This window comes from Grus americana, chromosome 2, assembly GCF_028858705.1.
Source record: "Grus americana isolate bGruAme1 chromosome 2, bGruAme1.mat, whole genome shotgun sequence".
NCBI classification, from domain to species: Eukaryota; Metazoa; Chordata; class Aves; order Gruiformes; family Gruidae; genus Grus; species Grus americana.
In genome coordinates this window covers 54,965,196-55,037,284 of record NC_072853.1, presented here as the reverse complement: position 1 = coordinate 55,037,284, position 72,089 = coordinate 54,965,196, and the positions used below count along the sequence as shown (strand labels likewise).

The 72,089-nt window shown below is 42.3% G+C and overlaps 2 protein-coding genes across 2 annotated transcripts; one reads left to right on the top strand and one right to left on the bottom strand.

The window, feature by feature from the left end:
• The first annotated feature begins 30,323 nt into the window (after window positions 1–30,323).
• Window positions 30,324–35,376, top strand: TMEM200C (transmembrane protein 200C). The gene is made up of 2 exons (XM_054816446.1): window positions 30,324–30,757; window positions 32,999–35,376. Exon 2 carries the CDS (start codon window positions 33,042–33,044, stop codon window positions 34,689–34,691), a length of 1,650 nt encoding a protein of 549 aa, XP_054672421.1. The 5' UTR covers window positions 30,324–30,757; window positions 32,999–33,041; the 3' UTR covers window positions 34,692–35,376.
• Window positions 35,377–51,569: 16,193 nt separating this feature from the next.
• Window positions 51,570–71,563, bottom strand: LOC129202096 (uncharacterized). The gene is made up of 5 exons (XM_054814156.1): window positions 70,532–71,563; window positions 65,819–65,955; window positions 61,416–61,573; window positions 56,800–56,912; window positions 51,570–52,115 (listed from the first exon to the last, which is right to left on the bottom strand). Exons 1-5 carry the CDS (start codon window positions 71,561–71,563, stop codon window positions 51,570–51,572), a joined length of 1,986 nt encoding a protein of 661 aa, XP_054670131.1.
• Window positions 71,564–72,089: the final 526 nt, after the last annotated feature.

Here is a 72,089-nt window from a genome sequence, read left to right as displayed (position 1 = left end):
TAAGAGCATCAGGTATACAGGATCTGAATATTTGCATGTGTGTGTTTGTATACCTTTCGGTAATCATTTGAACCTAAGGAATACGTAAGATTTTATCCTTCGAGCTGGGTCACCTATAGTAACTAAGCAAAACTTTTATACTTTTAAGAGATTCTGATGACCATAAGCCAAGAACAATTTTGGCCCACAAATGTAAATGCTTGGGTTCTTTGACGAACACTTTTAAGCTTTGATGCATCATTGTGAAAAGTTACAGCAGAAGAAGATCTACCAGAAAATGATTTCATATGTTTGCGAGAAAATCCTCAGCTGGTTGAGTAGTAAAACTCATATTCATAAATATGTTCAGCAAAACAGAGCAATGCTCAGATGTTTTTCCATCTGGACTGCGAGGAGTTTTCACTTACACACTGTAAAGACAGGATAACTCAGTGCTTTAAAAATAATTGAAGTGAGATTTGTGTGTGCTTAGAAAAGTGTGAAAGCTTTTATTTTATTTCATATGTCATAAATAAAGCACATATTCTCATGGTTTCTTAATTCCCCTCTTTCGTTGTTCCAGTTGTCATTTCTGCTACACACAAGAACTTTCCAACCTCGAAATTAGATGGAAAGTCTGACACCTCCAAATATGAAACTATGTAGATTTTTTTCACTGAAGACTGAGACTCAGCCAGGAGTATTTGCACACAACAGCCGTATTCAGATTACAGTAAACAAATTGATAGCCATGGAGAAGCATATCTTCTTAGAATAATTTCTTTTAGCTTTTCTATTATTTTGGTGTAAAATTTTGGAGATCAGAGCTAACTCCTTGAGGACATCATAAGCTTGGAACTATAGATATAAACTGATGCAGACAAAGAGTTCATCGTAAGTATCAGGTACTGGGGCACCATGCCAGTAGCTGGCAATTTGCTATTGCAAAGATGCATGCAGATGGGTGCCTTCACACTGCAGAAATTGATATTTTGAGGGGCAAACAGGGTGCTGCTTGTGCTGGGATGTATATGTCAGAGCTTCAGGTCATGTATATTCTGCTGGTGTGGCTGACAGTGTTGTGCATTAGCTGCCCTGAGGATTTGTGAGGCCATTGATGAGGCCTCCCTCAGAATTACAACAATCCTGGGTCTTCTGCAGTGCATGAGTGTATATCCTTACTCTGGGAATAGCCTCTGGGACAATTCGTACTTTCTGAACACACACACACACACAGAGTGCTCTGAACATTGTGGATGCTCGTCAGGGTAAATCAGCTGGACTATGCCTCACAGACCTTCACAACAAATGTATTTATTGGTGGATTTGATATGACAACTATCCACGAGATTGCCATGGCCACCTTCCAGGAATTGAGGAATGCTTATTCTTGAGCTATTGTAAAGGCCTGGAAATGGGAGCCTGGCTAAAATAATTGACTGTCAAAAATGAGTCACTTACAGAAGCACAGCATCAGCCACATGTTAGGAGGCAACAGGTTTTTCATCAGAGCCCTGCTATCCACAGGGAGTACCTGATTTGAGAACAGTCAACACAACTTCTTTAAGGTGCAAGAAGGGGATCAACTACACTTGGATTTCCAAGAGGTTTCTGAAAAACTCCTTCATCAAAGAAATTCAGTGTGCATAGAAAATTAAACTGGCTACAAAAGTGGAACAGAAGATAGGACCAATGGTCATTTCTCAGTGCCATCATTAGTCAAATTCTGCATGGATTTGTGCTGGAACTTGTTCTGGTTAAGACACTCAAATTTTCACAGAATCACAGAATCACAGAATCACAGAACGGTAGGGGTTGGAAGGGACCTCTGGAGCTCATCTAGTCCAACCCCCCTGCTAAAGCAGGATGACCTAGAGCAGGTTGCACAGGATGGCATCCAGGTGGGTTTTGAATATCTCCAGAGAAGGAGACTCCACAACCTCTCTGGGCACCTTGTTCCAGTGCTTGGTCACCCTCAGAGTAAAGAAGTTTTTCCTCATATTCAGATGGGACTTCCTGTGTTCCAGTTTGTGCCCGTTGCCCCTTGTCCTGTTGCTGGGCACCACTGAAAAGAGTCTGGCCCCATCCTCTTGACATCCACCATTTAGATATTTATAAGCATTGATGAGATCCCCTCTCAGTCTTCTCTTCTCCAGACTAAACAGACCCAGCTGTCTCAGCCTTTCCTCACAGAACAGATGCTCCAGTCCCCTCATCATCTTTGTAGCCCTCCTCTGGAATCCTCTTTTTATCACCTTAAGAAGAGGATGAACAGGGAGATAACAAAATTTGCAAATGAAACACAGCTATTCAAGGCACTAAGAACAAGAACTAGCCATTTTTACCATAATGGGCCAAGTGATTGGACAATAAATTGGTAGATGAATTTCAGTGTAGATAAATGTGGAGTGATGAACATGGGGAAACCCAATCTTGGCTTCACACAAAAAATTATGAGCTTTCTACTGACATTACCACTTGGGAGCAAGACCTTCATGTTATGATATATAGGTCCATAAAAAGCATCAGGTTAGTGTTCTATAGCAGTCGAAAGAGCAAACAAATGTTAGGAATTATCAGGAAGAGAATAGAGAACAAAACAGAAAATATCATGCTGCAGTATAAATCCATGTTCTGCCCATGCCTTGAATGTTGTTTTCAGTTCTGCTCTCCTCATCTGCAGAAGGACATATAAGGTCCATAGAAGGCCAACAAGGATAATCAAAAGCAGGAAGAGCTTCAATAAAAGGAAAAACTGAGTTGACTGGGACTCTTCATTCGGGAAAAGAGGCATCTTAGGGCCACATAGTAAAGGTCCACAAAATCCTTAGAAACGTAAAGAAGGTATGCAGGGAGCAATTGCTTAGTGCATCTTCCACTACAAGAACTAAGGACAAACAAGCAAGAGCTGGGTTCAAAACCAGCAAAAGGAGATGGTTCTTCATACAAGTGGGTAGCAGACGTGGAACTCCTTGCTATTGTGGATGCGAAAAAACATTTAGGGTTTTAAGAAGAAACCAGACAAGCACTGCATAGATAGGCAAACACCAGACAAATCTGACACAACACCATGACAAACTACAAAGACCTCAGAAAACAGCCCACAGTGATCTGAGCAGAAGAGTACTGAGGAAGTGTCCTGTGCATGGTGTGAATAATATAGTCCCTCTTCTGTTCTTATGCTCTGCTCTTAGCTCTCACAGAGAATCACCGGTGGCTGCTTTTCCATCCTGAAATGAGTGGCCTATTGTTGATTATTGTGTGTTATGGGAGAGAAGAAAGTGGTACTAATGATGCATGCCCAGCACATGGGCCTGAGCCTGCGTCTGACACCATCCAGGGCACTGTGGTACCCAGGTTGATCAGATGCTTTGCACTGCTGCATGAGCAGTTGCATCTCTACTTTTTGACCTTCTCTGAGAACAGTTTCATTTTCAAGTCCATCTTTTCTGCACATACAAGTGTATGTTTGAATATTGGTTCATTACTAAGTTAAAGATAGTACCATTAAAGTCAGCCTTTGCTCATACCAGTGCTGTGAGATAAGGTGGTTATTGCTTACTCTAAGCAAAAGGGAAGACTGAAGTGCTTCAGGAATGCCAATGCAGTAATACTTTTATTTTCATGCAGTCACTATATTTTTTTCCTAGACTGCTGCTTCTGCTCTTTCTTTTAAACCCTTTGCCCGTGGATAGACCCTTCCTGACATACGAATGAGGCATGAACTTCCTTCTGTGATCTTCATGTTCTCTTGATTGTCTTGGACACTTCACCTCTGCTTTCTGTATGCTAGATTTAATTCGCATTGGACTAGAGTCAGAGAGGGATAGGGTCAATGTAGCAGATGGCGGCCCTGGATACGTCTCAGCTAGAATTGGGCATTGTGTTGTATCCCCAATAAAACTTTTCTTAGTAAAGATAAGGTATATCTCTTCTCATTTTTAATGCATTAAATCTCGGTGCTAAGCCCAGAGAAAGTTTGGGAGTTTGGGTTATCATCTGTATCTATTATCACTCCAGAAGTGTAGTAAAAGAACATCTGAGGAGCAGCACAGCAGGGGGGTGATTCATTTTTAACCTAAAGAGTAATGATCTAGCACCTTTCCCTGCACCAGCAAGCAGAATGAGTATATGTGGAAAATCTTGGTTAAGAAGCTTCTAAAGATGATGCTAATTGACTTCTCTCTTTTTTGTATGTGTGCTGAATAACATTACTTCCTTGCAAACCCCTTTGGATAAACAGCAATGTTGGATCTAGAAACATATGCAGAGTATGAACTTTTCAAAGGACTCTAAGGATGGACACCAGACAAATATAGGAGCCATTCTGCTTTATCTCACTGATTTCAGGTACCCCAAAGATTTCCAGAGTCTCACTACAGATTAAAAAAGGGACCACATCCTCAAACAGCACAGCTCACTTGGCTTCACTGTGCAAATTCAGATCTATCTAACACATCAAGTGACCTTAGTCCAGAAACTGTCCCACACAGGTTCTGGTCTCCGATTACTGACAGGCTAGGTAGGAGAAAAAAAAACCCAATGAGCAACCACACCACACATAATACCCTGGTATTGCCCATCTAGTCTGCAATAACCATTCTCCCCACATCAAACAGTGGAGCAGATCCAGACCCACTCCTCAACCACAAATCATCAGTGTCCTGGGTTGGGGACCTTGCATAAGGGGCTAGCATCATTCTGTGCAGTCTATGTGCAGCAGCCTGTGTATCAGCCTCCAGCTGACATACGTTTAGTAGGATTCTTTAGACTTGGCAAGCTTTGCCTGGAGATTTTGGACCTTTTATTTTCAGATTTAGCCCAGCAGATTTACCACCAAGAATGAGAAACAGTTTTTACCTCCCAAATTCCAGTTCAGCGGAAACCAGTATCTAAAGGAGTAGTTATTGTTTTACCAATGCCTAGTTGTTTACATCAGAAGTACCGTTTTCTTCTCACCCCATTTCAACTGCTCTTTGTGTACAGTTAATGCCTTAGAAAAGGTGCCAAAAGGGAGCCCTTTCTCTGCTTGAACAAAAATCGCCGCTTTTAGCTGCTGTTTTATTTCTGTTTTGTCTGCATTTCAGAAGACGACCAGCACTTTAAACAGCAATTTGGAATCAGTGTTTCCTGCTGTATTTCTCTTTCAGGCAGTGCTGATGTATGTACATTTTGAAAGGACAATCCTCCTTTGTCTCTCGGGCTGAACATTAAACACTGCCAGAGCAGCAGAGCAGAGGGCCACTGGGAGATGAGCAGAGGCTGCCAGCTAGGCAATCTGGGGAAAGCGTGATGAAATCCTCTCCTCAGCCACACTGCCTGTCTACTGACAACTAGAAAATACTTCCTTCATAGAAGCTGCTTGTGGTATTCAGTCATATATCATGTATGCCCTTCTGGAAAGTAATGGCCAAACAACACAACATTAAAGAGCCTTTTAAAATGATAATGGTGGATCTCAGTCACTAAAAATTATTGCCCTTTCCTATTCTGAACCTCTTTACCATTCAGTACAAATGCTTGACCACAGGCCCATATTTTACCCTTATGTCATGTATTTCCTCTTTTTTCCCCTCTATCTATATATGCTGATATAAATATAAATACAGGAAAACAGACAAATATATACTTTAAAAACCAAATACAGTCTTGTAGAGATCACAGTGTATTTTGTTACAGTATGTTTTGGAAAGAAGTTTTGGAGTTCTCTAGATACAAAAATCAATGCCAATAGCCTCCTACCAGATACATGCAATAAAGCCAAAGATGCAGCGGGGTCGCAGCTCAATCTGCCTGGCCCCAGTGCAGATCCTCCTCCCCAGTGCAAGCCTGGGTTCCTCGCCTCTTGAATGACCAGATGGCAGGCCTTGATTTTCCTCAATTTCCACTGCATTAGTACTGACCTGTGCTTCAACTCTCCCATTCTTAAAAGCAGCGTTTCTCACTGCTTTGCCCCTTCCCCTTCAAAGGGTTTATGGACATAAATCTCACCTCCTTCCTTGTTGATCTCAGTGGTGTAAAGACCTTCTCATACCCATGGCCAGCTGTTTCTTTGTCTAGAGTAGGCTTCTCCATGGATGCACGTGCCCTGCCTGCTGCATTTTGAACAGATTCAGGCAAGGTCCTTGAGTGGGAGTCAGTAAATCTGAGGATGCTGCAGCTGCTGTTTGAAGCATCAGCTGGTAACTGTTTTCTCTCTGCAGGCATCAACCTCTGCTGTCAGCCTTGTTCCTCCTGGTGACTAAGGATCCAGTTCTGCACACACTTGGTACCAGGAGCTTTATGCACCAGCTGCTCTGGGGAGATAGGAGGCAGGGTGTGAGGAGTGTGGAGCATTTTCTTGCAGATGTAAAGCCCAGAGAGCCTACATAAGAGTTTAACGCTGACTATTATTGCCTTTCTTACAACTGTAGTCTGGCCTTTGAGATATCCTTTGAGGTCGGTATTAAACGAGAAAAGGTTTCACAGCATCTAATTTCAGGCATCTGATTCACTCTCCAGCTCTGCCTCCCCTCCTTCCTCTTTACTGAGCCAGGCAAAAGCACCTGAGGCTGGGAGCCCACATCGCACATAGCCATACCCAGGGCAACCCCAAGTGCAAACAGTCTCACACTCAGCATTTCCCAGACCTTTACCCTCGTCAGTCTCTGCTGCAAATTAAGTACTACATTTGTTTAAACACGGGGAACCCAAACGATGCCTGAAGGACCTGCCTCTGGGCCCCTGAATGAACTGCAGCCTCTAAGAGGCAGGTCCCCACAAGGCCCAGGGAGGGTTCCTGCCTGCAATGACCTCTGTCTTTACCTCTGCGATACAGAGGGCCGAAGATGACATCTCTAGAGTTAGGCCTCCTTAAATATGTTTTCCCAGGCAGATTTCAGCTATTGGTGGGTACTCTGCCAAGATACCCCATGCAACTGGCAAAGGATATCAGGCCCCTGGGCACATCATTCCCCCTCCTTGGGGTATGGTGCGTGGGGTCCAGGCCAGCCTGGGAATTGCTCGGCCTCAGTGTGCCATCCTGGAGAGCTCCTGTGGGGAGACAGAGAGGCGCTGGCAAGGGCTTATCGCGGCCTGGGGGAGCTGCTTTCAGGTCAGGGCCTCCTGCCAGGTCTGGCCTGAGCTACCCCTGCCCCACACAGCCCTACCCACGCCAGGCCCCAGCCCCAGCTCCTGACTCGGCCTGTCCCCAGGGAGGTGCCCCATGCCTGGGGCTGGCGCTGCCACAGTGCCCCCGGGCTGCCCTGCTCCTGGCTGGGGCGATGGGACAGGGCCTGGCTGCCAGGTCCTGCCTTGATGGACCCTATGGAGAGCCCCTATTGCCCCCTGGGAGCTCTGACCGACATTGTCCCCAAACAGGGAAGGGTCTGGGTATACAATTGCACTCCACACTGACATATGTGCCCCTGTGCACCTCCAAGAAAGGTGTAGCCCTCAGACCAAACACCTGCAGCCCACATTTGGGCTGCGGCAGTTCGACCCCATAACAAAGAGCAGGGGCATGGGGCAGCAGCCGAGGGGTTCCTTAGGGTGACAACCCTGGAGCAGAGGCCTGGCAGGTATGGCGTGCATCACACAGGGCTGCGGCCTTTGTGTTTCCCAGTCATGCTTTTTTGCCTTCTGTTTGCTGCTCTTTTAAGGGTGACCGAGCACTGGAACAGGCTGCCCAGAGAGGTTGTGGAGTCTCCTTCTCTGGACATATTCAAAACCTGCCTGGACATGATCCTGTGCAACCTGCTCTAGGTGATCCTGCTTTAGCAGATGATCTCCAGAGGTCCCTTCCAACCCCTACCGTTCTGTGATTCTGTGATTCTGACTTGATTTGTCATGTCTATAATGTAAACGGCAAATGTATTCAGACAGGGCCCATGTCACACTGTGTCTTCTCTCAGAAGTGCAGTAAGAATTTTGGTTTTGATCAAGTAGTTGTCAATACTTGTCTGAAAGTTGAAGCAAACCCAAAAGAGAGCCCTGCCATTTTTTCACTAAGATTAAAGAGGGAACCGACTGAGATTTCTGAAGAGCTGATGCAAAAACAACCCCTGTGTCTCTTCACACCTCCTGATTAGAACAAGACAGGTTTTACCAACAGATCTATTCGCTTTTCTCATTTAACACATACTATATGTCAAAAGGGCATACTATTGAGCCCAAAGTACAAATTTTAATACAAAATTCAATTAAATACAGCATGCACAGAGCCAAAATCCAAAAAGACAGAGCCCACGTGGTCTTCAGGTGCCAAGCTTGGAGACCTGAAACCATGAGCTTCTCCTCAGACCTGAGCATATATTAAGTTCATAAGAGCAGGGGGATGACATTGCACTTACTCCATTTCCTTATGTCAAACTTTAACATAATCTGATGATCATACGAAGCAACCACAATTGTTTGTTATTACTTCCCAAAAGGGAAGAACAATTGGATTTAAATGATTGTATAAACTGTTGCCAAATAGATTCCATGCAATCTATATTATATATGCATAGTTATACACACACACGTGCGCCTTAGTGGCATCAGGTAGTAATTAAGAGGAAATCAGATATCCTTCTTATGCAACTGAATTAAAGGATCCTCAGGAATACAGTTTTTTCTCAACACTTTTCAGGCTTATTTATCTTATATTACTGACTCTCTGCTAACTATTGTTATAATTCAGAACTCAGATTCTCTCCACATCAGGTTGGGCAAACAGTGGGCTGACAACCATTCCTTCTGCATCCTTCATTTCTGTAGCTAAAATACAGATTTTCCCCAGCAGTTCAGTTGGTTCTTAGCAGCAGCATAAATTAAGCACAAATATTTTCTTGATTCCTCTTTTCTAAAGTTTCTTGAACTTTCACCTCTTTGAGGTGGCCACATCCTGTTCAAAACTGATCCCTAAATCAGAAGCATCCTTCCTTCTCTCCTGCTCAAACACTTAATGTTAATTTTCACCAGGCTTTCTTCACACATTCTGGTCTTGAAGGAGCTGTATTTTGCACAGTTCTGTTTTGCTTCCAGCTTCTTCCAAATGATGCTGTTATAAAACACATTGCTTTTTTATTTCATTTAAACTGACTATCAAACATTAGAAAGTAAGGGTAAAACACAGAACATCCTCTCAGAAAACAAATGCTAGTAAAGAGGAAGAACAGGAAGAAAGAGTCATATAGATACTCACTCTTCCCAGGGGATGAGGCAGAGAAAATGGTCTTTCGGTTTCTCTTCCTTTGGTGCAGTATTTTAGATTTCTCTGTAACAGAGTCGTATAAAAATGTAAGTCTGCAGTGTCTCAGCTCCAAAGCAGTGTTTAACTCATTGAAATTCTTTCTCTCAAGTAGCTTATGACAAATAAAGGTACCAAACTATTTCTAATCCAAATGCTTTTGAACTCAACAGCACCATAGACTGGGACAAACCCAGGACAGGCTAATCCTACATATATGACACTTTTGGCTCCTCAGCCACCTTTCTTGAGGAAATGTGTGCCTTAACGTTTTACTATACACACAGGACCTCATTAAACACATTCTTCTAGGTCTCTTAAATAAAACTAAGGACTGTTAAAGAAAGAAGCAGTCATATAGCTGGAGACATCATGTTACCTCACTCTGCCATCCCAGCCACACTCACTCATTCACTTCCCTAAAGCTTCCAAAATTACTTGTCTCTCTGATATTATTGTATGCTGTTTTCAACAAGCTGTCTTTACCTAAATAGTACTAGTTTTTACTGCCCACAGCAAATTACTCTGGTGATAAGCTCTAAGTTCCTAACATGCTGCCATCAGACAATACTTAATTCTCTTTGAGATACTGTTCTTGATGAAACAGTGCATTGTCCAACAAAGTCCAGGCTGTAGCACTCTAGTGATCCACCTCTACTCAAGGGAAACTATTTATTGATCATATTGCATCCCATTCCACATGCTCAGTCAAAAAAAATTAAGAAGTACTGTGGGTTTCCCAATGCACTGGCAGACACATTTATGAAACTAGATTGTGCCCCTCCTTCTGTAGATAACTGAAGTTTAGAAGATGTTGCAAAAACTCTACTTCCTTGCAGAGGAATTAAGCTGGATGGATAACCAGATACTCTCTCAAAATATATGCATTAGTGGGTTTTAGCATTTGTAGTGGAACTAGAATTTCTAAAGAACAGCTAGCATATGGCAATTCCTAGGGTCTGCTATTCTCCACACAACACCCTGGTAACATGAGCCTACCCAGGGCATAAAAGGATGTAACTACTGCAGCAGGGCTTTTGCCAGTGCGAAGCACAGTGAATCTGTGCTCCCAAAGCACAATATTCCCTGACTCTCTACTTACAAAAAGACACAAATAAAGATCCTTTGCAATGAAAGCTCAAAGTTCCCTGTGGTAGAATTAGCTTTTTATCACTTTGTAATTGTTGGGGAAAAAAAAAAAAAGAGAGAGAAGCAAATCCATGGTTAAACAACTCACAGAATGGACCTTAATTTCTAAGTTTTTTCTAATCTACCCAAAGATTTGCTTCCTGTGTTCATTTGCACATAACCTTAAGAAATGCTAACACTTCCCACTACTGTAGATCCTTCTATCTCAGGAGCTTAGAAGATCTTTTCAAACATGAATATGCTGCATATCAAACAACCCCTGTGGTTCTGAGAAGTCTAGGTATCCCTTAGCATGTAGGCATCACACAAACAATATGACTTCCTCAAGACTACTCAATGAGCTTAGATAAACCTATGCCTCAGTCACAAGCTAATTTTTTTTCTATCCTCAAGTATCTTCAGGATTAATCCTGACAAGTCTGGGTAACAATAATGCTTCAAACATTGCGCTTTTATTAAAAAGAGCTTTTAATAGAGAAATAAAATGACCATTTTTTAAGGCAGCCAAAATTAAATAACCAGTTTTCATGTTCTTCCCCTGCCCTTTTCAGAAGCAAAATAGAATAATGAAAAAAAAGAGAAAGAAGAGAAAAAGGGAATTTACAACATATAATCATCAAAAAAAAAGAAAAGCCAAAGAAGCCATACATTTTTTAAAAGCCACAGCTTTTAAAGCATGTAATAAATGTTACATTGTTTTTTTCAGTTATTTAATAAGAATTTTTGGCCAGGATTTGACCAATTCATTTGCTCAACTCAAGGGCATTATCAACAGTACATGATTCTAATCCTGTACCAGGTTTACATGTCTTTGCAGAATCAGACCCTTAGACATCAAAGAAAGCTGAAAGCTTCATGATTTTTAAGCTGGTATTTAAAGCCTTTATTGCATATTGCATTTATACTGCAAAGGTTAAACTGATTGTATTTTCTGAACATCTCTGCAATTTTCCTTGTTTTTACAAAAAACAAATATTTGAGGTTAGTGAAAATCACAACAACTTGGGAATGGGGGAATATAAAAATCAAAAGGTAAAACTCTTGTTGCCGTGACACATTTTCAAAAGGCTTTCTCGTACTCACATGATGGGAAGAAGGCAGGATGTGCAGAAGCCAAAGAGGGAGAACTTCTTAGCAGGTATTTTGAGGACAGCTGAGAAATATTGTCTGAATAACTCTGGTGAAACTATTTGTGTTCCAGACTCACAAAGAAAACAAACGAAAAAGGAGAGTAGTTTCTCCGTTCTGTTCTATTCTTCTCTCAAAAGCAAGAATACCAAGACTGTGATTGTATATATTTTGATTCACATGGTGTCTATCACTGAGGTAGCTGGACTCTGCAGAACAACAACAAAATAAAGAGTAGAGAAAGAAACACACTTGCTGAAGAGGCAGATGAAAAGACAAAAACTTGGCTGTTTCATTTATTTATTTAGAGCTATAAAAACTTCCAGAAGCACCTCTTTGCTCTGAATCCCATCTCATGAATTAAAATACCCAGTAATGTGCAATATAGAAAGGACAGCTCATCACAATTCAGCACATAAATATTCAACAGTTATCATGAGGAAAAATAAGCTGAAGTCTGTTCATGTCTCAACCCAGTCTTCCCTGAGAGCCTGGAGAAAAGACAAATTTTGAAGGTTAGAAAGACAGACTAAAAAAAAAATCTCTGGAAATGGTGGTAACGGCACCCAAGTCAAGGATACCAAATAGAATGAAGCATCCAGAAAACCTTGCTCAGCATGGCACTTGTGCATAGGCTTAGTGGTGAATGAGAGAATGATCATATGGAGTATATAGAGTCATTCATCTGTCTCACTGCCTAAGGTCTTGCTCCTGAATGCCTGCTTGGCCTCAGAGAGGAACTTGAATTTAAGGCATGCTGCTCTTCTCTTGGTCAGCTCTCAGTGCAAGGGAGAAAGTAATCCCTAATGAGGATGAGACATAGATTTTCATCCTGTGTGTTCTGCACAGTCTCTTTGATATAGGAGAAGGTGCCTGAAAATTTAAATGCCAAGAATTTCCTACTCTGGAAGCAAGAATAGTTACCTTCTGATTCCAAGTCAGCATAGCTGAGAAAAAACAGTTTATAATTGTGTTGGTTCTTTCTGCAATCGATTTCACTGATAGTTCTGACTAACCAAAATATGAGTTATTCTAGTTTATTGACACAAATGTAATAGTCACCAGTTCTGATGGTATCTGGTGATGATTTTTCTCCACAAATGCTTGCTGCTAGTGGACAAACAGGAGAAACATGCATTGGAAGGCAATACCAGGTCAGCTGGATATCTTATTGAGCAGTCCATCTCTGAGATCAGCTAATCTCAGACACTTCTGAGGAAGAGCTATAACTTTAATAATGTGAAATATATAGAAAAAAATATTCATTCTGCAATATATTTCCCAGTTTGGCTTGGATTCCAAAGTGTGACAATTATGTTTCTATCCCAATGCAATTAACCCATATTTATATCTCAACCTTATGGAAGTCTTGCTAAATAACAGAAAAAAAATAACAGTTCACTGTTGCTCAGTATTAATAGTTTTGGCACTTTCTGAACAGAGTTATCACCTTCGGGTGGAAGTGAACACTGATGATGCTTCCCTTCATTGCCCTGAGCAGTTGTGGCCTGGCTGTCCCACTGAGGAAGAGGAAGATTTAGAGAGCAAACACAGCAGTCATCAGCATGGCTGATAATTTTTGCTTTTGACAATACAGTTCTGGGTTTGAGTGCACGGTTAGCTGGCTTCTCACTCTGCTGAAGTGGACACAAATATTTCATGTTGTTGTTTTGCTAAACATTAGGAAAAAGCACAGGTTTCTTCTCCATAGCAGGTAATCCAAACAGATCAGGACAACAGCAGGAAGGTATTTGTACCTACTTTAACAAGATCAGTTACATTCCACTGACTTTTTGATGAATATTGTCAAATTAGTGGAGAGGCACTCGTTTTAGAGTTAACACAAGCTAGAAGAATACCACACTCTGTGGCATCATATCTGCATAAGCTGCAGAAGGTATTCTTTACTGGGAAAGGAGGCAAAGTCTGAGCCATGGGAATGTTATCCTCATGGGGCGTAGGCATTGGTATTAACATTCCTTCATGGTTTATCCTTGAAGATAAGGAAAGCTAATGCAGAAGTTCCTGAAGGAGACCACTAAAGCTGTGCTTACAAGGCCTGTGCTACTGCCAAAACATCACCTTCTCAAATTTTGTCTGCTCCTTGCAGCACTGTCAAAACCTTAATGTTTGAAAGATCATAGCTGGTTTTATTAATAAAAATTTACCTGTTCAGTGTCTGTCATAACAAAACTCCAATAAAGTCTATACTACCCCTGGCTGGCATAATCCCAATGGCAAATTTGTCCCAGTCTCCTTAAGACTGTATTCCTTCCATTTTAATTTCACTTGCACTTAGATATCTGTAGAAATTATTTCATCAATCCATTTTTATCTCTAATGCTATTTAAGAAAATAAAGTAGGTCAACGGTCAGATAAATTTGAGAAAAAAAATGAGAAATATGATCTTTTTCTTCCCACCCCCTTCCTTTTCAGTCTCATTTTGGAATTGAATCTTACCAGTCCTTGGAAGGATGCCAAAATTCAATATTGTGCTGATGGGAACATGAATAATGTATAAAGAGACACTTCAAACAGTGTATAAAATCTGAGGCACAAAATGTCTAACAAGGCTCAACCAAAGGCTTTGTAAAAGTTACAGCAGAACCAATTGGTCAAGTACTCTTAAGGCTGTCCCATCCCATTCAATTAGCGATGTCAGTAACTGACAGGTCAAGATTTCTTTGCTAGAAAATTGGTATGACCCCAGTAAATCAGAAGACATTAAAGACTCTGAATTTAAACACAAAAAAAGTATCCATTAATAACAATCACACATACAAAGGTATTCCAAAATAACATATATACTTTTTTTCTCATATATATATATTTTTTTTCTTTTTTTTTTTTCATATATTGAGTGCCAGATCTACACTCAACTCTGTGGAGCAAACAGAGGGCCTTCCTTCTCTTTAGCTCCTTACTCCCTTCCACAGACAAACATGAATAAATGCTACACACCCTGAGTTATGGATTAATGGATGTATATTTTATTTGAAGTCTTTCAGTATTATATGTTTTAAATCTGTTCAGCCTTGAACATATGAATGGGTAAGTGAACATCTAGGTTTAAAATTCAGGATCCAGTTTAGAGAAATGATAAAGATATCCCCCAAAATACTTTTTTTTTTTTTTTAAGTAGAGGGTGGAAATGCTCCGAACACAAAAATTTATCTTATTGAGGTGTTTCAGGAAAAACTGTAGACTAGGTAGTTCATGAAATACATTGGTGACATTCACATTTTGCGCTTTGGACTAAATAGACCAGGATTAGAGCTTTTCGTTGTGCATTGCTCCCTGTAAATTAGAGCCCATTAGAGCCCTGCCGTGAGACCAACACTCAGAGAGGGACATGGGGGCTGTGAACATGAGCTTGAGCCTGCCTCTTCCAGAGCTCAGACTCACTTCCATAGGAGTGAATGAGAACATGTAGAACAGGAGAGAGGTGAAGAAATGAAAAAAAAAAAAAAATCAAAAAGGGGAGTGGGGGGAGCAGCAAAACCCCACTAAGCAGCCATTGTAAAGTCCTGGTGCTTGTCCCACACACACTCACTACGTGTGTATACACACACACACACACACACACGTGTTCTGACCAGCCCAGGTGAGTTGATTTAAGGACCAGTCGCACTCATTGCTACATTGCTAACAGCAACTTACTAGCCAGATCAAGGGAAAAACGAAGGAAAAATGTTCTTCATTGGGATATCTGAAGCATGTTATTTCCTGGGGCTATCCTCGCTAAGGCACAACATATTGCAGCATCTCTGTCTGAAGGCTATGCCCAAAGGCAGACCGTAGCCCTATGAAAATAAATGCAAGTGATATTATAAATATTGTGGTCCTTCACAAGATATCACTCAGAGGAAATAGAAGTAAAATTCAGCAATGTAAAAATGTGAGTTGCAGAACATGTTCTGATGATGGAGGAAGGCAACAAATTAGGAACCTACGTAGTAATAACTGTGAGCAAGATTGAACATTCTCAGATGATTGTATCATCATATTCACAGAGCTGTCATCAAGGGTCAGAAGCTGTTTCCTTTATAAACAGTGTCACTCACTATTTCACTATTCAGCTGTTTTCAGTCATTGTAGGCTGAAACTTGGCATTCACATAATCATCTCAAATGCAAATCTGTCTCTAAATATGACTTAAATGGGTTAGGCCAAATTTAGTTCTGAAGCAGTAAAAATAATAATTTAGTTATGGTTACATATTGGCTGACAATAGTAATATCACTGCTAACCAAATGAAAATTCAAAAGTTTTAAAATATAGCAGCCAAAAATTGCAGAAGACACTCAAAACCTTCCACATCTCAATGCATATTGATGATTAAAAAACAGCACAAGTTTGTTCTTTCCCCCATGTAGTAAAAATAATTCTACCGACTACATCAGAATTGACATCAAACTCTGCCATTTTCCGCATGTAAAGCAGTGGCCAGAGGAGCATGGCAGAACTGAAGCTGTAAGGGACCTCTGGAGGACACCTGGTCCAGCCTCATTCGAAGCAGGGCCCACCTTAAGTGTAGGCAAGGAGCTCCACATGCAAAAGTGTATTACTTACAAATTCAGGTATTAGTCAGTGTGACAAAACTGAGCCTAAAGCAAGAGAACAAGTGAAGATCAGCCTTCGAGGATTCTTGCTTTCGACAATGAAGAGGTCCATTCAAAGAAACTAGGCTCTAAGCTCCCAGTGTTCCAGCATCTGGTTTTTATAGCAACTTAGTCTGCTGCTGGTTTCCAAAACATCCAGGCTTTGGGTCCAAGCCTTCTCTCATTTACACCAAGGTTAATTTATATGTGATACAGTGCTGTTATGAGTGCAACTAAAGTATGTGAGAGCAGAATCAAATGCAGTTGTTTCTTTTTCGTTTTAGCTGAATCACAGTTAAGTTCTTATTCTGTAAACTGCAGCTTTCCCCGACGTGCTTTTGAAAAGTGTTTGTGCAGGATGACAAGAAAAAAAGTTATTGTCAAGATTTCTTGTAAGAACCCCACCCTTTTCCCCCTTGTTTTCAATTCCTTGCTGGCTGAAAATAACAAGTTCCTGAAAATATTTACCAAATCAGGAATAGCATTTGATTCAGATCTTCAGAGAGAGCTTAATGTTGGAACAATTATTTTTAGTAAATCAAACTTTGCATGTTTAAAGAACTGTTCTTTTAACTAACTGCAAGTGCCCACTTCCATGGCTCTTTCTCACCACATTTCCAAGCTCTTTGTAACACCATGGAGAGAAAAAATAGGGTTGGTTTTTTTCATTATTACAGTAAGTACTGAAACCACAGAGTTCGTGACTCACCTCACCCCACAGCCACTGGATTGCCAGTGCTCTTTACCATATGAAAGAAGAAAAAAAGAATGGCATCATTGTCAAAAAATATAAGTGGAAACAGCTAATATGTATGAGCAGACTCCATGCATCTTTGCATATGGAGATTTGTTTCTCCAGAGTTACAGAGGCTATGATAAATGACCACCATGATTAATTGCTCATTTTCAGCCTAGCACAAAATTTGAGTCATAATTTGTAATAAAGGAATAATCCCATAGAATACTTATTCAACCGCTAAAAGAATACGTTTGTCATCACTTGAGAGAACAGCCAAACAGAATAATATAAATAGATTGAAAGGCAAATATATTTTCAGACAGGCATGTTGTCCTTTCCCCGGTATCCCCCACATACATCAATTGGTGTCGTATCTGATATATTGATAGCAGGGTCATTGTTGCCTACATGTTTACTAGTTTCCACAAGTAAGATTCTGTCTTATTAAAACACCAGTGTCAATAAGAGTTGTTACAATTTAAAAAGTCTTGCCTTGGGAGTTAGCCTTTTATTCCAGCTCTGACCTTGAATGTTTATGCCATGCATTGTTTTTCAAACACTAAATGATATTTGGTCTGTTGTAGGCTACCTAATTTTGACTCACCCATGCTTTTAAGAAATGGCTGCAGCAAATGTTTGTAATAATATAATGTATTAATTTCTCTGTTGCGTTTAGAGTGTGTCTATTCAAGCAAATAACCAGAGCAAGACAAAAGTTGGAAGGATAATTTCAGAGCTGGGGCAGTAATTACCTTCCAGTCACCTTCTGAGGATGAATGAGTTTTGCACAGTTCTGTTGATACAAACAAACCACAGAAAATATATCAGGTAAATATCCTAACTGCAGATCGTCCAAATTCAATAACAAAATCTCACATTATTACAGCATCTTCAGGAGGGTACCACCTTTGCTTAAAGGCTCTGGATCACTTCTTAGGTTTTCCTTTCCCTGTAACAAAATGTCCTCTATTTGAACAAGCAAACAGACACTTCTCTGACCCCAAGCTATTACATTGGGAAGCATGAAACAGATATTTGAAAGAAGGAAACTAGCACTTTGGCCTTATTTCCAGACCGTTTTCCAGCTGACATTAATCCTAAAGGCTTTGCTGTAGGCTTGCATTCATCTTAGGGTCACATTCTCAATGTTTATTCAAACTATGTCCCTTGGCTTTGGTTGTTCATTTTCTGCTTCTCTGTGGCACCTTCTATTTCTTCTGCTTGTCCCACACAAACAAATATGCACAAAACCACTGAAATATACCCAGAAAAATCCCCTTGATTTAAATGGTTATGGGTGCTTATGTTTAAGTTGCAGGCTGCAAACACCTGTTTTGGTTAATAGATTCAAAAGAAGCTTCACTCTTTCTTGTGTTTAAAAGCAATGTAGGGAGCAGTTACATTTTCTTCAATAGAGGCTATCTAAACTGGTAAGTGCTTTGCAGAAACAAAATATGCTTTAAATATATGTGACCATTTGCCCAATGGTAGCTTTAGCAGCTTTCAAAACTGATCGCTTTAGTCCATTTTTAAATCTCAGTCTTTGTCTAATGGTAGACTGTCAAGCAGTTTGCAAACCCATGCTTTAAGGAAGCATTGGGGGTTGGACTAGATGATCTTTAAAGGCCCCTTCCAACCCAAAACATTCTGTGAGCCTATGAAGCCAAACTATATATTGACAAAATGTGCAGTGATACTATATCTTGATTAAGCACTTAGAGAAAAGTATTGGAAAAATTATGGATTTGCTCTCTGTTTTTCAAGACAGTGTTTTAAGAAAGCATTTTGATACTTCTCATGAAAGATTAAACAAAATTTTCCTTTATCTCTAGTTTTCCCTATTTGCTTTACAAGACAAATGCCAGCTATGTCTTACAAAGTGTTGTAGAACATCTTTACAGCAGCTTTCTATTGGCTTTGTATCTCTGTTTATTGTTTTTTTCTGTAGTTTGTGTGGTTGAAAAATTGCTGCAAATTAGGTTGCAAGCCCAGCCAGGTTTCTGCTTCATGTCTGCAGTTCTTTTCATGTCAAATACATATGAAGTGTTGGACATTTGTCTCTGAGTGGGAGCTAACAGCAACAGCTCTAGACAAGTGTGAGAGTGGAATTAGAAATTGCCAGTTCCATGATATCCTGATTTTATATATATATGAAATTCTTCACGGCTGATGTTCTGAAATGAGTGGATTGGCTGTGGACGAACAAGCTTGAAATTGGTCATTTCCCATGTCATGAACCACCCACAACTTCACAACACTTCAACAGAGCAGTGCTGCCCATGTTAACACGAACTTTGCCTCCACACTACAGTGGCAGAAGGTTTAGGATGACTGTGGCATACCAGGATCATGCGACACTGTGGCTCTTATAACAGCATGAATTACCCTGGATCTTCTGCAGATGGATGTGGCCTGCCAGTGTCAAGAGGGTGAAAAGCTCTATTTCTGCAATCCACGGGGCTGGTTAGATGGGAGTCATAAATTTCAGCTGGATCTTCTAGAAATTTGGCCTCAAAGTTTCCATTCTGTTGGGTAATTATAGCCCACAGAGAGGTTCTTTTCACTTATTATTCATTAATATGGCAATGGTCCGCCTAGAATAACCTCAGTTTGCTTTGTTTCATATTTAAATTTCGTTCATCCCAGGTGTGAGTTTAGAGTGGTGTGTAGATTGACATACAACATTTTAAGCTACCCTCTAGGTAAAATAAATTACAAAAGCAAGTGTTACAAGAAGTAAAACTAATAGCATACAGATTTTGAGATTCACTTGTCTGAAACACGAAGGCCACCTTCTGTTACATCAATTTCATCATTCATTGAGACCAGTATTACTGAAGATTTACACAGGTATGACTAGGAACAAAATCCATTCTCTGATTTTTCACATCAATTAGTGAAAAGTTAATAAAAGAAATTTCTTATCTATTCCACTCACTCCCAGATCACCTTTCTGTAAATGCCAAGCATCCCATTTATTTTATCACTAACTATAAAATATCTGCACAAAGCTCTGGAGGATAGAAATCCATCACAGTATCTTGTCACCACAGAGTTTAATACCCTCTGATGTGTTTTCCTTGCTCAGATAATATTTTTGCATCCCTTTTGTCTCAAATAACACACAGGAAAGACATTTGTCTTTACTTCCACTGATGAAGAACCCAAATCAGCTTAATTTGCTTGCAACATAGCTATATTTAATGAACTAGTATATTCCCATTTCCAGAATCCATCAGAAAGCCTATCCAAATCAGCCTTGCTCCATTATTCTATACTTCAATTAAATGGGGACTCCACCTTGACTTCTAATTAGAGTATCGGTCCCTTTCACAACCCTTCAGTTTCCTCAGACAATTCCTCTGCATCTTTGCCTTAGTGACTTACAGTCTCTGTGCAAGACGGAATAAGTCTGGGTCCTGATAACCTGCATGAGCATTTTGAGCATGGGGGAGGGATAGTTATTCAGTTAAGGCAATTGTCCAAAATCAAAACTATTAGGCAATAATTGGTTAAAAAAAAAAAATTAACAAGTTTAGGCAACCATATCCTTCTGACAATTTCAGAATGATCTTTTATTGCAAAATTTATGTTAAAATTAGTAGTCTAACAAAAAATGCACTTTCATTGAGACATTTGTTAGTTCACTTGTTTTCAGATTGTTGATTGTTTACCTTTTTAATATTTGGAGGGGAAGGGAAAACAAGACTGTACAGTTTGACTCTGAGGTTTCTTCAGGCTATTATGAGAGACAACACTGAACTCAGTGGATCAGTTTTCTACCTGATTCCATATGGCATGCCTGATATTCTTAGTAAGACTTTTCCCACCATTAATACTGAGAAACTCTTTAAAAACTGAAAATGGAAGAAAAACAGCCTCTCCACTGTGTTATATTTGAGACAGAGAAGCATCAGCCACAGAGGGACCAGAAAGAGAGTCAGGGGTTTATCTCTATATCCAGAATGAGGAAGAGTGAGGTTTCTTGATATACAGAGATAAAATACTTGTACTTGCTGCAAGCCAGCATGGCCGTCTGTGCTATTGGGGTACCTCTAGGGAGGGTAGAGTCATGGCAGCCTCAGGAACCAGCCTGATTTTGGGAGACAGGTAATGGTGCTCAGATGGAGACCCTGTCACCATGAAGCCCCAAGTGATGAGCTTCCCTTTAAGCAAAGTAACAGATTCTTTCTCTTTCAAGATGCATTTAACTAAAGCTGATGGTGAGAAAGGGCACACGTACAGTCATGCAAACACCAAAATCTAAAGTTAAAGCAGTTAAGATTTAAGCTCACATTCAGCAGTCTTTGGGTTCAGATCCATTACATGAAGTTAGTCACCCAGAGTGCATGGTCAGAGTGTTATGCTGCCTTTCAGATGAGGAGAGCGTGGCCTGTCTCCTGCTTGATAAGTCCTATAATACTCTCTTTAGCTGGTCACACCCGATCTTTCAGAAGGTTTGGTTTTTTTTTTTTCTTTTTTACCTGCTCAGTTAGCCAGAATACTGTAAACATTTCAGATTCTCTGCAGGCATTTGAGTCCCCAATATATTGCATATGCCAATCAAGAAAGAATAACACTGCCTGCACTTTTATTGCTAAAACAAACCTTATGCACCTTCTTTTTGCAGTTTTATAGTTAGCAAACTAACTCTGGCAACTCAGCAGCATGTGCCTAATGATAGAATGAGGAGACTGAGTGGATGAATAACTGGGATAATGTGAGGAATGCCAGAGCTGGAGCAGGTGTCCGTAGGCCACACCTAACATTTGATATTGCCTCTACCTCAGTTCAGATTAATCACTGCTTCAAATTTCTCTATGAAACATTTCCAGGATCACAACCTTGTAAATAAAGATATGCTTAATGGTCTTACACACATGGTTATCTACAGCCTCCTCCATGGCTTTCCCAACCTTTTCCTTGTTAGCAAAGCACCTCTCATTCTGGTATCTGTGCTGAAGGGCTGGAGCAAGCTCGTCATACAACTTCAAGAACATGTCTTTCCACACACGAATGCTCTGCAACCACTTCTTGTTATTTAAGTCACCACTACAATGTGATCCTGCCACTCAGGAGTTATTTGCTGTTCTCAAAAATGTTGCTCAGTGAAATGCAACAACCTGCCATTCTTCTGAAGTGTTTGTCCTATTCACTCATCTCCCTCAAAAATTTTTGTCTACACTTCAGCACACCTATCAGTCAAATTTCTAATCAGGAGTAATTTAAATTTCTGAATACAGAGGGAAAAGATAGCCAACCTACAAGACAGATGCAGAATTCCCTCAAGGATCCACAAGTAAAAAGAGATGCTTGAAGAGACTGAAATGTGTACATAGCTAGATACTGTGAAGTAGAAAGCATTATGAGATGCAGAATAGAAATCTGGGGAACCTGACCTTGAGATCTAGTACTTTGCTGAACTCTCATGTTCAAAGGGAGTCATGTAAATAGTACAAGCAAGCAGAAGGAAAAGTGTGCACTGTGCAAATCTGCAACACGGAAATCTGGAGTTCAGGGTTCTGCTGTAGTCAATAGGAGGAAACAGGTAACTGCAGAAAACCACTCCTCTCAAACTGCCACTCCTACAGAAGACCAGATCTGTCACGCTCTAGAAGTGATGTAGGCATGTTATAGCCTTCCAAAGTTAGGTGAGATAAATTCCACCCACTTGTGGTGCAATATGTTATATTTGAGACAGGAACCGACACAGCCTTTTGTGGTGAGGACACCTAGGAAGAGCAGAGGTAACAAGATTGTAAGTGCTCTGACTGTGGTTGAGTCCTCATCAGAAGCTGTGATAAAGACAGTTACTTGTTTAGCCATGGCCTGATTTATACCTGCAGGTATTACTTGGAAATATCTGTGTAATATTTTCATAAGCTCTGATTGGTTATTTTAAAGTTAAATAAACAGTTCTTAATGCATCTGTGATCCTCATACTCCTGGCTATGCATGAGTAATAAGCATTCACTCAAAAAAAAAAAAAAAAAGAATGCATAATAAATGGAGGAGTTGAGGCTTTTTAACTAGCGTACATGACAAGCTTCATTTCACACCCAAAATATCGAAACAAGCGAAGAGAAAAAAGAGCATGAAAAGGCCCCTCCCATCCTTCTGTTCAATAGCCCAATCCGCTCACAATTAAATTTCGGGAAAACCAAAAATTATTCCAGGTTCTGTCTTTTTGAGCGTTTAGGGCACAATTACCTTCTCTGCACCATTAATACCTATAAACAAAACTCAGCAAACTAACTTTCTAAAAATAACTAAAGATATAAACACAGACTGAAAATCAGGTATGTTCTGCATCACAAGATGAGGCATGCATTTTCCTCCTGCCCGGAATATCTGTGTTTTTCAGGAGCATCCAAGCCTGTAGAGGCTCCCAAAGCTCTTACCTTGCTACATGAACAGCAGAGTTAGTGCTTGACATTTGGAGCCAAAGCCTGGTTGCCTTACTCACATACGTAATCCAAGAGCACCAGCAGGCCAGATTTTCCTCTCAGTGTCTCTGGTGAAACTCTACAGCAAGTTAATTGACTTTTGTTCAGATATATAGATTAGCTAGGTCATAACCTACCGCAGTGGGAGTGTTGAAAAGATCAGAGCAAGCAACATCCTTGTAGCCTTAAAAGGCTCCCTTATTTTTTCTCTTTAAATTTAAGGAAAGAGAGTTATTTGGTAATGAAAGCAAAAGGAATAGCAAGCACATGTGATGTTACTAGTTCTTTTTCATTTATTCTGTTTCACTCTTTCATGGTAATGTTTTCTATAGTAAAGAACAGAATATTCCTATCGGCTTTCTGCTGTGAATATTCCCTGGCTTTGGTAAAACCACAATGCTTCCTGTAGATCTAATTCATTCTGTAAATTCAGCTCGCTTGTATCAATGCAGAAAAGCAATTTAGCAAGTTGTACTTTATTTGAATTATATAATTTGATACCTTTAAAGTTACAAAACTGATTGAGAACGATTAGTGTAATACCAGGCATTTGACTAACATAACTGAATCTTGCAACAGTAACATTCAAAATCAAAGCAGAGGTACAATATGTGTCATGAATATAAAAAGAATAATGATCAAGTCCTCCATGTAAATTGTTATGAATTATATTTAATATGCAATGGGCTACGATCTGAGTCCCTAAGTGCCATTTAACTACAGAGTTCAAGTTCTAGTTCTGACCAGTATTTTTTTTTCTTCCTACTTTTAGGACTTAGCACCTGCTGATCAGTGTTAAATCACCATTCTACAACTTCAGGGCAAAGTTCTCTTTTTAACATTAAGCTATGAAAATATCTTTTGCTACCTTTATCAATTAAAATAATTTAAAACACAACTTAAGTGTGACTGAAGAGAAAATATATCAACACACTGACCTTGGCACTTGGGTCCAGAGCACGGCAGAGCTCAAAGAACTCTACAATTCGCTTTTGTGCTACTCTAAGCCTGGGAAGGGTTTAGCTCGTGTCACAGGCAAGAAAGAAATCCACAGGCTGTTCACACCTGTGCTAGTTAGTTACAGTACCTAGCACATCTAAAATGTGCTCTTGTCTTTATCCCAACGTCCCTTCTCTACAGAGAAGCTGTGGGAGAGCTGGCAGAAACAAGATGACTCTCTTCTTCTGGCAACCCAAGGGTTCCTCCATCAGAGTCTTAATATGCTTTCTGGATTCCTTTATGTTCCCAAGATGTACCACTAAATCTTGGACAAATCTGACCTTCGGTTTTGAGAAGATCTTGCATCACTCTGAAAGTGATAGCAATGAAGCATGGAGCTTTAAGGACCTTCACAATTCATCAGGGTTGTGACAAATTGTGTTAATAGTCCATGCAAACTATTTCTATTGGATGAGTACTCTGCATTAGCTTGTTGGCTTTCCACAGTGAAGATTAGATGTCCAGCATAAAGTAAAAAACTGCGATTGCAGGTCATGGGGGAAGGGAAATGACAAAAAAAACCCAAAAAAACCCCCCAAAACAGGTCAAAAATTTGGGTTAATCTCTCTTGACAGCATATTAAAAAATACTGTAATAATTTCCATTTCTTAAATGCTAAGTTAATCCTTTAATAATGTAGGGCAAAGACACCTATCAAACTACACGAGTATGTAAGTATACAGTGAGTGCTGGTGTGAGAAAACCCTTCTCTTAAAAAGGAAGGATGCAATCATTGTTTCATTCTCCTGACCGATAGACTATGCTTTCAGGCAGATTGCTGCAAATCATCTTATTATTGATTATGTGTGATTATGCTTGATTGCATTATTCCAGCATCTCACCAGACCAGTCAGGAATTTCCCCAACTAATGCGGGCATTGTGTATTTTGTACAATGAAAAGACAGCCCTGCTCCCCAGCAGCCTGAGGGTATGCTGGGAAACAGCAGGTGCATCCTCAAGAAACGGGGGGAAAACATTGATATCATCAAAATTGTAGAATATCTGCTAACTAGTTGAGCTCTGTGTGATGGTGGCTCCTTGCGGTTGACTAACTCAACTCATGGATTGGGTGGACTAACTCCACTCCGTGGACATCATGTTCCCATGTGGAGGAGGCAAACTGCCCGCCATTCCTCCCTGGCCACTTCCAGACTGAGCTGTCTTCATATCCCCAGAACTCTCTGATGTTGGAACTTGCAATGAGCAATGAAGTTATAAAGGCATGAGCATCTCTCTCCTTGTTGAAAAACCCTTGCACAGAGTTGCAAAAATGCTGGTATCAAGTTTATTTTTGAACATCTACAATTTTAAATTACCAAGGCTAAAAATCTCTCTAGCACCTACTGCCCTAGAAGTAAAAAAAGACAGCGGGAGCCATATGTTATTGGTGCATTCTAATGTTCCCCTCCTACAAGAAGTGCTTTGGCATGCAAGTAATGTACTTTTAATACCACTTACAATAAAAACATTTTCCAACCCTCTGTCCAATATACTTTGTCATTATTTCTCATAGACAAGTTCTGTCCCACTGACTCAAAATACCGTTTCTTAGGCTTGAAGATAAAATAGGCCATTTTATGAACTTGTCTTACAAAATACACATTCACATCATTTGCTGTAGACTTTCAAATTGACAACAAAAATGTTGAAACAATAAGAAGGTGCTAATCATGAAGCAGTTGTACATAGATATCTCATAGCAGCTAGGGTCAAGTTGCTATGGGATGGCCTCCACCTCAAAGAGCTTATATTGTAGAGCAATGAGGTAAGTGAAGGAGGAACGACATTAAAAAAAAAAATAATTGCAATGATTTGGGGGAAATGCTACACTGGTCTTACCTTCCAGGCAAATAGTTTGGGAAGTGTTTTTGATTAGCCATTACGTGGTTTTGTGTCCACAAATAATAGATACAGTTTTTTGCAGTTATTTTCAGTTGTCTTGTATCAACAAATCAAAAGTGAAGGCAAATAACATGGCTGAGTGGTTCCTCCTTCTTTTTAAGCCAGCTGAGAAGTCATGCACGGAACATTTCAAAGCAACTGAGTGACATCTGCCCCTGAGCACGGTTCATAACCTGAGGGCGCGACCATCACAGACTTCCTGCAATATGTCACAACTGACCCAGCAGCATTTCGCATTCAGTCTCCTCTAGTTTCAAGCCTTTTGCAAGATGCCAGTTAAAAATATATATATTTATAAAGTGGTCAGTGTCATTAATGCCTCAAAAATAAAAAATCTATTCACAGAGAATGTCAGTAAGAACTGAAGTGAGATAAACTAGTAGTTCCTTCATTTTTTTTTTCCTGAAAAAGCTTGTTTATCTTAAAGTATTAATTCCCTTTACCTTTCAATCACCACATTTCATGGCTGCATATTTCCTTCACCCTGGCAAATGTTCCCAGCAATGTGTATCTCTGCTATAATTAATTTTGAAAGAAGAGCAGACATGCAAATTGCCATTCACTCTCAGTGGATTATCTAGACTCAGGCTTGCTACACAATGAAAAAAAGGTTGCCTCTGATTCTAACAAATAAGCTGGACGAATCTAATACACAACGTGGATTCACTGTGTTTGATGTAGGCCTGTAAGGATTTCAGACATGTATTTTCTCAGTGAGGATGATTTCTCATAGTTCATTCAGAGTGCTGCTCTTTTCCTCTGCATCGGTTATCAAATCATCATTAATCATACCAGAGTCTCCACCATTAATCACATCAGAACTTCCACTGCCATGGGAAACGAACAAACAAACAAAGTATATGGGGTTAAGATAAGAAAAACCAAACTCTTACTCTGAGACCAGTGGCCAAACTGAGAGTGATGCTCTTACAACTTTCCTAGCTATTGAATAAGATGAAGCGATGAATTCCAGCAATAAAGACTCAGGAAACCTTGGCATGTAGCACAACGTACCGTGAAGCATATGTACAAATGTACATCGGCTTTTATTTTTATTAATGTAATAAATTAGCTAATTAAAATTAGCTAAATAAGCTACAGTTAAAATGGGCTGACAGGCTAGAGCCACTGTAATGACTGGAAGCCATTCTGCTAGGAGGACATACAGGTCGAGATGGTAATGACCCTTTGACACTTCTGTTACTCTGTGTCGGAAAAATTGTAAAGATAAATCACTGGGAAAAACATGAAGCCCGTGCAAATGACTCTCTCTCTTATGCTTTTAATACTACTCCTCTAACAATCCTTTTCATATTTATCCTTTTAGTCTTGAGCTCAGGCTGCAAGTATATCGAGTAAAGGCCCTCTCTCTGGTTTTGTTCTGTAAGGTCTCTGCAGTGGGAAGTGCAGGTCCATGGCTGGAACCCATGGATGCTACAGTATTTCAGATGAGTACACCAAATACTTTAGGTTGTGCTTTGAATTGTTTTTGGACCTTGGGCCTGCTGAGGGCTGAGATATATTAACTTGGCTACACATCTCCTGGATTAGAGCTGACATACCCAGCCAGCCTGGGGTGGAAGCTATTCAAGTGGATATACTAAAATTGATGGCATTGTTGTACTGAAGCTCTTCCTGAGAAAGACCATATGAAGGTTACCAGCTTATGCTCAAACAACCTAAAAAAAAAACCAAGTATTTGCTTAAAAAGTAGTGATTTTTATATAGATAAACAAGGAGAGGAGAGGAGAGGAGAGGAGAGGAGAGGAGAGGAGAGGAGAGGAGAGGAGAGAGGCAAAGGGAAAGGGAAAAAAGAAAAAGGGATAGAAAGGAGAAAGGAAGGAGAACAGAGAATGGAGAACAGAGAAAGGAGAAAGAAGAAAGGAGAAAGGACACTCAGGTCCAACAACCTCTTTGCACCTCCTAATAATTATAACCACAGTTTAATGATAAATGCAGAGCACCATGCAGAAAGTTACACAACTAAGGCAAGAGCTGAGCCTGCCAGCAGCGCTCAGTAGTCAATGCAAACACAGACGGTTACAAATTAACTCAGGCAACCAGTAAACCAGACCAACAGGAAAGCTGCGTTTTGCAACCATTCCCCTTCTGGGAATACAAAAATCCGTATCAACTAAAAATAAAATAAATGTTTCATTAAAGCCCCCAATGCATGTGTTAAGAAGAAGAATCCGTAGGATAGGTAGGGGCATGCAACTCGGCAAGGTAGCTTGCTCTGAAGGATTCAGCCTGCCATTGTACCACCGGTCATCATCATGTCAAGCAAATTAAGATTGCATTGCTAGCTACTGCGGAACATCTTCAGCAGCTTTTCATCCAAGAACATATTTCTTATTTTCCAGGATTTGGCCTCACCTACAACACATTTTGTTAAGAGTAATTTGAAAACTGTGAATGTGATGATAGCCTAATCACTCAAAACTTTAGCAATGAAAATATGGAAAGGCTGTTGTATAAAAAGATAGCTAAATAGAATGGTTTAGTTTGACAGAAATAGAAAATATGACTCAGATAGGGAAAAGAGCTCTTTGCCCTTTAAAAAATCGCTCTCGTTCTCCCTCTTTCTCTAACACAGGAGCCTTTCAGGGAGAGTCTGGTGATGCTGCATTATTGATGTGATACAGGTCTCCAGTGGAAACAGATGTGATATGTTTGGTTTTCTCTGATAGTCTGGGCTGAACACAAAGCAAATTACTGAATGTCAGAAGACTCAGGTTCATTGAGACCGTTCAAAGCAGATTTTTAAAAAAGAAGTTTTTAAATCATAAATCTTAAATTTCAAGCCTGTTGCATAACCAAAAGTTATATATGTACTAAAAGAAATGTGCCCCAAGTGATTTTGCTGAGATAAACTGCAAATGAAATTAAAATGCATATGTGCAGCTTTAGGATTTGTTTGTTCTCAAACCAGTCACTGATAGTTGGGGTGAATAGCACAGCCTGGGTGAACATTCACAGAATCACAGATTTGTTGAGGCTGGAATATATACAATTTAACTGGATAGACATAATCTCTCTGACAATTTTCCCAACCTGTGTTGGATCCTTTATTTTTAAAAACACAGTCTGAGACCATAAACGTTCTCTTTATTGTCCCTCGGTTTCTGGCAGGCTGTTTTACACACAGCATAGTCTTCCCACACAAGAGGCCAAGCAGAGGTAGAGGAGAGCTGGTTTGGCCCAGGCTAGGGCACGTCCCAGCTTCAAGAGGAATCCAAGGCCACTGTACAAAAAGGTAGGATCGGTCTATCCACCCCAGAAAACCATGCAATACACTTTAGGAGCAAACCCAAGCCACAGGATGAGTTTTCTGTATTTACTGAGATACCTGCCTAAGATTTGCCTTTCTAGCTCACAGTGGACCTGTAACAAGACTCGACTACAGCAATCAACAGTAATTTCCTCTCATGAATAAGAGGAGGAGTGTGACGGGACATGCTAGATTACGTCTCACTTAGGTGATAGCTTCAATTTAATCAGAGTTTTCACGATGCAGCTTAGAAGAGAACATCGTTTCCCAGTCTCTGCTGAAAATGAGAGATCCTGGGTGACACCACTGAGGTATCTCAGCTGCCACTTTCTTCTTTCATCCTCTTTCTTCATCTTCTCACCTGCTTCTTGGCTTTCTCCCTACTCATTCCTGCAAACCTGAGGGGGAAAAAACCAAAGGTGAGGTAGCTGAGCCTGAGGCTGCTGTGACATGACTGGTGGAAAGGAGAGCGAGGGACTTCCCGCTTCCCGTTACTGAGCTCCCACATGGGAGACCTGGTGAACCCCAGGAAGGACTAAGGTGGTGAGAGGAGACGGGACCTCATGTGGTTCAGGAGAGGACAGCCCCAGGGCAAGAAGGGGGCAGAAAGAAGGAGAAGAAAGGCTGCACCTCACCCACAGCCACTGCTTGTCTGACGGGGGGAAGAAGAGGCCAGCGGGCGCGGCGCGGCGCGGCGCGGCGCGGCACGGCACGGCACGCCCAACATGGCGGGGCGAGGCGAGGCCGGGCAGGGCGCTGGAGGACGGGGCGTGGCGGCTGAGGGCGGGGCCTCCGAGGGCGTGGCAGGCGGGGGGCGTGACGTGGCCGGCGGGGGCGTGGCGGGGCAGTGGCGGGCGGGCGCAGGTGCGCAGGTGGCGGGGGCGGGGGGAAGCGGCCGCGGCCATCCTGCCGCAATTTCCCTGTGTCACGGCTCCCGTCTCCTAGCAACGGCGCCGAGTCCGGCCGGCAGCCGCGGCAGCCGCGCACCGCCCGCAGCGGCGGCGGCACAGGCAGCGGCTCCGCCGGGCCGGCGGGTCCGGCGGCGAGGGCGGGCGGGCGCTGCCGGGCGCCGGCCCCGCGGCGGGAAGGATGCGGCATGGCGAGGGGGAAGCGCTCCCGCGGAGCTCCCTGACGCGGCCGGCGGCGGTGGGGCCGAGGGGGCGCCCGGCGCTCGGCCCAGCCCCGCCGCCCGCCCGCCCGGGGCCGTGAGGGGCGGCGAGGCGGCGGCGGCGGGGCGGGCGCCGCGCGGGGATGCCCGCTCGGGCCGGAAAGTTTCTTCCCTGCGGCGGCTCGCCCGCTTCCCGCGCGGACTTCTCCCCGGTCCTCCTCGGTAAGTGACCGCGTCCCCCCCCGCCGCTGCCATCTTGACCGGCGGCTCCGTCTGCCGGCGACCCCCGACCGGCGCCCCGAGGTGAGGGGGGCCCAGGGCTGCCGCCCGGCGTGGCTCAGCGCCCTGCCCCGACGGCGGGGAAGCTGCGGGGTGAGCCCGGCCGGCGCGGTGCCCCCGCCCTGCCCGCGGGGCACCCGGCGGAGCCAGCGGCAACCGCCGGCTGTCGCCCCGGGGTCTGCTGCCGGAGCGCCTTTACAACGGTGCGTGGCGGCCCCTGCCCCGGCAGCCGGAGCCCGGCGAGCCCCGACTGTGGTGCCCGAGGGGAGGGAAGGGGTTAAACCGGGTCCTGTTAATGCTCTTAAAACTGTATTTGGTCTTTACCGAGAAGGTCGGGGTAGCGCTTGGGGGGCTCCCCTAAGGAGCCGGCGGCGGTGGGCTGGCGTGCGGATGGAGGTCGCGGTCGGTTCTTGGGAAATGCGGCTGCAGCCCCTGCGAGTCCCGGGTTGGTTTGTTGCGTTGCGGTCGCGGGCAATGGCCGGTGGTCCGACGGTGCCCTCCTTCGCGTGCCCAGCTCGGCTCTCTCCCTCGCCAAAACTAGGTGCCAGGCGATGCCGAATTGGGAAGGTTCCTCGGAGCTGATTACTATCTGTTTTCGCCGTGGTAGAGGAGATAGGCTGCTGGCTAGTGGGGCAGCAGAAAGAATGAGATCAACGAACCAGCCATTAAAGCAAAGCATGCTCTGATAATTACACTTTTGCATCAACAAAAAATGCTCTTTTAAAAAAAAAAAATAGTTCAGCGGTAGGAAAGAGAAGACAAGTCTCTGCTCTTTGTTTTGAGCGTGCGGCACCTCGGAGAGTAATTTAACAATGTCCTCGCTGACAACACCCCTCTCTTTCTGGGAAAAACACAAAGGGAGTAAATGGGACACAAAATTACCGCATACGTGGCAAGTCTCGGAATAGAACAGAAAAGAGAGGAGATTTAAAAGCTGAGCAGGGGAAGGGGAGCAAAAATTTTTTTTTTTTAGGTGCTTACTTAACTGGCTTTCAGTGCAATGAATTTAACTTTGTGAATTGTGTTATATTTGGTGCTGTCGTCTTTTGCTCCCTTAAAGAAAAAAAAAATCAGACACTCAAAAAGAGAAAGGGGGGAGGGGATCCTGCTCCTCGGTAGCTTGAAGGAATATCTTCCAAAAAGAATTGCAACAGTGCAGGAATTGCTCCTACACACTGCGTTTTGTAGCTCAGATCACTGGAACCGAGAGATGACTTCTGATGGTCCAGTAAAACAAAAGCCATAAACACTCAGTGTTTAGTCCCCTGCCAGTTTCCCTACAAGCAGTCATTGCCATTTCCCCAGGTGACTTGCAAGGGTTCGCTCCTCCTTTAATAAGATTTGACATGCCATCTCTTACCTGCCAGCCACCATCTCCCTTTTCTGGGGGGGAGGGGGGGGGTTGTGGTGTGGGGGAGTGGAATTTGCTGCTGTTACATAACAGTTACCTGGAGCATCGCACGTGTTCCCAAACCAGGGATGCCTCTGGACTGCGGGCGGGAGATGAATTTCTGTAATATTGCAGATCAAGTGCAAATGGCTAGGAAGAAACTTTCACAGGGCACTGCTTTCCAGTGTTCAAATGTTTCTCTTGTGCATTTCACAGTAATTCCTTTTCCATTTGTTTAAGAAAGGCAAGTAATATGTGTAACCCTCCCCACAGTAATGTGTAAGTAGTGCAATGAAACAAAGGGTATCTGTAGATCAAATAGACTGCCTTCCTGCTTTTATTTCCCCCATCCCTTCAAATCCCATGTGACATCGCTAACCACAGTCAGTGTGCAGTGTAACCCCAGATCCTGTTAGGGAGTGGGGCTCAGCATCCTCTGAGCTGCGGTGGTTTGCAAGCTTCTTCTGAGACCAGTAAGATCATTTTTTTCTTTACTCCAGCAAATACCATTCCTGCTATCGTTTACCTGGAGCGTAAAGAAATTAATTAGCTGTTTGGCAAGACCGTAGTGGGGCACATGGCTGCTTCGATGCTGTCAGTCTGCCTGTCTTTTTCTCGCACACAGGAGCTGTGTGGGCAAGGGAGATTGGCCTGTTGGTGTCAACCCCCCTCCCACTTGTTGAAGGTTTTAATTAGCAAGAGTTTGAATGAGGCACAGCAAACAGACACCTCTTGTGCTGCAGGTCTGCCCCTGGTCCTCATCATCTTCTTTTTTCTTCTCCCTTTCACTGCAGGAGCTGGAGTGTCCGTAGGGGGCAGTGCTCTAGGTAGCCAGCCATGATCGCCACTGGAGGCCTCCTGAGGATCTCGGCTAGGAAACAGGACCCCTTGCGACCCCAAAATCAAGTCCCAAAGCGCAAACGCAAGGCAAAAAAAAAGCGCAAGAATGACGTGGTGGTGGTGAAAGGCAAGCTCAAGCTGTGCTCCCTCTCAGGGCTCATCGCTCTCTGTGGCATCCTGGTACTGCTGGTGGGCATCGCCTTGGCCGTGGTGGGCTACTGGCCGAAGCCCAGCCAGGTGTACAGAGAAGGCAGTTTCAGCGGGGGTCGGTACCTGGCACCGCAGGGTGGCACCCCCAAGAACCGCTCCCGGAGCCAGGAAGGGGCACAAGCAGGGATCAATCCAGAGTCACCCCCAAGAGCCAACACCTCCACTACTGCTGCCACCCGTGGGTCCCCGCAGTCCCCTCCCACTGCCTCGTCTCCCCAGGCCTCCGTGGGTTTCCTTTTCCGTCTTTTCTCGAGCTACTTGCATTCAGACAAGCTGAAGGTCCTGGGCCCCCTCATCATGGGTATCGGCATCTTCCTCTTCATCTGCGCCAACGCAGTGTTGCATGAGAACCGTGACAAGAAGACCAAGATCATCAACCTGCGTGACCTCTACTCCACTGTCATCGATGCCCACAGCCTGCGGGCCAAGGACGGAGGCACCCCAGCCTCAGCCCCTCTCAACGGCTTTGTCAACTATGTGCAGTCCCGGGGCCTGGAGCTAAAGCCTGGTGGTGAAGGCCTGGGTGCTGCGGCCATGCTGGCCAAGAGCTCCTGGCCACCAGGACTGGGTGTCTCCCTTTCCCCGCCAGACCTGGCGTCCTCGCCACGGCGTTCCTCCTTGTGCACCCCACCACAGCCACCCAGCCTGCCTGAGGCTGTGTACAGCATCTACCGGGAGCGTGCTGCCCTTGCTGGCCGCACTGTCACCAGCCCACCCTGCAGCCCGCCGGAGAGCTGGGACCGGCGCAGCACAGCCAGCTCCATCGTCGGCTCTTCACTGAGTGCTTTCACTCTCCTGCCCTTGGCGCCGAGCGGCGGAGGGGGAAGCTGGCGGAGGCCCCCTGGTGAGCGGGGAGCCCAGGAGATCCCCCGGGGGGAGTTTGAACTGAGCCTGACTGACCTCAGCAGCAGCCACATCGAGGGGGGCTGCGGGACGAGGAGGCACAAGCTGGTTCTCAGGCGGCAGAGCACCAGCTGCTTGCCCGATGCCAGGCGTCCCCTTTTCCCGGAGCCACCTCGGTCCCCGGCTGTCAGCAGGGGCCCAGACTCCAACCTCTTGGTAAAGGCATCTTCTAGCTACTCCAAATCTCTGGATCTGGGGGGGTCACCCCCCTCAACCCCTCCTGCCATCACCAGGACGGACTCCCAGAGCTCCCAGTCTGAGCTTTCCAGCAGCAATAAGGGCTACAGCCACCTGGAGGAGGCAGGCACCTCCTTGGAGTCAGTTGCCAACACCCCAGCCAGTAAAATCCAGGACTGTGAGGAGGAACCAGGTGAGAACACGGATTCCCTCAAGGCTACCAGCAGAGAACAAACAGGAGAGCAATCCCAGCAAACTCAAAGACAGTACACAAATAAAGAGAAACTCTTTATGATTTCTAGGTCGCATGCTGCATTAGGGCTGGAGGACGGGGAGCTGGAGAGTACTGGCATCTAAATAAAACAGAAGGCATGAGGACACCTTGCAACCCTCCACACCTTCCCCCCTTCTCCATCTCCTTGTGGACTTAGGAAACCGATCAATATCCAAAGAGCTGCAGTATGCTACCCTTGAAAATTGAATTCCATAAATCCTGTAGATGACTTCAGGAAGAAAAAGAAAATCCTTTCTGTCCGATCGTGATTGTATGGTCCATGCAAGCCAAATTGTATTAAATATCCACAGTCCAGCATATTCTTTGGATCAGATTAATACAATTTCGGACAGTATAACTGTGCACTTTACTGTTTTGATTTCCAAGTGCCCCTTCTCCTCTGATTTCTTGCTGATTTGCCACTAACTGCTTGAAAACCGCAGGCACCTTTTTAAGCTCAAGAGCAACGTGGTCTTCAGATCAAGAAAGCCGAGCTCTCTCTTTGTTTTGGTTCAATCACTAAAAAGTTTGCAAGGCCTTAAGGATGTGACGTACCTTGACAAAGAATGAGTTTGTTTAAATTCTGGAAAAAAATGACAATTTAGAAGAGACTGGAGCGGAACAGAGCTCTGATGATTTAGTTAAAACCATTACATTCCTGAATCCAAAATACCTACTACTACGTGATACTTTATTAAGTATTATTACACATGTATTGACTAATAGCATTAAAGGAATTTTTTTTTAATAAAACATTTACAAACAAAACTGCCACACGAAAAAGTCCTTTATTTTGGTAAGTAATTACAGATATCAGAAACCTTTTAGTTTTATGCTGTGAAAGATTGTAGAGATGCTATGAGGCCAAAGGTTTGCTTATGCTTTTAAGTGGGTAATTAATCATTTAGGAGTAATTTCAAAACAAATACTGATTCAGTCTCTGAGAAACCACACTTTAATTCAATCAGCAGATTCTGACTCCATTTCTAACAGTGCTCTGTGACAGCTGAAGAAATGTGAGATTTTCACATGCTAATAAAAAAAAAATTAAAGGTTTGACCTTCTATTAAAATTAGATTCTTTGTGAGTAACACATGAATCTCAAAGTGCAGAATATTCTTTTGGGATTTTTCACTTCCCCTAGAACTGTTGCATTAAGCCTTTCTGCTGTTACAGTTCTTATTTGTGAATGCATGTGCATAAGTTTAATTTTAAAGCATAATGGTAGCCCTGTCAATCTCGTAGCAGTTGGCCCTGTTGAAGTCAGCGGAGGTTTCTCGCTGACTTCGGCATGGCAAGCATTTCTTCCTGTGTGAGAAAAGCATCAGGTTTTTGAAGGCTGGAGAATGCCTTGTCTGTAGGCAGATTTTTGGTAAATTGATGAGCTGTTTCATTTTTGTAGCTGCAGCATGGCAGGCGCTCTTTGATTTTGCCAAAACAGCTTTATGTGCTCAGAAGATGTTGTCGATACCTCAGATTTTAAATATGGATGTGGCATTTCACTACTATGGGAAGGCAAATCGACATTAAACAAATACAATGTGGCAGGCAAGAGTCTGTCGCAATGAAAATTTTTCTTACTGTTTCATGTTTTAAAATGCTTAGTTACATATTTACTTACATTACAATACATTGCAAAATGGAATATAGCTATTACTAAATGCAATTGCATTTAGTAATCCAGCAAAATCCTTTATTAAATAAGCCTAATTTCAAAGAAGAAGAAAAAAAAGAAAAAAATGCCATGTCAGAGTCTTGAAATGGGAGAAGCAGAAAGTGCTTGTTCTCTTAAGCAACTGAGACATCCAGGTGGCAATATCTTTCCTTCTGTCAGTGGCAACCAGTGCATTGACAACGTGAACATCAGTGTGGCATTTTTTGCCATAGAACCGCTAACACGCAGCTGGCAAAACTACGCTGTAAAACTGCCTGGACCGGCACAGGCTGGATTAGGCACCACGTGAAGTGAGGAGCGGTCGGCTCGGCTGGCACTGGTGTTTGCACGGATCTTTCCTTTCAGTTCCCCTTGGGCGATGGCCCTGTGCCTCTGCTCCTTCTTCTTTGACTTCCAGCAGGATTTATGAGATGTATCTGAGCAGCGTTACCTGGTGCTGACAGAGATGCTGGTTACCGACACAGCTGAAGACACCCTGTTTGTTATTTTCCAGGCAAAAACCCTTTGTGGAGGTGCAGGGGAAGAGGCGAGTTATGGGTGCTACTTTCTGGAGCACGGGGTCCTCGTGAAGACGTGGCAAGGGTTTGTTTTATTCTGAGAGGGGGAAACAAGTGCTTTTTTTAATATTCTTAGTAAATATTTCTTTAGTCATCCAAATCTACAGTGTGCTCTGAAAAAAATCCAACTTTAAAAAAGCCTCTGGGTACTCCTTAGACTGATTTAAAATAAAGCAGCCCAGTAATTCTGATGATTAATTTACTGCAAAGTTTTCTGAATAACAAAATTACAACAGAGTTTGGGTTTAATAGGTAAAATTATAGCTTGTTTCTGTGTTGCCAAAAAAAGGTGAGAAACATGAATTTTCATCAAACTGGATTTTTTTTTATACCAGCAGCTAGAAGTGATTTGTAACATATAGATTAATAAGCAGAGAAAGCTGCCTCTCTCTGTTTGCAAGTTATCAGAAAATCTCTCATTACTTTTGCAAACTTATTAATTAAAACTCTTCAGCAACTTAGGCGGTGGTGGAGTTGGAGTCAGAAACTGTTGTTTAAAATTCAAGGTGGGCAAGTTAGTTTAACACATCGATGTTGGAAAAACGTCTGAGAAACTCAATCCCTGTGCACCAGCCGCGACTGCCGTCAGTACCGTTAGCCTCGGAGAGAACCGCAGCGGCTGGTCAGGAGCTGAGCCCTTCCTGGTGACACCGGCAGGTGATGGGAACACTGGGGTTGGTGCATTGACCCGTTCTTGAGTCTCTCCCAGCTGGCCCTGACCGCCTCTCAGGACTGCCAGGCTGCCTCTTGGCCGTCATTTGCGCATGCTATCACGTGCTTACGTGTTTTTCTCCAATCCAGTCTCTTAACTTTCTTCTCCAGCGTCCTGCCACCAAGTGCTTCCTCCACAGTCCTTGTCAAGAGCGAAGCAGCTGCCTCTACTTGCCAGTATCCGCCTGCCTGCGTCTTGCGGAAAGAGCTGTGCTCCCACACAAAATGTTTATGGTTAGGAATCATTAGGAATCATTAGTCCCCCTATTTAAAAAGTGATATCCCTGAAGATATGTTAAGCTGGAATACCTAGGCATAAATTTTTGCTATAGAAAAATCAGATTTTGCTCCAGAAATGTGTGGTTTGGTTTTTAGCATAGAAGTGCTATGATATATATATAAAATTTCCAGAGGAAAATTTAATTTCTGCCCAAACCCTCAGAACACTCCCATCACTAGGGAGAAGGCTACGTATGTTCATTATGAGTATAGATGCTGCTTGGACCAGTCTGAGGACATAGGCAAATGCCCTAATTGTACTTCAGTCGTGCTGCTGTTCATTACAAAATCCTCAGGACTCTGGAGAAGCTGATGACATGATCGTACTATAACCCAGTTCTGGCTCAGTTTTAACTGGCTAGCAAAGTATTTAAAATCCTTGCATTAACCTAGCTCACTTGACTGAACTGATTTACCAAACTGCTCAACTGTTGACATATCAGCTGATCTACTATAAAAGACTATAGCCCAGATTTATTACCCTGTATTATTTAGATACATTTTTTAATAGCCTTTTTGAGGACTGATGCTGTCCAACAGTGAGTAATAGTGCACCTACAAACATTGAATTAGGTAACTGTTAACACAGTTGTAAGTCTGCAGTCTGAGATAGAGTATGGCTTTCCATAACAGCCAAAACGGTTTACACACAAGTAGCAATATGACTTCAATTAAACAGTAATTTTCATTAAAAGTAATGGAGATGGCACGATGATAAAACTTATTGGATTTCAGTAGGAGGAATAGCCTTTGATAACATTTAACAGTTTTCCTTTCTAAACGAATATATTCATGTGGATGCAATAAAACAGTGAGAAAGGAGAATTACTAATCATTTAAGTAGATCACCGATTAATGCTTTGCCTCATTAACATATTTCAAGCCCTCAAATTTCTCTCTCCATTTTAAAAGAGAGAAAGAGAGGGAGAGAAAGAAAGGAAGGCACCAACCAATTTCTATCCATACCCTAGCTAGAAATCAGACCTTGCTACACAAACCCACACAAAATATGAGTGCTCAGTGGTAGCTGACAATTAAAATCTTAATAATCAATAAAAGGATAGATTTTTTTTTTTTGGCCTTTCTTTTCATCTAGAGCAAATACATCAAACTTCCCTCAGAAAAAGCCACTTTCTGATTTCTCCAAGGCTGTCAATAGCAATACTGCAGCGCTTTATCCAGGCTGCCTAATTACTATTTTTCTCTACCAGGGATGAGTCAAGGGTTCAGTCTGGGCCCGCAAACAGCGAGCAAGATGCACAGCATGTGCAGGCACAATCTGAGAGGATAAATAGGGTCTCACAGCCACAGGCAAAAATCTGCCGTGGAAGAGTATACAAGTATCTGTTTTATTGCAAGAAGCCAGGCTTCCTATTTACCACTTGTGAAGTCTCCAAAGCAGCAACGTTTAAGCAAGCACACTAGAAAATATCTTCTACCATTTAGCTTTCACTGTAAGCATGGGGACAGAGGGAGACCCCGGATGGCCAACAGAGGCGGGAGTGATCAGGTGAAATGGCATTGAAGTTTGGATGGGGACACTAGGCTCCTAGAAAGGAGCTGAGTGGATCACAGGATAATTCGGGAACTGGAGGAGCACGGCCTGTGTTTATCCGCTGGTTAGTCTTTCGTCTATATTTTTATTAGCTAGAGGCAGGGAAGTCACAGTACTACTTTTAAAGTTTTTGTCTCCATCATTATTCTTTTTAAACTACGTGAGACAGAAAGCTGGTTTGGTGAAAGTATCAAAAGAGGTGCAAACTAAACAAGCGTCAAAATCACCATTAAAACCTCAGTCTGTGAGGTTTCCTTCGCCCTCCTCTGCAGAAAGGAGTTTCAGTCTAAGATTTTGAGTATAACTTTTTCTTTTTTCCTTTCCTCTTTCTCCCCATGACAAGTTTGGTTCTGGTGAGGACACGTAAGTGAAACTTTTAGACTGGAAGGTAGAAATGGGGAGAGATTTTTTGGTTTTGGAGAAGCAACCTGTTCCATGCTAAGCTTCATGGCTGAGGTCAAAAGTACAGAGTAAAAAGTGAATGTTCAGCATTCAATGATTAACATATTATTTTCATAAAGTTTTAAATGAACTCCAACTTTGAAGAAAACATAATGCGCAAGGCCAGGGTATAGTTATTGCCAAACAACTGGAAGAACCATCACAATATTTACTGAAATATCTAAATATATTGAGATGAGTCGGTTCTGTTTTTTTATTTTTTGTGAACTGTAAAAGATCAGACATTGCCATACCCACCGTCACATAAGATGGTGCAATACCATCACATAAGCTAGGATTAATGAGGCTTTGGGCAACGTGGTCTAGTGGAGGGTGTCCCTGCCTGCAGCTGGGGGGGTTGGAACTAGATGGTCTTTAAGGTCCCTTCCAGACCAAACCATTCTGTGATTCTGTGATTGCTCTTTGTTCATCACCACTCGTAAGACTGGGCACGCTGCTGCCACGTACTCCCCGACCTGTCTGGGAGCAGGCTGAGGCCATGCCGTACAGCTCCCTTTTTTGTTGCCATAAACTAAATCATTCATTTGTAAAGGAGCAGGACTTCGTAACATGACCATCAGCTCTAGTCAGAGTTGGAGGTGGTGATGACTTTGCAACTGGAGGTGGTACATGTACAGGGTGCAATGCAGCTCCCCTCACACCTCGAAGCAGCGCAGAAGCCTGCAGTAGGGTCTCATGAAAAACTGCCTGCAAAGTCCTGGCAAACTAGTGTTTCTGAGGTCTGCCACACAAGAGTCACCAAAGGCAGCTCCATCAGGATAAATCCCCAATGACTTAACATGATACTTCTGCAACACCATAAAAATAGCCGTCCTCCCCATTCCTGAAGCGTACTTTAGGTCGCTCTGAGGGGCATGGCATGTTTTCACTTCACTGACTTTACAATCAAAATTCATTTTAAAGAAATGGAGTTTGGTCTCAGAGCCTAATAGAACTTATTATTTAAAATGCTTAGAGCCCCTATTAAAATGGCATCAGATGACCTCACAGTCCTTAATGCATTTCTCTCTAACATGCCTTGGATACAGAGCATGACTATCTTCCTCTGTAAAAACAAGGCACAGAGATACAGCCACAGACAAAGTGTGCAAAGACCAGATTTATTTTTTTTTAAAAGGGAGAAGAATACAGGCACCGGCACGCAAGTATCGTCTAAGTGGTGTTTCCAAATCACGCAAGTAGCCTACCGTGGAACAGAGCCTTGACCGCTTGTCCTCCAACAGGAGATCCATTCCTCACCTTTAACAGAGCCTCTTTCTGCATGCGAGACACTGAAGTGCTAATCTATGTCACTATCTTTCAGACTCATTGCACACAATATTACAGGAAATAACTTAGCAAAAGCATAGGACTTTCTGAAGATGTCCCTGCAGAATATTTAAGGACACAAGTGATATTAGGCAGCTAATGCTGTTCTGTTTCAAATGAGGAACTTAAAATGAGAACAGGTAAAGTTTGAGACTGCTTATTAGTTTACTTTGGTAACACAACGTAAGGTGATGATAGTCGCAACTCTTCGGGTTTTGGAAACTTAATCTGTCTGCTGGCACTGCTAACTTATTAACACTACAGGCTGCCTTGGTGCTTGAAAATGCAAACAGGACACTTTTTGTCCTTGTGTCTGTCTGCAACGTGTGCAGCGTCTGGAGCAGCAGCACTGAAACAAGGACGGGTGCTAAGACTGCGTCTCTCACCATCTGATCAGAGACTAGTACAGGCAAGCTGCAGGAGGAAGTTGTTTCTTTTAGACCCTTAAACTAGAGTTTTGGTGCATCATCACTTTAAGGAAGCAGTTGCACTTTTTAAGGAATTCTTTGGGACCAACATGCAGGAAAGGTGAGGATGCCTTCCTAGCAATGTTCTTTGCCAGGATCTACTGCCTCTCCTCTGGCACACAGGGGGCAAAACCTGAATAAAAGCTGTAGCGCAGTTCTGGGATCAATGAGGTCCCGGTGCTGCAGCAGTGCTATGCCTTGGCAGCCCTCTGGCTGGTCCATGCTGGTCACTGACACTCTGGGAGGAGAGGGAAAGGGCACATGATGAGCTACGTAAGGTCAGCAGCTTCTAGCCATCACCAGTTTGTAAGTCAGCTGCCAGCGCAGCACCTAACGAGCCCCAGGAGTTACTCAAAGAGCAAAAGAAGCCAACAAGATTGCAGGTTGCATCATCACTGGTGTCACCAAGAAGGCACTATTGAAGATGGCAGGCAAAGGAAAGCAACAAGTCACTGAAGGTTCTATTGCACTCATCCTTGCAGTTTTGGGTTGTCAAATGTGGACAAAGAGGAACCACAAAATACTTCAGTTGCACCAGCAGTGGTTAGTAGCACTTGGCTGTTCCCATCTATAGCTGGCACTTCCTTCACTGTAACTCATCACAGCCTCTGTAAGAGCTCTGTGCAGCTCTGCTAGCATCATCCTAGCCAAAGGGAGGCAGGGAAATAAAAGGCTTTCCTTCCCTTGCACAGGAGAATCTAGTGCAACGGCTAAAATAAGCCACCACCTCCCCTCCCACGCATCTGTCCTCTCCCTGAGAAGCTGGACCACCCTGGGACCACCAGGGCTGCAGCGAGCGTTTCCTCCTGGCTTGGCACACACATCTGTCCCGCGGAGCTGCCTCTGCCTGATGAATCCAGGAGAGCCGAGCGGCCTGAAGTCAAAAGAAGCTGACGCATTCAAAGTAATTACATTTGTGTAGCAATATTAAGATAGTATTTACTATATCTTTCATTTCACTAGCAAATTGGTCCAGTCCTCTGCTCACATAAACATTTTATGCTGCCCAATGATGCACCAGCAGGTTGAATTAATTCTCATATAGGTAACAGATTTCTCAATAGCAATGTTTTCCAGCAAACCGTATTAGGTATGTATCCAAAGCTCTGCGGAATATCTTGTTTTACAGTAGTAAATAAGTCTCACTGGCAAGTTAGGCGAATACAGTGGCAGAGTTACCTAAAGTATAAAAAGCATAGAACTATGTTCTTCAGCAAAAGTGAAAGAAAGGGGAACACAAGTATTTTGTTTAATCCCAGCCTAGAGAAATGGTTGGGTGGGAGGCAAGAATCAGATTTGGAACAAGAATAATTCCTTTACTTAGAATTGACATTTTACAATTCTGTCTCCTACTAAGCTAGAAATTTTCACCCCACCAGAGTTCAAAAATTCCTGGATACTTCAGTAGATTCAAGACGTTAGGAAATTAAGGCATAAGTTAGTCAAATTCTTTTAAAGTGAGTTGTGGATTCCTCTGAGCAGTTGAAATGCTTATAAAATGCCGAGAAATAAAGATTAACCTCAATCTTTAAACAGTCCTAAACCATTTCTTCTTTAACACAAAAATGAAATACATGTAGCAATGTGGGGGGTGGAGAAGGTTTTTGTAAGCAGGAACTTCAAGTGGCCTGGGTGGTATCAGTAAGTAATATATCCATTTCAAACACATGCTGATAAATATTCCATACTATGATGCTGGATTGTCTAATCTTTTTTTTGCTTTCCACATGAGATAATAGATTATTTGTATTACATACATGTAGTAAATGGGAGCAATATCCAGTATACAGCCTTCTCTTTAAAAGTCTGTGTTTGATGAACATAGAGAATAGTTAGTCTTCATGACTCTGAAATAGCAATTAATGAACTTGGTTTACCATCTTAAAATACAGAAGTGTTAGAAGGTCTTGTTCTGCCAAGAAAAGTCCTGAGAATTGCTCTGTTTTCCCCTGTCAAGGGCTACAACTTAATAAGCTTTCGTTTAAATGAATAGTTCTGTTACAGTACAGAGTGCAAGCAATTATGTTACAGGTGCTCAAATCTGCATACTGCAGCAACACAGCATATACAAATCATCATGTTTATGTACAACTAAAATACATTACTTCTACACAGCCCAAAGAAATGAGCCAAATGCTGAAAAACAAAATTCTGGTGCGACACATGGAGTAACATATGCACTCAGGGTAAAACAGGCATCCTAGATGGAGAAGGTAACGAGGAGAGAGCTGGTCTCATCACAGCAGTGATTTAAAGGCATAAGCATGGTAATCAGAGCTGTGTGAAATGGGAGATTAGACTGAGCCTGCCACAAGTTACCAAAAAAAAAGAAAAAAAAAGAAAACCCAAGTAGTAACTGAAGGCAATGCCAAGGAGCCCACCCACAGCCCATGAAAGCAGTGGTACCTCAAAAGGAGAGAGGAGGTCCCCCGATCAGCGTCACATCGTATGTCAGGCACACGGGAAGGGCCCAAGTTAAGGCAGGAGTGATTCGCACGGCGGAGAGACCCTTAGCGCTAAATCACTGCTTCCGGGCCCTGCACCACCGTGACTGGTGCGTCCTCATGTCCTGAGTGGACATTGCCCCCCCAGAGACTGGTGGAGCATTTCCTGCGATTGCAGGCTGCGGCACAGACTGTCCTTCAGTGAGGAGCAGGGATACTGGCGGCAGCAACAGCCTCAGCACCACTCAGCTCACCCTGCAGAGGAGCCCAGCACCCGCAGGAACGAGAACGTGGCAGAACCATTTCCTCCCTCTCCACCGTTTCGTCCTTCTCCACTCCCATTACACCCACCACATTAGTTCCAGCTGGCACATTTACACGTCTGAGGTTGGAGCCAGCCTGAGACAGAACAGCCCATGACACCAAATCCTGCATTTTGCTACTGCTTCTCTGTGTCACCTGCAAAATGTGAAGACTATAGGGAGAACTTGTGCCCTTTCTGTCTGATCTTACACCATCCTTCGTAGATACTGGTTGTTCAAGTGCTGCTCTACGAGGTCCTGATGTACGCTTGCCGTTACATTTGCTGCAATCCCATTTTGTGCCAGCTCTGTTTTCCATTTGCAGTACGTCAGTGGTACGCTCGCTCAGTTATTCCGAGTAGGATTACAGCAGCTCAGAGACTTTGTGATGGCTCAGTACCCCCACTGCAACAGGAACTCCGCAAACCAGAGCAAAATGGGCTTACAAGCAGCAGACTAACCGCTGCCGAAGAGAGCTAGCCCAGAGCCTTCACCAGCTGGAAGGGGTGATGTTGGGCATCCTGCCCCGCAGCAACAGGCTGCGTCACAAAAGCATCCTGGGGATAAAGAGAATGCGGTGCAGCCAGCACTGTCCTTGCTGCAGGATGTTCACCACCCAGAAAAAGGAGAAATGCAGTCAGATACAGAAGCATCATGGAAGAGGTAGAAGCGTGGGACCCCACGTCAAACTAGATAAATGGAGTGGAGAGAAAATAAAACAGGAGTAGCATAGAAAATAAACAGCAATGGGAAAAGGCAGCATTAAAAGAGGGTCTAGTGATGAGGTAACGAAGCAACTTCACACATTCTATAAATATGTGCTCCTGACAGTGGAAAAGGAAATGTAGTTTCAGTTTCTGAGGGGCAAATTTAACTACATAAATGTATCTTCTGGGTATAAAGAAGCTAGGGACACCTGATTTTAAGCACTACCTTCACACGTACTACCACCTGGTTTCTATCCACAAAAATATTGGTCAGTTAAGCAATGGCTTTTCCTGTGCTTAAAAACCAGAACAGTGTCACTGCAAGTCCTGCAGCCATCAAGATGGGTGGCAGCTCGGGGGTGGGTGTGGGGCAAGCCAAGAGATAAGGTGTACAGGCATATCGAGGAATAGATGCTTAGCTCTTGCCCTTGGTGAATACTAAGACATGGAGAGGAAAAGAAAAAATAAAACAAACCAAATACTTCCATGAGGGTGTTGAGCTCTTATCAGATGAATGATTTTCCTCAAAGCTTAAGTTCCTGGAATTATGAGGTAGGTTTACATCACTACTTACACATTTTAAGTTTTTCTGGTGCTAGCAAAAGAAGGCTTTTTTTTTTTTTTTAAAAAAAAAAAGCATGAGTGATAAAGATTAACTATGAAATGGAAGTTAAAATGCCCTGAAACATGTCTTAAGCCAAGCTCAAGATTTGATTGGGTTTTGACTGGCAATGTTATTGACCCTGAAAATAAACATATTTAGAAATCCCATCTACTTTGTAAAGGGTTTCATAACAGTACCTAAAGGCTTTCAGTTATTCAAGCTGAAATTATATTGTTTGTCTTCAAATAATAATTTCTGGTCACTTTATGTGTAGAATTAGTACATAAAGTCATTTCAAGCATCAGCTTTAAACGCTGTTTGTGGGGTTTCAGTAAAGCCAGTCAAGAGCAAAATGATCTTTTCCACAAAGTTAAACCTGAGAGAAGAAAATCTTGTTGCCAGCAGAGCTGCGGAGTCCCCTGGAGCCACCTCACCCTCTCTCTCTGCTGGCCGAGGTCCGTGCTCAGGCTGCATTTCCTGCACGTCACCAAATGCAAGGAGATAGCAGCCCCTGAGATAAGACTCAAGAATCAAGTCCATAGATTTTTATAAAGATGAAAGTAGTAATTACTCTGTGAAGCAGCATGTCTCAGATCAAGATAGTGTATTTGGAGGCAAAGTATTAAAAAAAGATCTGCTTTTTTTCATGTGCAAAAGAGTCTCTGCATTTGTCAGTTACATTTATGCCATCAAACAGAATTCCAGCCAACTATCAATAACAGCCATTATTGTGCAGAAAGTTGGGGGTTTGGTTTGGTCTCAACAGCATCAGCCAAGACCTTGATGTCACTGATAGCACTGCCTCAGCTGGAGTCTGAGCAGAATTTAACCTCAAATCAACTTAATTCTGAAAAATACTTATGAACCAACCAGCATTTAAAGCTTAGCCCTCTACCTAAAGAGGATTTATCACAGAAAAGCCTCAACAGGTCTTCAACTCCAGTTCACTACTCACGAGTAGAGTTGAGCGGCTTCTTTGGCTAGAAAAGAGACAAGTCAAACTTCCATAAACTTCACAAGTGTATTAGAAGTCCAGTGTAATCATATCTCCCTGACGCATTTACTTGGTAAATGTGTCACTATTTTTAGCTTATTCAACATTATTTTATTCTTACTCTACAGTATAGAAGTTGAACCAGGCACCTAGCAGCAGATAATAAATGCTGGATTTCTGGCAAAGAGGTATATAAACTACTATCGCATATATGGTTGTCTCTCTTCTTTACACTAAGAAACTGAATGTAGAGAGGCTAGCAAAGAGCAAGGCAGCATTTTGCTGGGTTTTTAATTTTGAATACAGAATTAGTTAAGTGGTATGCCCAGTTTAAAAACAAGATTTGTTTTTCCACCTCTGATCCAAGTACTGAAATTTAAGATGAGAAACCTTAAGTTCCCACATCTTGAAACCTGAAAAAAAAAAAAATAATATGTCTGAAAGCAGTTGTGAGAATGTTTTCAGCTGATCTTAAAAACTATTTTCTAATTGTAAGATTAAAAGTCAATCTCCAGAATGGAAAAGAAAGAGACCTGGGTTGACATTCAATACCTAAAATATCTTATTTTTTTTTAGAAAGTACTTCATTTCTCCCCCATGAGTGTGAAAAGCATGCTCTGATCTAAATATATAGGCTTTTTAGAGCCTCTTTATGAGACTTGCTCCATGTTTCTGCTGCACAGGTCAGTGACCAAAACCCATGGTAGGACGCCAGCTTCAGAGGTGTTAAGCCTACACAGTGCCTGGATTTAAGCCCAGCTGGGAGTGGTTTTGAGAAGGAAACTGTACAATACAATTAAACCAAGTTGCTTCGGATTTATGGGCCTCCAGTTGTGTCCTTGTGGCTCTAACTCTGAATAGTCATTCCCACAAAGAACATTTACCAGAGTTCAAATATTCCCAAAGAGATGGCTTGTCAAACACAGTGTCTTTCAGTCCTGCACTTGCTTTTAGTTTCATGATAATACAAGGAGAAAGAAATGGAAGATTTCCTAACAGAAAAATCCATAGTTTTGGTCTGATCCACCCCATCAGCACTCCAGAGTGCCATAAGCCAGCCCTTCAGCTGGGGGTTAGGGAGACGATGCAGGAATGTGGGACTGTGCAAGAAACTGCTTCAAGGCCAAGTGGGGGATTTGTTTCATGGGAATTTTTTAAAATTATTTTTATTTAAAAAAAAAATCAAAGGTTATGAGGAACAAGAGCAAGTTTTGGTAAGTGTCTTGAATTGAGGGATTATTCCCTTCTACCTGCGCATAGAGAAACAATACAGGGCTTATATTGTGTGGTGTACTACCAAGACAGAAGCCACGGCTAGTGACAGCAAAATACACAGATCAAAGTGGAATGCCTCAAGAAGGTCAAATTGCTACTCATCCCTATAACTGCCTGCTCCTAGTTGAAGGATCAGGCATTTAAGATGCCTGCAGCCAAATGATCATAGGGCTCCAACCTGAAGCTACCACCTTTCTGATGGCTCTGCTGTGCCAACAGAAGAGGCTGAGGTTGGCATCTTCCTGACATGAAGTACAGATAAATGAGGAGCTGTATCTGCTCTCTTCTGCACGTGTAGAAAGTACAGGACTATGGGAAGGGAAAGCCAGCTGGACTAACCAATATAGTCTTTATTTATTTTAACTTAACCCACAGATAGAGGGCTCTTGCTCAGTTGCATCTAACCCCCCAAAAAGGTAATGTCCAGAAGCAGAAACTGCCCCAGCTGTTCAGATGGCAAAGGCCCATCTAATGTTTAGTGCCCAACAGCAACCAGTGACAGAATATTCAGGATAAGGTATTTACAGAACACTCCTTCCTTTGGCTTTTGCATCCTGTTTATTAGAATAGCTAGTTTAACAAACGTTCAGTTAAAACCAGCCAAGAAACAGGGAGATGCTGTTGTCGAAGCCTCCTCTCAACTTACTTGGAAAACAATCATCATTGCAGTGCAATTCAGCATTTAGCTCTTTCCAAAAGAGGAAAAAAAAATAAATCACAGCCGGTGGGTAATATCTAATGCAAGTTCTCTCCCACCCCAATGTTGCACCATTGTTTCGATAACTCGTTACATTAAACTAAACTCAATTAGAAGAAATTAGCAGATTACATTTATCTTCTACATAAACTACTGGTGCTTATAAAGCAAATTACTCACAGAAAAAAAAAAAAATAGGCAAGTTAGAGACCATAAAGCGAAAGAACAAAAACCATAGAAAAAGAACAGTAAATGCAAGGATCACAAAAAAAATGAATCAAACTCACTTCTGGACCTAGTTTTCACAGTGTAATTTCCCTACAGTAGTCATAAAGAACAATTAAGTTGCTTCAGCAGTATGAAGTTATTTTCATTTCAGAAACGGTCTCCCACCTGCCCTACTCACATCAGAAGTGTTTAATAATTAAATATATTTCAATTAATTTGAATATAAAACACCAGGGAACAGAATATGGATCCCCACGGCTAAAGCAGAGCACCAACAAAATTCAAGACTTATTGTATATTCTCCATCATGAGGCTGAAAATATGCTTTGTGATTGAAACAGCATTATAGAAGCTTATTTTTACTTGGTTGTCATTAGAGACTAAAGAGCTGAATACTGTATTTGGTAGATATTTAGTTTTAAGCACTATTCTAAATTGTCAAAATTAATCACAATAATACAACTTAAGTATTTATTTTAAGTTAATGTACCAAAACAAGTGTACTATACTCCCAAGATAAGTGAAATTAATTACCCTAAAATCATCACAATAATCCTAAAACAGAATTAAACTCAAATTGGAACCTGCACACATTAAAAACCTAAACATTTATGAGTGCAGGTTCACCACACATTCGCTACACTCCAGTGCCATCTGTCTATAAAAAGATAATTAACATTTTCAATAAGAAGAAATACAGCTTGTTGTAAAGTGTACTTGGTCCTAGGCCATTGAATCCACTTAAATTCCTAAGATGAATGAAACTCCTGATCCTTTTCTGAATTAAGAAATCATTAAGAAACACTGTTTTCTCAGTGTATATTTAAAGCAAACTTTTCTGGAAAACAAATTCATCCAGAATATGCTGATACAGAGATGCTCTATGGAAGTCTCACTCTTAACTAATTCCCTGAATTAACCTTGAAGTCTTCCTCTAGTATCGAACAATTTAGCTGCGTTTTGAAGACCCCAGGAGAAGCTGGGAATAACTACTCTCAGATTTGCATTTAGAAGACCATTTGGGGACAGCCTTTTGAGAGTCCACAACCTTCAGTGGAGTGACACAAAAATAAATGCTCTGCCAAGCACTGCAGCACAAGGGATCTGACACGGACCCCGGTGCCAAGTACAAAGCAGGTTCATTAAATGCAGAGCGCCTTCCCTTTCCTCCTGCACAGTGCCTGGCTGCTGGGGGTTTTTTTTCCCCACTCCCTGTGAAAAGGGCAAAAATACAGGGTGGTTTGGGTTGGTTTTTTTCTTTTTTTTTTTTTTTCTTTTCAAAGTCTAGTAACTAGCTGAACAGGTTTAAAACAGCCTGATGTTAATTTAAGAGTGTATCCTAGCCACTCTGCCCAGAGGTGTATTCCCACACACCACGCAGGGAAGCAAAACACCTTAATGCTACCACTTTTTTGGGGGGAAAAAAAAAAAAGCTATTTGATCACACGCTGTGTTTGAAGCGCACGCACTTTTCCCCAAGGAAAGACGGAGCTTTTTAAAAGACTAAATATCTCTCCTCAAGGAGCAATTGGAGCAGAAGAGGGCAGACAGACATTTTCCAAGTGCCCGACTGGCTTCCCCGGCATTTATTGCCCCCCCGGAGCCGCCTAAGCCGGCTGCGAGCGCCGCAGAGGGGCAGGCAGCCGGCTCCCCGCCCGGCCGCCGCTGTTTCTCCGGTAGTGCCATCTACCGGCGCGCTCCGCCGCCGGGCTCCGCACGGAAAATCCCTTCCGCAGCCCCGCGGCGGGGGCAGGCTTGGCTGGGAGGCACAGCTCATCTCCTTGGATTCAGCCAGCAGCTGTGCGAAGAGTAAGGAAACTTCAGCCGCGGTTCGAAGCCCTTTAACCTCTTCTTGCCAGAAGTGAATACGGTTCTGGTTTATCTGGTTCTTTACTCACTCACACGTATGTGAGACTACAACATAACTTCGGTTTAGAAAAAAGTCGTCGTGCCTTATTTCCTCCTCAAGGCATTTTACAATAACAATTCTTCCCCTCCATTTCTTTATCTAAAGACAATTTAGTGTTATACCTCATTTTATTCCAAAACTACTATTTCCATAATTCAGGCAAAATCATTTTCTCATTAAGTAGCTACTAGGCAAAGGAAAGCACATATTTCACAAAAGTATCTTAACTACTAAAATCATCTACCATTTATGGACAAGCAGTGAATGATTGTGTTGCAGTCATGGTTTGGAGTCTTAAGTCGGAGCAGCTGTAGGGATTAGGCAAGAAGAGGTGTCTTTGGGCAGTACCCAGAGAGGAGAAGGCAGGCAGGCAAAGGGAGGAGCAAAGTCAGGGCCGCAGGCCCAGAGCAGCGGGAAGCAGGGCAGGAAGAAGTCCAAATGCACACTTCTGCCTTTGCGTATCAGAGGTGTCTGGCAACAACTCTGGTATCAATGCATGACTTCTGAAGGGCCTGATCCTGTAAACCAGAGCTCATTTGTCTTTATAGTACACACACACACCCCCCTGTAGTGTAGGTTCTTGTTTAGACCTAGGTGTTTCACCATTACAGTATTCAGTGATGTTTTGCTCCTAGATTTTGTTCTAGTTTGTTTTGTCAGTCTCCTAAAAAGCCTGTTTCCTGCCAAAAATGAATTCACCCTCCCCACTCCCCACCTCAGCACCACTGTGGTCACCTGCCTTCTCCATCACCAGCCGTGGCTCAGTTCACCAAGGACTGCAGCAGCTTTATCCTGAACTTGTTGGCTGATCAGGTGCATATTCTGTTGCTTCAGTTTTCTGCATACTACCATCTGTTATCTTTGCTTTTCCTTGTTCCTTTTCCATGCTTTTCAACACATCTGAACTTGCTGGCAACAGACCAAGTACTGACTTCGAGCAGATCTCTCCAGCTGCAAGAAAAGTCCCATCTGTAGCTTCAGGCTGTCCCTTCACCTCATTGATTTCTTTTTCTTTACTTGCAATTGAAGCCTCCACAATATTTTCAGATGGTTTATCATCCACTACTACTAAACATGAGGCAAGCTTACAGCTTGCAGCACTATTTGGAAGGTCTTCACTGGCTGTTTCTCCCACATCTTCTGTCTGCATTTCTTGCTCTTTACTCTCTTCTGTACCACTGGAGCCCACGATAATTGAACATTCACAATAATAGTAACCAGATTCCTGCTTCTTCTTACGCATGGCACAGAGATCAATTTGACTGAAGACCTCTGTGCCAAAGTAACTGTCTTCATATTCTTTGTACAGATCCGAACAAATTTTTCTGAAGCCCTAAATATTGAAAAAACAATGTGACATTATATGTATATTATATATACAGAAACACAAAAATACATACACTTTAGAAAGGTAGAAGATGTATCAAGTATTATCTTAAAATTTAGCAAAGAAAATACTCCCCCCCCATTAGCATATCAATATCAACTTTATTTGGCATATTTAAGTTGATACTGAGAAGAATCAACCCTTACTAATGAAAGTTGTAGGAAGTTTGGTTGTTGCTGAATCTTCCACCTACCCCACCCTCTGCAAGCAAAACCATACCAAAGGTACAGAAACAGATCTAATTGACCCACTGTTACTCAACTGCATCCACCTAATTGTAGATATTTCAAGCAAGTTTGTAGTCACCATCTCCATTAGGAAGCTATTCCCTAGTCTCCTGAATTGCCTTTAGGAGGGATTTCTTTATTTCACCTAAAGTTTACTTTGCTCAGTTTCATCCCATTGCTACCTTTACAGGCTGAAAAATTAATCATTCTCCTTGGTGCACACATTCCACAACAATAATTAAATTGCGTGCTAGAGACAGGTTAGAAATAGAGCTCATGCACCTTCTTCCCTGTGAGCAAAGATGTGTTTCGGAAGAAATTTAACTCGGTGACTTATTGTGAAAGCAAGCTCATTTCAGCAAGCCAGAAGAAAAGAAAAAGAAAACCACAGCAGCTCTTAGATATCTACCAGGCACTGCTAATATCTCAATGACCAAATACTATAACAGTCATGGCACATAGAGGTGTTTACTCCTATAGATATGTTTTCAAATGTGGACACGTTCTTTTCAGGCTAAAAGTGACTTCCACTGCCATAATCAAGTCATATGTTCAGAAACCATTGTAATTTAGGACTGTCAAGATTTAAAAATCAACGGTCCCCCTGAGTAATTTCTTTGCAGTTGTCCCCAAGACAAGTTTGGGCACAGCAGTACTGGCTCCCCTGCACAGGTGTCACCAGGGATGGGCAAGCAATCCTACAATTCCACGGTCCTCATAACTTTAATTCAGTCAGCAACAAGCCGCCAATTTAAATAAGGGGCTCCCACAAAGCATTTAGCTTACAACAAACCACATATGCCAGGGGCACACATGGAGATGAAGTGAAGGACAGATGAATCATGAAGCAACAGGGAATAGTCTCTGCCTTCACTTAATCTAATGAGCAAGCGAGCTAACAAGGCTCCAAGGAGCCCCTTGCAGCACATTACCTCAAAGAAGTCTCAATCAGTTTGTTCAACCCTGCCCCCAAATGCACAGGAGCACACAATTAAAAACAACAAAAAAAGGCTCTTTACAAGCTTCCTTTTTTGTAAGGACAGCATTTTTAACAGGCAGACATGCATGGTTCATGGCATGGGGATTGCGGGGGGATGGCCAGAATGGCCAGTGTCACCTGGACAAAACCAGATGTAAATAGCTTCACAACCAAACTCCTCAAACCATTAGGCACTGCTGCCCCTGATGACCAAAACACTCAAAGTTTAATTAAACAAACTGCACACCTTTTCCTGTGCCCCAGAGATACCCCTGTGTCAATCAGAGCCATGCTGCTCGGTAGCCAAGAGCTACATGTTGCCTTAATGCCCCACGGTTCAAATTCTGCTGAAACGCAGAGGTACACTGTGTGTGGGCTCTTTTCTGGGTAATATGGGAGGATGATAGAAACTTGAGTACGGTCATGTCATTGAAGATAAGTTATCAGGTAGCCAGAAGAGGGCAGGATTAGGGCTGCCCTTTCATTAAAAAACCTCCAAATATTTTAATACAAGTAGGTGACTCTGCAGGATTGCTGCTCCATAGACCACAGCTATTTGCAGACCTGCACCAAGTGAAACTTCTTAAAGCAGCATAAAAAGAAAGAACAAACATTTCCCTCTTTAGCATGGGGGCACTTGATCCAGAGCTTTGCTCCAGCACCCACAGCACCCAGCACTGGAGGCTAACGACCCACACTGACAAAAGCACTTCTCAGTCTGTGTGCTGGAGAAGGCTCTTACTACAGACAGATACTGAAGTGGATACTCTTAAGACGTGAACTGATCCCTTTTGGCTCATTGGAAAGAGAGGACAGAAAACCTCAAGAGCCTATATTTTATATTTATGCCAGGGGCACGCTACACATTTTGAACCCAATCAACAAACAGCACATACTGCTCCTTCAGTAGCTATTCAAGCTAAATAGTACACAAACCAAGCTCTCTCCAACCTTTTGGGATCTTTAGACACACAACTAAAGTCAAAGATGCACAAATTCCTGAGATCAAAGTTTGTGGTTGTAGTGGTTGTTTTAAAAAGAACCAGCACCTTCTTCCCTGCAAAAAATAAGGTCTGCAACTACTCCACCAGTATCATCATGTACCTGTCTTGTTAAAGTATTCTTGAGATGTAAAATATAAACAGTGAGTGTTAGTAATTATTTCTCAAGCTTCATATAAGAAGCACTTCAGTTGCATGAAGTACTTAAACTGCATCTTTACTACAAGGAAAGAGTTATTTATAGTATAAAGTAATTACAACCAGTAGATGGCATCATAATAACTAAAGTAATATTTTGTCTTACTCATACTTTGGCTTCTTTAGTGTTTAGGAAGGTTGATTTCTCTCCTGCAGTCATTAGGAATGGGATAATATAGAAGTTGTCAGTTTTCCTCCTTTGTTTTCCCATTACATTTTGATTTTGAAAAAATACAGTAAGTTGTCAGTATTTTCAGTTGACATGTCAGATCTTAAAATACAGACACACTAATCTTCCAGTTTGCTCTTTGAGGTTAAATCTTATGTCTAGGGTTGAGCCTTACTAACCTCAGGAAGATTTGTACATGGACATACATAGTCCGCATGCCCCCGATAACTAACTTAACATACAGCCCTGCTCCACTTTGGTTTCACAGCCCTGATGTGTAGAATGGTATTTTAGGAGCAACAGTCTTAAGATGCAAATAAATTTGGGCAGGAATAAGCAATGTTTGGTAGACAACAGAAGAGCAGTGAATATCATTTAGCTGGACTTCAGGAAGGCTTTTGACACTTTTCCCATATGATCCTCAGAGAATCTGATGAAGTACAGGCTGGATGAACACAGTGAGGTAGATTGAAAACTGGCTGAACAGCCAGGTCCAGAGGATAGTGATTCATGACACAAAGTCTAGTAGGAGGCTTGTAACCAGAGGTGTACCCCAGGGGTCAATACTGTTCAGCATCCTCAATAGTCTGGATGATGAGGCAGAGTGCACCCTCAGCAACATCGCTGATGACAAAACCGGGAGGAGTGGCTGATTCACCAGAAGGTCATGCTGCCATCCAGAGGGACCTCAACAGACCAGAGAAATAGGCTGACAGGAACCTCATGAAGTTCAACAAGGGGAAGCGCAAAGTCCTGCCATTGGGGATGAGCAACCCCAGGCACCAGTACAGGCTGAGGTCTAACTGTAAAGCAACTTTGCAGAAGAGGCTCTAGAAGTCCTGGTGGACACCAACCTGACCATGAACTAGCAATGGTCCTTGCAGCAAAGAAGGCCAATGGTATCCTCAGCTGCATTAGGAGGTGTGTTGCCAGCAGGTCGAGGGAGGTGATCCTTCCCCTCTACTCAGCACTGGTGAGGTCACAGCTGGAGTGCTGGGTTCAGTTCTGGACTCCTCATTTGATATTGAAACAGTCAAAGCTCTATACACTTGGATATTTACATATTTATATATGTATAGGCAAGGAGATGGCATACATGAAGCATTATGCAGGAATATATGCCATATTGAGCACTAGAGATCAGAGGAGAATATGCAAGAAATTACAATTTATTTTTTTACTTTAGAATTGATAGTAAAAGAAAGTGAAAATACTCTGGACAAGAGTCAATAGTAATTCCTACATGCTTATTATGTATTTTCTTTTGCATTAGACATTGCTGATGCCTGTACTCATGTAATTCCCCATAGGCAGGATAAAAGAAAAAGCCTCCAGCACAGAACTATCAGTACTATCCAACTTTGATTGTACCATGTATACAGAAGGCAAATATCAAGTCAATATGAAGTACTTGAAGTGCACAAATACAAGGTCATTTTCTTCAGCTATTATAGCATTTTCTGTTTTCTTTGTGCATGCTCCTTTAGTGTTTCAGGTTTGCATATTGACCTCATAAATACAAGTGCTATTCCTGGAAACAAGCAGGACAATATTCCACTGGGAAATGAGCAATCTAATCAGAGTTGTTTTTTACTTTAATTGTATGTGATAAAATCCCATACAATGCTGCAGTAAAGGTTAGAAAAGCACATTGCACATTTCTAGCATAAATCAAGCCACCAGCCTGGCTTCCAACATGACATTAATCTCGTTCTCAGATAAATATTGCTCAGAAGCCATCCTGCCCTATGGAAACAGCTTGACATTGTGTTTTCGTGCAATTTTGACTGGCCACAGCAGAAGGAAAGCACTCTGTACTCTACAACAGAGCCACACGCAGTATGAGCAAGAGACTTCATCTCTTCCAATTAGATATGAGAACACACAACTCTTGGCCAGCCTATTTACCAGCTTTGTTAAACAGAAGTTATATTTTTGCTCTAGTTACAAAAGCAATGATTATTGCTTAAGTATAAAGTTCCCCAGAATTTCATTAGAAGTAAAATAATCACTAGAACAGATCCCACTAAAATATATTTTAAACCTGGTTACTTACCTTTCTTTTCAGCCTTGGTGCTTTGGAGAGCTTTAGAAAAGTAAGATGAGGTTTGAAATCCTTGCTCCCTGAAATGTCCAGATTCATTTCAATAAAGCATTCTTCCACAGCTTCTGGTGAAAAGATAAAATAAGAAGTAAAAAAATATCAGTTGGGAGGTAGGGAAAAATATTTACAGGAAGGTTAGACAAAAAGCCACTACACCTTTTTTGAGCAAGACACACAGTTAAAACACACAACAGATAACTGGTTGTCATACCATCACAGGCACGGACAAATGAAAAATAAGCAAACCAAAGAAAAACATGACTTACAGCCATATGTTGCAAATCCAAAAGTAGATTTAAACTTTTAAGCTTGCAATGCAATTCCTTCTGAATTCACAGACCTCCTATCACAATGGTGAACTCAGGAAAGCACATGCCCATGGCAGCAGCCCTGCCAGGAAGAAGATGCAGCCCCCAGTATCCACAGCTGGGGAGTGTGGTGGGGCAGATTCTCCTCAATTATTGCAAAAAGCAACGCAAGGAGCAAAGTGCTTCAAGCAAAAAGTGGCAAGATTTCCAAAACTAGTACAACTCTGCAGCACTTAAAGCTATTTTTCATCAAAAGAAGTGTCTGTGAGCAACTCCAGAATTTATATTCAAGGACTTCAGCTACGAATTGTAATGACAAGTCAAACCAAGTTGATCCATCCTTGGTTTTCATGAACTTTGAATTGGGGGATGCAGAGTCTCAAGAGAATAGCGAGGTGAATCTTGTGTGAGGCAGACTCCTGCAAGTCTGGCAAATGCAGAAGATGAAGTGTTGTTCAACAGTTGTGCTTAAACAGTAAAGAATAATTCCAAAATAACACTGAAAGCCTTGGCTAAGACTAGAGTACTTAGGACCTCTCCCCAGCAATTATTCTTATTGCCAGAGATCTTTATACCTTGGCTGTATAAAGGGGATAAAAGAGTGAAAAATCAACATCTTCCTTGAAAATCTGCAACATTTATGTGGCTCTTCCTGCCAGAGCCCCCATCTTGCCACTTATTTTTGTTACTCCTTAATTGCTTAGGCGCTTGAAGAAGCAGGTTTAATGTTGAAATTTGTGTTAAAGATAGCATATCACATATTTGACAAGTGTATTGCTTGAAACCACCCTACTTCCATTTTATACTTCTATCTATCAGGAAGTTTAACTACATGTGTGTTTACTAGTTTGTCATATGCATTTGTATCAAGGCCAAGTCCCTGGCTTGGAGTTTAGCTAATTAATACATTAAAATGTTTCATCTCAGAGTATTTGCGAGTGAACAGCAGCTGAGGCTGTCTGGTCACTTTGCCAAGGCAACTACTTTATGTTTTCCAGCTGGAAAATATCTAAAGAATAGGATCCAGTTGCCTGAACAAGCATCTAATGCCCTTTTAGATGCCCTACAGGATGCCCACCTGGCCTCCAGCTGCCACTGCAGAAGGGTGCAGTCTGGCTGTAGGTCCAGCATGGACATTGCAGATACTGTAGGGCATCTAAAAATGGTACCAGGTGATTATGGTTAAGTACTAAATAACCCTTAAAGCACCTCTGGTACTTTGTCAAATAAAACACATTAACATGAAGAGTTTCTGTATATTATTAAGTCTTCTTGTTCCCATGCCAGTAGGTCAAAGCACAGCAAGCCCCAAAGAACACACACAGCAGTAAAGCATCTAAGCTTCTTCTAGGAAAAAGCCCTACCCCACACATGGGCAAATAACATCCTCTAGATGCATGAAAAGAAGCTAGAGCTTAACATAACAAAAAAAAAAAATTAAAGTAGCATCTTTTCGTGTTCACCACCCAGCACCAGTCCTACCAAAGACCAGGAAGGAGTTATTACTGCAAGGTGAAGGTCTTACTGCCATAAGCAGAGTTTCATCAGAAAGGCTTTTGAGGGAAGTCAAAGCTAGGAATTATGTTCAAGAAGTCAGTTTAGGAACAAGGTTTGTAGCTGATGTCCTGCTCATGTTAGGATGGCACTGAGTTTTCCAGGTGCTATCTTCCCTAACACATTTGATAAACATCCTGAGAAAATTTTCAGGACATCTTATACATCTTAAGCAGACAAGGTTTCTAGCAGCAAAAGAAGCCTAGTAATGCTCAGTATTTACCAATTAACTGCAGTTAATTGATCAAGACACAGAATAATTCCACTTCAAAACTAAAGTCCATGATGTAGGAATAAAAGCATATGAAGAGCCAGCCACCTATCTTTTAATGCCAGGAACGCTTCAGAGGTTCAAAAACTCTGCTAGAGCAGGCTGAACTATTAAACCGATTTTGACAAATCATCAGTAAGGGTGTGATGAGGCAGAGGCCGCTGGTAGGAGTAGCTTGACCTTTGCCAGTCAAATCATTCACCCACCATGCTGCTTGAAAAGGCAGCATTTGAAAATCCACACCTACCCCAAGAGCAACCAAAAATATTGACTAAAAGGTAAGAAAAAAATCCCTATTTATTGTATAACAATTAATTCAATTGCTATGCTGAGGGAGAGGAGGAGGAGAAAAAACAGAAAAACATTTCTTCAGAGATGTCATTAAAAGGATCAATTTTGATACCTATTTGCATAATTCCCAGACTCATTAAGTTCTAGAAATGGTCAGAAATTATGCAGAAAAGAGAACAACACTGAAAGTTACATCTCTCTGAATAACAAAACCATTGGTGACAGAGTTAACAGCTTGAAAACTGGCAGCTTGTCTCACAGTCAAGGAAGTATTTCAGGCAATCAGTGAACAATCATATTGCATTAAAAACACGAGTACTGACAGAATATTCCTGGGGCTTGCAATCAAATTTTTTCTCCTCCATCTCATTAAGAAAGGGGTTCTGATTAGAAGCTAGACACCAGGTTTCTAGAACCCTAAGGATGCAGGTTATCCAGGCAGAGAACACAAAGGGTATGCCACCCACTACTGTAATGGATTTAGAGTTAATGCAACTCCAATATCATTAGAAAAGAAAAAATAAGAGAGCATCACAGCTCACATTCTGCAAAACCAAAATTAAACATTACTGCTGGTGCTAAAATAGCACGATAAAGGTTGATCTTGTATGCTATGATTCATTGGGAATAAAATTCTCAGTTAAGCAAAACAATGAGTAGAGGGGGAAAAACAGCAGCAGTCAGACAAGAGAAAGGAGGTATTCACTTCTGCATCTTTCAGAAGCGAATGAGGAGAGCGCTAAGGTGGGGGTGCATCCAAACAGTCAAGCAGTCCCTTCTTTCAATGGCATTGAAGTATATACATGTTGTGGACAGGCATATAACAAATATGATCTTAAAGGAAATCGCATCACATGCCTTCAACTTGGTCATCATCCAGTCAAGATTATTTTGTGGTATAGACTTTAGAAGAAACAATTTGGGCATGGGGAAGTTTGTTGAGGCTCTAATCCTAATAAGTAGGGACAACATCAGAGTACTTTCAACAAAAGCACAGTTGTTTTGAGTCAAAATTATCTTTGCCATGAATGGAACAATAAGAGAAATGAAGGCCAGAGTCCAGCAAAAGGTAACGGATAGTGAAGTGGCTAATTTTATTTAGCTGAGGCAAAGAAGCTATTCATATTAAGAGGCATCTTCTGTCTAGTTGCAATGCTTACTACTTAAGAAGGAAAATAAAAAGAAGAGAGCAGGACTATTATATCAAAGCTAAGAACTGAAGGAGGTAGGAAGCAGCTTCAACAGAAAGAAAACAGACTATTCTGAAAAGTCTTACCCTTTGAAGATTACATAGTGACTTTGTACTGCATGCCTTTTTGAGAAGCATTATTTGAACTATGCTTCCTTTTTGCTTAATATGAAAATAGCAAGAAAAAAAGTATATTGATTATTTCTGCTCTGTTGGAAGAGGAAGCCCAGGACACAGATTAGGTTCTGCATTGCAGGCTAAAGCAGTTCCTAAAAACAGAAGGGGGGGAGGGAAAGGGGAGCCCTTCTGAAATTGTACTCAGATGCAGGTAAGCAGGTGAAAGATCTGGAACATCTTCATGAACCCATCAGTGCTTTGGGAAGTTAGAGCAGGGGACACAAGCTACTCTCATACTTCTGTTCCATCTTCTACAGTGGAAGCAAAAGACTGATTTGCTGATGCTACATATCTATACACAGACAAACATCGCTATTTGTCACCTCATGTCCCAGAGGTACTCATGATTTCATGCATGCTCCTATTTAAAGGAAGTGCTTGTAGGCTCAACTGGGGCCAATACTTCAAAGGTCTCCAGTTTATTAGAATGAACAGAGCCCCAGTTTTGAGGTGTCACTCTGAAGACCCTCTGTATACCACAGGCCTGCGAGATCCTGACTGCAGAACAGGCTGGGATAGCCTTGCTGTATGATCTTGACATGTCGAATGTCTGTGCACCTCACCTGTCCCAAAATAGTACAGGGAACTTATTTTAGCTCTCATGCACTGCAGGGTCCCAGTTATCAGCTCCATATTTAACAATTAAGAAAAAGAGGAGACAAGAGGAAAGGCAGCACATCATGGCCATGCACAGCAGCTCAGGCCAGTGGTTACAAGAGCTGACAGACTCTACAAACCAGTTTACCACAAGTGGTAAAGAGTCAGGTTAGGTACTTACCTGCAATTCTGCTCAGCATTTTCTGGTCTTCCTCACGCATTTTCACATATATCACTTGATTGTTAAACTGTCCAATCCCATGAAATGTCATATTAAGGTCTTTACCCTGCAAGATGGCTTCCACTTTAGTCTTGCTTTGCTTCAGTGCAAGAACAGCCCTTAAAAATAATTGAAATATATATTCTGAAAGGTTATTTGATTATTACATATAGAAATATTGATATATTTTTAATATCAGACAATATACCAAATTTTGACCACTCTGCAGCACTCCGCAAGGTGTTACAAGCACACTATATTTCAGTGCTAATGTTTTTGTAACAGTTAAAAGATGCACAGGCATTTTAAATACATTATGTCTTGCAATAACTTCAATTTTAACTTATATATTAGAAGTGCGTTTTACTAGTGTCCTGGTTTCAGCTGAGATAGAGTTAATTTTCTTTCTAGTAGTGGTACAGTGCTGTGGTGTGGATTTAGTATGAGAATAATGTTAATAACACACTGATGTTTTCAGTTGTTGCTAGGTAGTTGTAGTGTAGACACTACGTCAAGGACTCTTCGGCTTCTCACACCCTGCAAGGTACACAAGAAGCTGGGAGAGCACAGCCAGGACAGCTGACCCAGGCTGGCCAAAGGGATATTCCCTACCATAGAACATCACGCTCCAGATATAACCAGGGAAGTGAGCCGGGAGGCAGATTTGCTGCTTGGAAACAGATTTGGCATCAGGTTGGGGTTGGGTTTTTTTCCTTCCATTGTGGTGAACAATTGCATTTGTGCATCACTTGTTTTATTATTTTTTTCTTCCTTTGTTATCCTATTAAACTGTCTTTATCTCAACCCACAAGGGTTTGGTGGTTTTTTTTTTTTTCCATTCTTGTCCCCATGCCCTTGCAGGGGCGGGAAGAGTGAGGAAGTGGCTGCACGGTGCTTAGCTGCTGGCTGGGGCAAAACCAAACAGCTAGAAAAATGGCTGTTCAAGTCATTAACACACCAGAAACAGCTACATGAATAAATGCTGCTAAAGAGTCAAAAAGGATAAAACTGAACTTGAAGTTTTAAGCTACATGACACAAATATATCATTGCCATTTTCAACTGGTTCACTAGTTTTATTCTTAAACCAAAATAAACTCATTCTCCCATCTGAAGCACATTTAGCATTTGTTTCCATTATATTCTCCTATTCCAGGACAGCTAACAAAATATCAAACTGATGCTTATGTTGAGAGCTCTGTGTCCCACTTCAAAGTTTAGATGTGCACCTCGCTGTGCACAGAAGCATCTCCAAAAAGTGAATTAGCCAAAGACATTAATACTTCAAGTCCAATCATTTTTCTTAAAAACACAGAAAAAGTATAACAAAGAGGTTTCTAAATGTAGACACCAAGTCTTTCAGGAACTTAATACCTGCTGAAGTTTTACAGGTGCCCCTCTTTACCCTGGTGTCTCAGGAAGGGGGATCCTGTCAGTCTTCAAACCAAATTAGAGCAGAAGCCTTCTACTAATGCTTCATGCTTCTAAAAAAAATTACATAACTAAGGACTGCAGGACACCAGCCCATGGGTTGCTGTGGCTCCTGTAGCCACATTTACTTTATCATTACACCTAGAACAAGTTTTGACTACATTCATTTCATTGTTTAGAAATCTTAGAATTGCATAACATTATCCAAATAAAAATCAGGCACTACAACCCACGTAGCACAAACTAATCCCCTTAGAAAAGCATGTTTCATGCATACTAAGGCCACTTCAGCCAACAGTCAACATGATGAGCAATCCTCACTACTACATTGGAGTTATTTCTGCTATAATGACATAGGAGCTGCTTCCTCACAACCAAAAACAGATAAGAAGCTTTAACAGTTATAGAAACCCACAAGCAAGGTCTACAAGGAGAAACTGTTGCGGTATCCACTGTGTGCTACTGCTAAAGGAAGCAACAAGTGCTCATGGGGGTGACCCTCTTAAGGGGCATTGAGGTGCCCATCTGCTGGCCTGACAGGGAGTCATGAGAGGTATACTGCCTTCCAGGAGCTAAGGTCCAAAATGTTGCTGAGAGGGTGTCATAATTGTCAAGAGCACAGACTACAATCCATCGCTACTCTTTCATGTGGGCATAAATGACACTGCAAGCCAGGACCTGGGCAGAATCAAGCAAGACTGCAAAGCCCTGGGGGGTACAGGTGAAAAGTGTTGGTACCCGTTATCTTTCCTTCCAGTTGGAGGAAAGGGTGCAGCCAGAAATAGACACATAATGCAAATCAACTTCTGGCTTCATGGCTGGTGTTGTCATGAAGGTTTTGGCTTTTTTAACAGGACCTTCTTTGATGACTACAGCCTTCTAAGGGGAGATGAGATCCACCTGTTCTAGATGAGGTAAGGGGTGACCTCATCACCATGTTCCAGTACTTAAAGGGTGGCTACAAAGAAGATGGAAACTCCCTTTTTACAAGGAGCCACATGGAAAAGACAAGGGGTAATGGGTGCAAGTTACTCCTGGGGAGATTCAGATTGGACACAAGAGGGCATTTTTCCACAGTGAGAACAATCAGCCATTGCAATAATCTCCCCAGGGAAGCAGTGGATTCCCCAACTTTGGACACTTAAGATTTGGCTGAATGGCCAGGCCATCTTGTCTAGATGGAGCTTTAGTCTAGATGGAGCTTTTGCCAAGACAAGTTGGACTTGATGATCCTCGAGGTGTCTTCCAACCTGGTATTCTATGATTCTTTCTGAGACTCCTGGGGACTCTGCAGATGAAGGTTCGGTGAATACAGGACAGAAAGTGGGCAGGGAATAAATTCTTTGCAGAGGATCTTGCTTCTTCCACCTTAATAACAAGCAGAGCTAATCTAGCCCTTCATTCAAGTTCATAATGTCTAAGCTACCATTAAATGCTGCTAGAACAACTTCTGCCATGAGATCTGAAGATGCCTCCCTCCCTCTGCAAGGGGCTGGGCAAGCTGTTTCAGCAGTGCTATTAGCTTGAAAAGTGAGAAATACTCAGCCTAACACCTTAAGGCAGTCTTTCATGTGACAGCACAGAGCAGTAGCCACTGAACTACAGCCTCATTTAGCAGACCTCAGTAGGTAGGTAGAAGATAAAGGATGAAAAGCATTTGGCAAGGAAGATCTGCACTTCATTACACGTGCCCATTATTTTTGTATTACAGGCACACATCCACTCTTAAGTTCATTAACACTACTTAGAGCTCCACTCACCTCCCTAACCAATTGATTCCCATTTTGATTGCTGCTCTCCACTAGCTTCCTATCCTCTTGGATGACAGCCTGCCCAGTCAGCAGCACTGGCACAGGATTTTATTACTGAATTAGTGTATGTGGTGTCTTCTGCATGCAGGCTCCTTAACCCATGTAATAGTCCTCCTATCTTTTTCCCCTCAGGCCCTCCAAAAAAGCCTCTGGAATATACAATAAAGCAGGTAATTTTAAAATAAGGCACATACAAACCTGTCATATGCATCTTAATCCTTTTTAACTGTTACTGCCTGTATGGGCAGAAGGTTTTTTTCTAGTTATATTGGTTCTTTTGACATCTTTCCAGCTAGGCATTATGCCCAAGCAATTCCTGTGTCACACTTATATGGTGTTGAGGTCCTTCTGTTTTTCATTCCCTTGCTGATGTGCGCCAAGACCCCTGGAGAAAGGGCTGCTCTCACCAGGTTCCCACCTCTACCACGTGATGCCTTCCCAGATACATAAGGGCCTTCCCTCCTGCCTCCTCATGCCAAGAAGTCTCAAGTTTCCCAGTGTGGTACTGTAGGATAAGGCTTAGAGAAAAAGCCTGCAGCACACCAGCTCTATTTGCTAGACCTTTCTAGTAGCTGTAGCGTTCCTGACCACAGGGTAGCTTTCCTTAATCATCTTTCAATATCTCCATCTTAATTCACAGGGTTCCAGTGACAGCCCACAGTTTGAATTAGACAAGAGAACAGCTTGGAAAGGAACTAGGCAGATTTTTTTCTTAATGTAAGATGTCCTATCAGCTAACATTTTCCAGCTGATACAAGCACAGCTGATCTGAAATCTGAAAAGCTGTGGTTTCTCAAAAGGCAGCAGCTCAGGGAACTTTATATCCCTTGAGTTAATTTGTGGTAGGAATACAGTAACACAGCAGTTATACTATTTGCAGCCATGCTGCTTTTTCTCTTCATGCCATGGCAGATACAAAATTTCAACCTCTGAAGTATCGCATCTAACTTTTGTAAAGATCTTTCCTCACAGGTATTGAGAACAAGCCAGAAACTGATAAAAAAGTCTAAGAGAAATTGTGTGTAGGCTCTAAAAAAACATAATTATTCAAAACAGCAGTAAGGCTACCACTTTTTACATTTACAGAAAAATTAGCTGCACTTGAATTTTGCAGTATTCTTACTTTTTAACTTCTTCTTCTGTTCCCAGGTGAGCTACTATTATAGTAAGGTGCATAGTTTGAACAGGAAGAAGAGCTCTCAACAGGTCAGGTTCTTTAGTGAATATTAGCTCTTGGACATCTTCAATTCTGTCCAAAATCTGAAAAGCAGTAAACAGGAGACAGGGAAATAAATTTTCACTTTAGAGTGCCCAGGTATTACTGGAAGAATTGAGAATGTCGAAGCCTTACACACCCAAAAATGCAACTCAAGTTTAAGCCAGGAATCCACAAAACAAAATCCTCCAGATGTATCATATAACAGCTTTCAGTTTCAATTTCAAAGTTAACTTTTCAGGAATTAATTGATCTCTTTTCCTTTTTAAAGCCTACAGGCTAAACTCATAGCTCACACATGAGCCAGCACCCCTAGATCTTAAAGCAGGTCTCAGTCTGACCATAAGTATGTTAGAATAAAGCTCACAACACTGTAAATATTAATGGATCTTCATGCAGTTGTCAGTTGTTAATAGACTGTGGAAATTGAATAGCATTTCCATAATTAAACTTATGCCATTTTCTGATTACAAGTTTGATCACAGATTAAACTGATGTCTCTTCCCAAAAGGAAACTAACAGCAAACAGATCAACTGGGTAAACATGCTGTTTTCTGAGTTGGTATTTTCTAGAGCTGCATGGCCAGTTTCTGGCTCTTCTGGGCCTGTCTGTGCCTTTACACAACTGACTCCAAAGAAAGATTTTTTCAAAACTGTTAAGGTTTATAAGCCAGTCATGGGAACGAAGCAGGAGGGAGAAGAATTCAATCACACAGGGACAAAGGACCTGGTGGAAGACTTTGTTACAGCCAAGTCATTTATAGATTTTCAGATTATTTCACTGAGCGAATTCTGGTTTACATGCCTAGGTGCTCACACATGTTAGAGCTCCACTTTATTCTTACATAGCTTGAAACAGCTGGGTCAATAAGTTTTTATTTTGCAATCTTTCTACATAAAGCCTTGGCAGTCATTGTGCAGTCCAGTAAATAGTCCCACAACCTGCATGGCAAAAGAGCTTAGTATAACAAGTTTCTGATAAATGTCAGGATAAAGCCACACAAAATTAAGAAAATCCATCTGAAGATACGAATAGTGAACTCCCTGAGTTCACAGACTCTTACAGTACATTTGTCACTATGAAAAACACATCACTGAAATGACTCACGTAATCCCTACTACAACTGAGGCACAATGTATTATGGCCTGCTATTTACAGAGCATTTGCTTAGATCATGAAAACATGGAGTAGGTATCAAACCGTCAAGTTGTCTGACCACACAAACCAAAATTTTTACTTCAACAGACTAGGTTAAGTATTGACAGCAATTCCACCAAACAGCTTCGCATTCTTCTCCCTTGTCCAATCTTTCTAAGAATACTCTTGAAATAAGCATATCTTTTTGCTTCCTCAATTGGAGGCTCAGACAGATGGGAAGCCAAGTTTGACTGAAATTCTTTCATGTAGATATCTAACTATTGCAGAGCAATTTTAATGTCTTTTCTTACCCTTTTTTGTCAGATTCACAAATGCGTCTTCAGACCTTTCTGCTTCTCCCATGGGAACCGTCTACCTTATCTCTACTCCTCTTTTTTTTTTTTTGGTGGATCAGTCTGTGGCTGCTTTTTTGGATGAGGGACAGGAAGGAAACACTTGTAATGGAGTATTGAAAGCCTGAGACCATGATATTCCTAGATCCACCCCATCCCAAGCCCTTTGCTGGAGGCTGGTGTGCAGCATCCTGGAGCCCCACTAGACACAAAGAAAAAAGGGCTGCTGCACCCACCAGGACCACAACAGAGTACTTCCTTTGTGCTGTTGAAAGGGAGAAAAATGGAGACAGCCCTAGGCCCCATTGTCTGGAGAGCTCTCTTAAAAATAAAACTAAGGGAAATTAATTCTTCCCAAAAGACTAACAGCATCTTTAAAAATCCTTCTGGAACAGACTACAAGGCCTACAGTGTAACAGGCAACCACGTTTATGTTCAGCAACATCAGGAACTTTGCTTTGAGGTAAAAGCATCTGAAATTGTTGACAAAAATATATGTACATGTGTATATATGTATACACACACTTATTTATTTACTCACTCTTCACACATACACATACCAGGCCTACAGTACTGTACCCTTCAATGTTTCTTTCACAGAGCCTCACCCAGGGCTGTATCAGGTCACTGCCACCCTTAAAGGTAGCACTTAAGAGGAGCATAAACTGGGAATATCTTGGGCAGAGCATCCAGCCAGGGACATCAGAGCTGCCAGATCAGCATAGCTGGTGTGAGAGCAGGCAAATCTGAAGAGCAAAATTGAGAGAGAAGAAGAGGAGAAAGAGGGGAAGGACATTCATAGAGCTGTACAGGATGTGGTCACAGGCTGTATATCAGGACACTCAAATCTCATTAAAATAGCAGAATAAGTTAGGCATTCATGTCCCCTCAAGCTGTTCCATGATCTCATTCCTCAGATGGCAGGAAACTTTCTAGTTTCCAGCCTAGATTTATTCTTTGCCCACTTCATACCCATTTGTTCCTCTGCCAACATTGTCTTCCAGCTTACACAGTTATTTTCCCTTCCTGGCATTTATCTTCCTGATGTGCTCTGCACTTTTGTTCACCTCTCAAAAGCCAGTCATATGTAGGAATCACTGAAAGTTATACAAGGCCATCCTCCAGATAACCTTCAGAGATTATTCCACTCAAGGCAAAGCCAGAGCAAATAATTGCCTACCAAGAGGAAGGCACCTTTGACATCTCCCTCTAACACATACATAAGAGTTTCTACACTTAACTAAGGTGAAAACAAAAACTCAAAAGCCTGCCAAAGCAAGCTACTGTACTGCAGCTTCTTGTCACGCTGGAAAAAAAGAGATGTACAACAGATACAGCCATCCTACTTAATTATTGCCTTTCAGCAGCATACAGTCATGCCAGATACTGCATGGAAACCTAAGCTAGAAAAAAAGAGGAATCAAGTTATATATTGCAACAAACAATATCCACTTAGTTCCTTGGAAAAAGCACCATAAACTAATAGCAGAAGCTGGTAGCCGAGGTTTATATTTTCACTACGTTCATACAAGTTAAGATTCAGTTTTTATCTTTTACATCTGCTTTGTAAAAAAGATATCAAGATGCATATATACTATAAATATTAATAATTCACACAATTTATATGCTGTTTGTCAGTTCTGCCCATGCTAGCTCTGACACAGCAGTTACTGATTCAAATTAAGACTTTCCCCCTGCCAGCCCCCCATCAGACAGAATAGTCTGTTTCTCATCTTTGCACCCCAAAGTTTTCTTTCTCTTCTCTGCATAACACATTTGAGTGCACAGTCACCTGCTGCCCCTACACGAAGGTCCACAGCATGGGTCATGTCCCACCTCACGATGCTGCTGTTCAGCAACAAGAGCACCGAGAGAGGTGCAGTGGGTGCTGGTACAAAGTGAGGGCTCTGTCTGCTTTTGCATACCCTGAGCAGCTGCTAGCAAAACATTGCCATCAGCAACTCAGTTGTCTTTGGGAGGCTAAAGGGTAAAACACCTGTTCATAAGAGTACTGACAGCACTGCTTTGGGAGAAAGACACTGTATCCTTCTTTCAGAAAGTTTTGCAGGGGCTTCAAAATTCATACCAACAGAATGGGAATAAGTAGCTCAAAGTGAGCCAATATCTTCCCTCTTACTTTACATATACAAAGAGATAGAGTTATGCAGAAGTTAGAGGCTTCAAACCAATCATACATAACTAAAGAATGAAGTGTGAAATCTGTCTCTTCAGCTTTTGTATCATTTTTGGAATTAATTCTATGGATCATAAGACAATGCTAGCAGTATCCAAGTCCTGCAAGGCCATCTCAACATATTTCTGAAGAAACATTTACTGTGGTAACTGAAATGCTTTAGGACCCTCACAAAGCCTCTAGAAGAAAATATTTCTATTTTGATTTCTGCTCTTTGCTGTGTTTTGGTTTAAGAGTATGGAGGTGAAAGAATCTGTTGCTTTTTCAACACTGCTGCAAACATGAGAATCACAGGATATAGCATACCTGGATGAAGTATGAGCATGCAGACTCCACACATGGCTTCTTGGAATTAACTGTCTACCTAAGATCTCAGGATAAAAGTTTGTTGGGTAAAAGATGGAGAAGAGAGAATAGATAAATTCTATAGAATCTTCTGTGGAAGAGAAGAAAATTCTCATTCTCCATTATGGACTTCAGTGGGGAAGGAGATGAACAAGCAAGTCAATACTATTGCACTAAATATGGCTGTAAGACAACATAGAATGGGACAATGCAAGATGGTGAAAAGTCACTGCTTTTGTTTGGAAAAAGTTGACAGAATAGAAGATATTACTGAGGAGGCATACATCCAGTCAGACCTTATAGAAAGGGCAACAGGAATCTTCAAAGTGATTTTTTTTCCTGGAAGTAGCTAAAACATTGGTGTGTTATCAACACTGTTCTTGCTACAAATAAAGCACAGCAGCTATGAGGGCTGCTATGGGGAAGTTAACTCCATCCCAGCCAGACCCAGTAGACCACTTCAGGTAGGGGAGCAGAATTTGATCACTCTGGGCTTCTTAACAAGCTTTGAAACCAAGATAAATAAGAAGCTAAGCATAAGTTTAAAGTTAAGATTTTATTGTTTTGATAGAATAACTACTTCAAAATACCTGATCATCTGTTATTGGAATGGCAACAAAATAATTTGGAGTCTCTCGTGGACGTTTCTTAGACACTTCTTGCCCCAGCTCTTCTTTCTGGTCTTCCACTATCCCCTTGGACCCTTTTTGGACATCGCCTTGCTCCTGCCTTATCTCTGTAGCTCTTTGACCTTCCTTTTGTGGGGGCAAATCTGCTTTTAGCTGTTCCTGCTCTTGGCTCTGGTCCTGCAGCTGCTCCTCTGTGACCATCCCATCCAGGTCTGCTTTGTCTCCAACTTGGATCTCCTGCAGATCCATTACTTCTGCTCTTTCCTCTTCTTGGCTCTGGTCCTGCTGCGGTTTTGTCACCTCTCCTTGATTCTGCTTTTGGGTCAGAGCCCCCTGCGGCACCAGCTCCACCACAGCCAGTTCTCCCTCACCTTCAGATCTTGCCATTGGCTCTCCCTCATTTTGTTTTGGAGTCAGCTGCTCTTCATTCCCTAACACTTCCTCACCTTGCTCCTGGAGGCATGTTACCTCTTCTGTGTCACAGCTCAACTGCAGCTTCACAGCGACCTTGATGCCAGCCATACCTTGTCCCCGCTCTTGTGGCTGTACCTGTACGGTTACTTGTGGGAGAGCTGGCCCTCGGCCCCGCTGCTGTAACTGCACCTGCACAGTCACTGACAGGGCCTCGCATCTTGGGCTTGGCTTCTGAGGCTGCACCTGCACAGTCACCTCTGGGGACTCCCACCCCTGGCTCAGCTTCTGAGGTCGCACCTGCACAGTCACCTCTGGGGCCTCCCACCCCTGGTCTGTTTGTTGTGGTCCCATGTTCGGGGCCACGTCTCCTCCAGCTGTCTGCCTCTGCAGCTGCACATGAACATCATCCCCTCTCCAGGGCTGCTGATGGGGGGGCAGCAGCTGTGCTCCTGAGATATGGTCTCCTCCTTGCCCCAGCTGTACTGGCGAGCAGAGTTGCTGAGCTCCCTCTGGACTTTCATCCACCTGAACCATCTCTTGATGCCTACTCCTACACAACTCTCGTTTTATCACCTTCATCCTACGACAGCAAAGCTTTCTTCTCCCAAGCTGGGGATTTTCCAAGATCCTCCTCCTCTTTCTTCAAGGCTTGAAGTCATTTTTTAAAGGAACTGGAAAACAAAGAAAAAAGCCCAACAGCTATACAAAGAAAGAACTGCTTACAGTAGTTCACTCTGGGTTCAGCTCTGCAGTTTGACTCACTACAGGGCGCTCCAACTAGGTCAAATAGCTCTATCTAAAAACCTCTGGAGAGAGATTAAACCACTTACTCTAGAATGCTGTGTGCTCTGGTAGTCACTATGTTGTGGTCCTGATTTCTGCCCTTGCCCTATTTAGGTCTCACATACTTTAAGGTACAAGTATACGATTTCATAGCATGCAGCAGTATAGGGACATAGGCCTTATCAAGGGACTGCAGGTACATTACCATTACATGCAAAGATCCAGATTAAGAGAATAATCTGAGCCAAAGACTCAAAAACTGATTGCATCCAGCATGAAGTTTGCCAATGAAGCTTTGGTCTCCTGTAACAGGAGCAACATG

Bases quoted from the DNA above. Each gene is read 5' to 3' on its own strand.
- TMEM200C (XM_054816446.1), top strand. From the start codon at position 33,042: ATGATCGCCACTGGAGGCCTCCTGAGGATCTCGGCTAGGAAACAGGAC.
- LOC129202096 (XM_054814156.1), bottom strand. From the start codon at position 71,563: ATGAAGGTGATAAAACGAGAGTTGTGTAGGAGTAGGCATCAAGAGATG. The intron at 65,956-70,531 runs GTATTTTGAAGT...ACTGCTTTTCAG, and splicing joins TTCCAATAACAGATGATCAG to ATTTTGGACAGAATTGAAGA. The intron at 52,116-56,799 runs GTAAGTAACCAG...TTCAATATTTAG, and splicing joins CACCAAGGCTGAAAAGAAAG to GGCTTCAGAAAAATTTGTTC.